The sequence below is a fragment of the Corythoichthys intestinalis genome, chromosome 17, assembly GCF_030265065.1.
Source record: "Corythoichthys intestinalis isolate RoL2023-P3 chromosome 17, ASM3026506v1, whole genome shotgun sequence".
Classification (NCBI taxonomy): domain Eukaryota; kingdom Metazoa; phylum Chordata; class Actinopteri; order Syngnathiformes; family Syngnathidae; genus Corythoichthys; species Corythoichthys intestinalis.
The window spans coordinates 45,406,050-45,478,138 of NC_080411.1; the positions used below are offsets into that span (position 1 = coordinate 45,406,050).

The window sequence follows — 72,089 nt, forward strand, 5'->3', positions numbered from 1 at the left end:
TTGACGCGCTGTATCTCTGTTAAAAATCAATATTGAAAGCATCTTGTGTTGTGTAGAATCTGTTTAACAAATTAGGAAATCTCTAATGTTTTGCCTAATCTACATCAAATTACAGTGCCCTCCATAATTATTGGCACCCCTGAAAAATATGTGTTTTTTAGCTTCTAGTACCGTAATTTTCGCACTATAAGGCGCACCTTATTATAAGCCGCCACCCACCAAATGTGACAGGAAAACGGCATTTGTTCACAGATAAGCCGCACTGGACTATAAGCCGCAGCTGTCCTCACTGTATTATGGGATATTTACACCAAAAGATAATAACCGGTAACACTTCATTAGCTAGCGGTATTATATGACGGTCAGAAGACCAAATGAACCATCATGAAGCTTTGAACCAATTGTTTGCAAAGCTTCGTTGCTTCAAGAAGCTTCATTTGGCCATCACTGCTCCCTTGGGGGAGACAGTCAATCTTTTATGCCACCTGCTGTCAACACTGTTGTTGTCCAACATGCCTCCTAGAATGCATTGCAGCGCAACAGATGTAAATAACAATCAAAATACGTTCTTAAAGTACTAATTATTTTTCAATTACTGTTCCTGTTGTTTAATTAATTGCTAGTTACGGTATTTGGTAACACTTTGTTTGACAGTGGTACCATAAGACTGTCATTTCACAATAGACATAATTATGACATGACACTGTCATGAGCATTAACAAATGCTTATAAGAGTTATCATTTAGTTTTATTCGGCAAATTATCTCACTTTGAATGGATTTAAAAGATCCAAGCTGGACACAAATGGAGTTGGTGACATAATTTGCTGGATGACACTTAATGACATCTGTCATAAGCATTCAGTAATGCCCATGATAGTCTCATGTCATAACTATGACGGTGTTATGACAGTCTTATGACGCCACTGTCAAATAAAGTGTTACCAAATACCATAACAAGCAATTAAAGAAACTGGAACAGTGAATGCATAAATAATTAGCACAGAACATGAATTATGTACATCTTTAGTGCTGCAATGCATGCTAGGAGGCATGTGTTGCCAATTAACCCCAAATAAATCAACAAATAAGCCGCACTGGACTATAAGCCGCAGGATTCAAAATGAACGAAAAAAGTAGCGGCTTATAGTCCGGAAATTACGGTATTTTTTTTTAATTCAAATAATATGGGACCTTAATGGGGAAAAAAAGAGAAAAATCCAACCTCCAGTACAAGTGCATTAATTCATGGGGAAAAAATCCCACATAAAGAAAAAATTATTTGACAACAAATAATGTGTGTAACAATTATTAGCACCCCTGGTGTTAATACTTTGTACAACCCCCTTTTGCAAACAAAACAAGGTCTGGGGACTGAGATGGCCATGGGAGGAGCTAGATTTTGTGTCTGGTGAAACATTTCTGTGTAGATTTGGCCATATGTTTAGGGTAATTGTCTTGCTGAAAGACCCAGTGACGACCCATCTTCAGCTTTCGGGCAGAGGGCAACAGATTTTGATTTAAAATGTCCTGGTATTTCAAAGCATTCATGATGCCATGCACCCTAACAAGGTTCCCAGGGCCTTTGGAAGCGAAACAGCCCCACAGCATCACTGGCCCACCCCCATACTTCACAGTGGGTATGAGGTGCTTTTCAGCATGTGCATCTTTCGTGGCACGCAAGACCCACTTAGAGTGTTTGTTGCCAAAAAGCTCATCTTGGTCTCATCTGACAAAAGCACACGATCCCAGTTGAAGCCTCGGACCGTGTGCATCTTTTGTGGCACGCAAGACCCACTTAGAGTGTTTGTTGCCAAAAAGCTCATCTTGGTCTCATCTGACCAAAGCACACGATCCCAGTTGAAGCCTGGGACCGTGTGTATTTTTGTGTGACCTCATACCCACTGTGAAGTATGGGGGTGGCCAGTGATGCTGTGGGGCTGTTTCGCTTCCAAAGGCCCTGGGAACCTTGTTAGGGTGCATGGCATCATGAATGCTTTGAAATACCAGGACATTTTAAATCAAAATCTGTTGCCCTCTGCCCGAAAGCTGAAGATGGGTTGTCACTGGGTCTTTCAGCAAGACAATGACCCTAAACATATGGCCAAATCTACACAGAAATGGTTCACCAGACACAAAATCAAGCTCCTCCCATGGCCATCTCAGTCCCCAGACCTTGTTTTGTTGGCAAAAGGGGGTTGTACAAAGTATTAACACCAGAGCAACAACGGGATGGGGAGGCGTGAGCGCTGCTGCTCCAAGCCACGGATTTTTTGCTGCATTTATGGGATATAAAAAGTAGCTATTACTGTACTAAGGCATGACAGAAAATTTTTGTGGTTTTGAAACCACAACGTTTTCTACCAGGGTAAACCTTGAAACCGGTAACAGGCACATGCCTAATATATTCATTTAGACTTATTGTTAAACAAGACAAATGATTAATTAGAATGTATCTTTAAATCTTTAAAAAAAATCTCATTTGTAACAGGTGGCGGCTTTTATTTTGGTGTTGCGGTGTGCCACAATCTTTTATGTGTAGGGGAAACACTAGAAAGCATAAATCTTAACAGCTAAATGTCTTCAAAAGAAACAAGCATGCGTCTTCTCTTCAGGAAATATTAAGCTAACACCAGAGGGTAACTGGCAACCTTTTTGCCAAATGCTTTAGGAAGCAAGAAACTGGATATAAAAGATGTAGTTCATGTGACCAAATATAATATCTTACTAGGATGTCATTGCTACAGCGTCTGTTTCGCTATAAGTATAGCTGTTTCCTGAGCTAAAGTTAGTTCACTTCATGTCTTTGTTCCCAGTTTATGAGTGTCCTAACATTAAAGCCATGCTTCCGCTTTTTCAGTTAATATAGCATTGTGATAAACGCCTTGAACTTATTTTGTCATTATTTTTTATCTAACATTTTGGGAAGGGACACCTTAGTAACCCAACTCATTGCTTAGCTTTAAGTGTTGAACCTGTATGCTTTTGTCTCGGTAGCATATATATATATTTTTTTTTTCACCCTCAGTTGCATATTGTAAATGCTTTTCCCTCAATCTGGAGAATGCTGCACTAGTATTGCTCCAAAATAAATCGTTCAAAACACTTCCTTATACGTCTGCATTTGATTGCCGTGCCATTTAAGTGAGGAAGCTTGTTGGCGTAGCAACTGTAACTAAGGGGGACGGAGCTTTTGTGAAAGGTCAATTGGGTGCAACACAAGTGCTTCAAAATGGAGAGGAGCAATTTATTCAGGTGAAAATACTTTGCATGATTTTTTTATGTTCATCTAATTTTACCTTCACCCATATTTACTTTTTGAATATATAATTTGTCTTCCTGTGTCTTGCAGGTTTCAGAAAATATCTTGGTTCTGAGCGACAGGAGTCTCCTAGCATTAAAGAGGAAGTTGAGCACTCGCAAATGAAACAAGAGGAGCCGGAGCACCCTCAACAGCAAATGAGAGAAGAGCAACTTCAAATAAAAAAAGAGGACGTAGAGCTGCTACACCTTACAGAGGAGGACGATATCACCAGGTTGACTGCTGAGCCCTCCGAGAGTGAAGAGGGTCTAAATGAAACCAGTGTAGGGGCAGAGCCTCCAAAAAGCAGCAGCAGCTCGACAGAAGGATTGCAAGCGGACAGTTTAATGGCTCCACTATCAGATAGCGAAGGCGTCACGTCACACTGGCCTTTTAGTGATAATGAAGATCATAAGAAAGCGCACAGTGACGACAAACTCTGCAAATGCTCTCAGTGTGGAAAAAACTTTAGTAATAAGTATACTTGTCAAAGACATATGAGGAGGCACACTTGCGGGAATCCCTTATCGTGCTCAGTTTGTGGCCAAATATTCACACTAAGGCAACAATTAGAAAGACACACAAGTACCCACAATGGAGAAAAACCTTTTGCCTGCTCAGTTTGTGGTCAAAGGTTCACCGAGAAGGGAAGTTTAACACAACACATAAGAACCCACACTGGAGAAAAACCTTTTTCCTGTTCATTTTGTGCGCAAAGATTCAGTCGCAAGAGCACCTTAAAAGTACACACAAGAACCCATACTGGTGACAAACCGTTTTCCTGCTCCTTTTGTGGTGTAGGGTTTAGTCAAAGACAACACTTAAAAAAACACACAAGAACCCACACTGGAGAAAAACCTTTCTCCTGCTCAGTTTGTGGCCAAATATTTACTCGGAAGGGACACTTAACACTACACACAAAAATCCACACTGGAGAAAAACCTTTTTTCTGCTCAGTTTGTGGCCAAAGATTCACTCAGAAGGGAAATCTAACTCAACACACAAGAACCCACACGGGAGAAAAACCATTTTACTGCGTAGTTTGTGGTCAAAGGTTCACCGAGAAGAGAAACTTAACAAACCACACGAGAACCCACACTGGAGAAAAACCTTTTTCTTGTTCAGTTTGTGGTCTGGGGTTCACCAAAAAGCAACACTTGAAAAGACACACCAGTAACCACACTGGGGAAAAACCTTTTTTCTGCTCAATTTGTGGCCAAAGATTCACTCAGAAGGGAAATCTAACACAACACACAAGAACCCACACTGGAGAAAAACCCTTTCCCTGCTCAGTTTGTGGTAAAACATTCTCTCAGAAAAGTAACTTAAAGACACACGCAAGAACCCACGCTGGAGAAAAACCTTTTCCTGCTCAATTTGTGGTCAAAGATTCTCTCTAAGGGAAATCTTACACACAAGAACCCAGACTAGTGGAAAAACTTTTTTTTTCTGTGGTCAAGGGTTCACTCAGAAGGAAGTTTAAGGTCATGTTGAGACACACGTGTGTGTTGGTGCGAGAAGCGGTGGGCAGTGACAGTTCTGCCTGTCATTCAGGCTGGCTTCATTAGTTTGTGCATGCAGAACATTTGCATTCTGTGGACTTTCCTCAAATCTTAATGAGGATTTGCAGGTTTGCATAATCCTTGACCAGGACAATCTGGCAAAAAAAAATTGCATTGTTTTTCCCACTCATATTGTTCGATCCAGATTCTTTTTACAAATTTGTTTGCTGTTTTTTTGTTTTTTTGTTTTTGTTTTTTTAACTGTTATTACTAGTTTTAAATAATCTGCAAGAAAAGTATAAGAACCTAGACCAGTATAAGAACCTAAACCAGGGGTGCCCAAGTCCGGTCCTCGAGAGCCCCTATAGACCCTACCCACCGACGTCATAAAACCACGTGCTCGCTGTATGGTTCCGCCCACTTGTCCGTCATTTTGTCTCTGTATTAGCATTGGTTTCAATTGATCGAGGAATTTAAAATGCATTTCATGGAAGACCCGGTGCTTTCTGATGCCGTAAACTCACTGGATGTGTTGCATAAAAGGCGTTATGTCGAAAAGCTTCGTTCTATACAGTCGCCAGATCCATATTTGATGCCTAAATCGATGATTTTTGACCGGCTGCCTTCGCCGTCTCTGCCTGACCCTGATATTTACAATTATCTTGTCCACACAAAATCAGCCTATTCTCACGAAAGTTTGAAAAACTTTAAGAGCTTGGAGGCTTATAAATGCTACCTTGCTGGTTGGGTGAAACAGGTCCTCGTACACGAAAATTCGGCAGGAATCTTGTGCTCGGAAGGTGAGTTACGAAATTTTCAATTCAAAATCTTTTGTTCTTGCTAACATCCACTGTCAAGTCTAATGTATTTCATGTCATTTGTCAATGGAGCTAGGGCTTTTAATGTTTATATGGTTTAGCGATAGCACTCTCACGACATACATACGTGTATGATGTCGGCGATTAGCCTAGCAATGATCTTAATTGTGGTTGTCAGCCCAAAACCCTCTAAATATATATTAAATGCATCTTACCAGATATAAAATGACTACTACATAATCTGTGGTAATCGTTTGGAGCCCAGTTTTCTCGTCGAATTGCAGCAGCCCATCTCGCTCTCTCCTCTCCGTGTCTCTCGGAATCCGGTAGAACTTCAAGTCTCTTCGTCTATCTTCTCTGTTATTGCAACCGACCGCCACACACGCCTTCACCATTTTGATTATTAATGTTAACGAGCAGAAAAACACGCCGTAAATAGGAGGAATGTACGTAGCCGTAACAGGTCAACACGATGTGTTGACGGACAAGTGGGCGGCACCAGTCAGGAGAGCGGAGTTGTGACGTCACGTGGGTAGGGTCTATACAGCTTGTTTTCCATGTCTCCCTCCTTGAACACACCTGAATCAAATGATTAGCTCATCAGAAAGCTCCGCATGAGCCTGATAATGATCCTGATTATTTGAGTCAGGTGTGTTGGAGGAGGGAGAAATTGAAAACAAGCTGGATAGGGGCTCTCGAGGACTGGACTTGAGCACCCCTGACCTAGACCATGGGTGTCCAACTATTCCACATAAGGCCGCAGTGGGTGCTGGATGTCATTCCAACAAAACAAGACAGATTTTTACCAATCTGGTGTTTTACAAGTGAAATCAGTTGTTTGCAGTCAGGTGCTGCTTGTTTTAGCAGAAACTGCATTGGTTAAACTGTCTGTGCTCGACTGGTAGGAACAAAAACCAGGACCCACGACAGCCCTTGAGGACCAGTTAGGACACCCTGACCAAGTCTGTAGTTAAAACATTTTATTCACTGATGATGTAATTAATGTAAAATCAGAATACTTTGCCTCTTGGAATCTACACATCTCGCAGATCTCACAAATACTCAACAATAATTGTAATGAAATAAAGATGAACTTAATAATGTCAATATTTTTAATAATTGTATCAATATTGCATACATTTGTTAAAAATAACTGGCTCACAATTTAGGGTTTTGGGGGAAGTTGTAATAATAAAAAAAGCAGAAATAAAACGTACCTTCAATGTTAGACACCATTGAGAAATTTAACATTTTCAATTAGGGATGGGAATTGATAAGATTTTTCCGATTCCGATTCCATTATCGATATTGCTTAACGATTCGATTCTTTATCGATTCTCTTATCGATTCTAATTTGGACTAATGGACTGTATGAGGTTCTAGGTTCAATATGTTTTATGGTTCATTCGCCTCGGGGTGTCGGTTAGAACACGAGCGTAGAGTGGAGTTGGTCTTTGGCACTTTTAATACAACTTGGCAACATGCACAACTATATACAGGCAATGGCACTTGATATGAGAATCACTCAAAGAGCAGGTGGGAGCATGCGTGGAAAGATGTTGATGTATTTGTATGTGTGTGTGTGAAGGACTGGAATGTGTGGATATACAGTGATCCCTCGATTTTCGCGATTAATGGGGACCAGAACCCACCGCGATAAGTGAAAAACCGCGAAGTAGCGCACCCCCGCCCACTTTTGTGTGTACAATGTAGTTATTCAGATTTAGCATTAGAAAGAGATGGATATAAGACATGTTTTTTCACTTTTTTTAAAAAGTAGTATTTAGAAAATATATATATTTTTATATACTGTTTTGTAATAAATGTTTTTTTTTTTTTTTGTATACACATGCACATTCATTCCGTCCCGTTATCATAAGAACTTTATGGCATGAAGAGGAAATACTTACATTCATTCATGGATGCACGTAAATTAATAATTCCACTAAACCCGGAGTTATTCTCTCAGGTTGCGGTGACGGCGCAGCGACTACGGCGACATTCGATAGTTCTGCGGTGAGGGAATGCATGAATCTGTAATTCACCGCCAAGCCACTAGAGGGCTGTGGCGTTATATTTGTACGGTTTTGGGGCATGGTTGTTGAAATCCGCTAGTCTAGTTTAAGGGAGAAAAAATAAACAATGCAAGATGGAACTCTTGAAAGGAATATTTCTGCTCATCAACAATGAATAAATATTGAACATACAAATGTTGAGGGGCAGGTGACGCAGAAGACGGTTTCGAGGTGGTCTGGCCGACTTTTGATGCCGCACAGAGAGTTTTAGACTCGGGCGGAGAGAGCTAGCTGTGGCGGCTAGTAGTGATGGGACGAAATGGGCCGAGGTTCGGAAGCTTGTGTCGAGTAATGGGAGGGGTGTTTCCACGAAGCTTGTAGCGAGGCGCGCGTCATTTCGGCAGAACCCGGATATGATGACATGTGAAGCCTCTTCGGCCGGCTGATTCTGATAAACACTTCAGAAGTGATCTGACGTTCGGCGCGCATTGCAAACACAGTAGGCTACAGACTATGGTATAAATTGGTTGCAAAACGCAATGGCGATCGCCTGTTATCTCACGTTTTGTGCATTTCGGGCTCCTGTACTTGTTACATGATCTGTGCGCAAGACTGCAACCAGTGCAATCTTTTTTTGAGCCTTGTCCTTTGCTTGCGATGGAAACTGCGCAAAAAAAGCGATCCTCCCCTGTATGGGAACATTTTCATTTGATTGCTTTCAATAAGGAGGGAGAAGAACTACATTAATATAAATGTGATTGTGTGTACCTATCTGAACCAAACGTCAACAGAATGAACAATCCATTAGTGTACTGGGAGGCACAAAAGAATACCTACCCAAATTTATATAAACTGGCACTCACATTTATCTGCACCCCAGCTTCATCTGTGCCTTGTGAAAGAATATTTTCTAAAGCTGGTGAAATATTGTCCAAAAAAAAAGGAAACCGTATAAAGCCAGCCACTGTGGGAAAGCTATTATTTCTCAACAAAAATGAATAACAAATGATCCTTAGCACTTGTTGTATTTTGTTCACATACTAAATTAGTATCATAAGTACATTCATATCTTTGTCATAATCAAATAACCATTGAATTCTTAACAATGTTGACGTCTTGGGCTTGTAGACCACTTGATAGCGCCATAGAGTAAATGAAGCACAATGAAGCTTTGCTACATGGGCAAACCAATTGGCTGTAAAGCTTCATTGCTTCATGAGGCTTCATTTGGCCATCACTAGCGGCTAGCTTCAAACTGGCGTCGAGCACTGCGTTCAAGGTCTGCAAAGCCCTCCAGCCCGATTTGTTTGCAGATTTCTGGCGTCTATGGAACTTCCCAAACTGCGTTGGGATTTTACAGGCATGAAAATCTCTCACCTTTCGGTGAAATTCGCCGTTTTGAAGTCAAAAAGGGCGACCTACGTGAATTGCGTAGATCCGAGGAGAAATTCTTTTTGGGAGGAGGGGGGGTCGGGAGGTTTTATTTATTTATTATTATTATTATTATCATCATGTGATTAACTTAGTACGTAACCTGATCGGTTTTTTAAAAAAGGTGACACGGACAGTCAGCAAATCCTTCTAGATGCTTCGCTGACGAGAACCAATCATCGGCCCAAGCTGCGTGCCATTATTCCAAACGCGCGCACTCTTTACGTGAAACAAGGAGTGCTCGGTGAGCCTTTGGTTGCATTGCAAAGCTGCGAAAACAAAACGCAGGCCTTATCCACACCGAGGCAGACCAGAGCGCAGCATACACACTTGCCTGTATTTGCCAGCAGATTGAATTTGGTGAGTAATGGTTTCAATCCTTTTCACATTTTGCGATATAAAAAAGTTAATGCCATTCGTTGCAGCTTGCGTTGAACACTGCCAGAGCTAGCCAAATCTCCCATGAAAAAAAATAGCTCCCGTTAAATTGGCGTCAAAATGTGGCCCAAACACAAAACAACATTACTTCAATGGAAAAATTTGTTTCAATCAAGAAAAATAGTTTTCAAATGCTTTTTTTTGTCTCAAATTTATTTTTGCAATCAAAAACAATTTTTTTTATTGAAGTGACTTTTTTGGGATTAAAAGTATAACTGTATTTTGATTGAAGCAACTTTGTTTTTGATAGAAGTAACTTTGTATTTTGATTGAATAATAAAAACACAAATCTACCTCCATCGTTATTGAGAGAGAAAGAAATTAAGAAAGCTTTAAAACTAAAAGCCACCGGGGAGTCTGTTTTTTTTTGTGTGTGTGTGTGTGTGTGTGTGTGTGTGTGTGTGTTTTTTTAATATTTATATTTCATTTCATAGACATGCCTCGTAGGGAAAGGAGATTGAGGGATAAAAAAAGGAGTTGGATGAGGCTGCTAAAGGCAGTGGATACCTCATCAGCTGGGTGAATAGCAGACCTGGTAAGAACAGGTTTGCTAGGATAGTCGGGTATTAAATACAATTATAAACGCAATTACAATGTTATTTTTCTATAAGATTTTATGTCATTGCTTTATTAATCATTAGGTGCTAGAGTTGTTAAGTATGGATAATGATGAAATAATAGTTTTGAGAAAACTGTGCTGTTGGTGGCTCAGTGACCATCTGATGTGGTTTGTTCTCGGATTAACAAGTTGAGGAAGGAAGTTTTGTTGCAGAGGTTGAAGGAAGAAAAGAGGCAGACTGACTGAGTCACAGCCAGAAAGTGTGGATGACAGTTTTGATTTCTATTCACTGTTGCCCCCTCCCAATTAAAGTATGTCACAGTCGCAGCCAATTGTTATCTAAAGCTGGTTAAAATTGAAGTTATGTTGTTTTAAGGTGTATTAAATACTTGTTCATGTGCCCCTTTTGATCTACGAGCACCCGCCCCTCCACCGGTCTCTGCACGGCCCTGCTGAAACACAGTGTGGGTCGACAGAGCTCAATATTTTGTTGGGGTATTATTTATTTCCTCCACTCCCTTCTCACCTTTTTATCCCCTGACCCATTTTCATGCCTGATTTTAACGTTATCATAAAAAGCACCGATGCACTCTCAATCAGTGATGATGTATCGTGTGTGAACTGTCTGTTATTGAAAATTAAAGATCAACTCTTTTGACACCAAATCTGTGCTTTATTCTTGATATACTGGAAGTGTGACACGTAAATAAGTCACAGACTCACAGCAAACATATGTACACAATAAATGATGAAGTGCACCAACCAAAAATATGACATAAAGTAATAAAAAAGTTGGCAGTTTTTGGCCGACTGGGTCACCGCTTCGTGTGGCCACTCGATTCCGAACACACACGTCTCGGTGGTTCTTCCTTTTTTTTTTTTTTTCTCAATCGCCGACCTTGCCATTTGGCAATCACAATAATGTCTTGACGAGACTTGCTCTTCGATAATACTCCCGTCGGCTTGGTCCATTTTGGCGTGTAGAAAATAATGTTTGATTCTATTCTTCAATGGCGGTGATTTCGCGCTAAACTGGAAACAACAGTCTGAGCGGACCAATCACAGTGCGTTTCTGCCACGTCATACACGTCTAAGTGACACGAAGGTTAGAAAATTCGAGAGGCGCGCGTCAGGCTACGGCGCAGGGTCGTAACTCGGGTCTTCCTTGACGGGGCAGGTCTGACGCGGAAGTATAACTCGGCCTTAACAGGTAGCCGTCTGCTCGAAATGCGCACCTTACGCCTATTCTCGGTCCCACTATACGCTGCGCATGACGTAGGACTATAACAGGAAACTGACTGGCTGCTATTGGGACGAACGCATACCCTTGAAATCTTTCTAACAGGAGTATTAAAATTGCTAATAAAATCGTTTAGGATTATTTTAGATGCATATAGACCCCACTCACATGACGTCACAACCACGCCTCCGCGCCATATTGTCCGTCAGCTCGTCGTGTTTACGCATTACCGCTACGTAAATTCCTCCTATTATGGCGTGTTTTTCTGCTCGTTAACATTAATAATCAAAATGGTGAAGGCGTGTGGTTGCAGGAGCAGAGAAGATAGACGGAGAGACTTGAAGTTCTAACGTATTCCGAGAGACCCGGAGAGGAGAGCGAGATGGACTGCTGCAATTCGACGAGAAAACTGGGCACCAAACGATCACCACAGATTATGTAGTAGTCATTTTGTATCTGGTAAGATGCATTTAATATACAGTATATTTAGAGGGTTTTGGGCTGACAACCACAATTAAGATCATTGCGAGGTTAATCGCCGACAACATACAGTTTCAAATTCAAGATGCTTCCATGAATTGCACTATAAATTGCACGAAAAATTGAGACCATTGAGAATACGTAATATTCATGGAAGCCCCGGTGCTTTCAGACGCTGTAAACTCACTGGATGTGTTTCAAAAAGGCGTTATGTGGAAAAGCTTCGGTCGATCCATTCGCCAGATCCATATTTGATTCCTAAATCGATATTTTTCGACCCGCTGTCTTCGCCCTCTCTGCCTGACATCTGCTCCCCTGATATCTACAACTATCTTGTCCACAGAAACTCAGCTTATTCTCACGAAACTTTGAAAAACTAGAAGAGCAGCACTCTAAGCAACATTACCCCGTGTGACCCTTCCAATTTTCTAAAATGGCGACAATCAATAAAAAAAAGTTGACTGCGATGGCCGACGCTTCAAAGATAGGTGGATATTTGACTACTTCTTCAATAAAATACGCAACAACTGTGTCTGCCTCAATTGCAAAGAGACAGTCGCTGTTTTCAAAGAGTTCGATGTGACGCGATATTACCAAACAAGACACGCTGACATGTACATTACAGGGAAGATACGCAGCGAGAAATTATAGCAGCTTGAAGCTAGTTTAATTTCACAGCAGCAGTATTTCGCAAGAGCCCGAGTGTCAAAAGAGAACGCCACAAAGGCGAGATTGTTGAAATTATGAATTAAAAAAATAATAATAAAGCAAATGTGACACACAGAAGGGCTTGCTAAAATTTGTTTTAATATATTGTTCTATGTAAATCAGCCAAGGTAGCACCCCACATTTTTACCACACCAAATCTGGCCCCCTTTGCAAAAAGTTTGGACACCCCTGTTTAACCGATGATCCGTAGACGAGGCCAGCTTCTTTCACTTGGTACCAGCTAAATATTATTCAAAAAATAATGATGGCGGAAGAAATAAACATCTTGAATTTGAAACTGTATGTTGTCGGCGATTAGCCTCGCAATGATCTTAACTGTGGTTGTCAGCCCAAAACCCTCTAAATATATATTAAATGCATCTTACCAGATATAAAATGACTACTACATAATCTGTGGTGATCGTTTGGCGCCCAGTTAAATGAATAAAAATTGAAATAAATAAATAAAAATCGAAATAAAAATTGAAATAAATAAATAAATATAAATCGAAATAAATAAATATAAATTGAAATAAATAAATAAAAATTGAAATAAATATTGAAATAAATAAATAAATATTGAAATAAAAGCATTTTAATGACACTTTTAATTATTTATTTAATTGTGTATTTATTTATTGAATTTTTGCACTCCTGGTCCTCCATAAATAAGAAAGTATACGAAAAATATTATTAATTGAAAGAAACATTTTGCCAAAAAAAAACCTGCCATTTGATGCAGGTTGAAGGTGCAAAGTAGACAACATAATTATGACTAAAGATGCACCGATACCGATACTAGTATCGGCAGGGGGCGCCGATCCGGCCCGAAATGGTGGTATCGGTATCGGCGAGTACCAACAAAGACGGCGCCGATACCATTTACCAGTCCATTATTATAACATTTGACCGCAGCCTTTTTTTTCTCCTGGCGCTCACTACACTCTGTCTCTGTGTTGTGTGATGACACGTGAACACCAAGCAGCTATCGCTATTGGCCTGCTCCAGACCAATGAGAACAGGCCAATAGCCACTCCCGACCAATGACAAGGGCGCTTTTTCATATGAACGAATAATAAACCAGGAGGAATGGCGGCGGTCAGGAAATATTTCAAAATACAAATCCCGTCGATTCAAATCAATGGCTGCATGCAAGATTTGCGGCCTGAAAGTTTCGAGATGTGGACTCAGTTAAATCGGCCAGTTTCAATACCTGGAACCTGATAAAACATCTGAAGACGAAACGTGAACGAACACAACGAGTTTGAGCCTGCAAGAGCAGGACTGCTATCCAGAGGAAGGGCGCTGGACCAGTGCAACAATCTCTGGTAAGTTCACTACGTCAACTTTACTTTGTCTTTTACTTAAAGAAATGCTGCAGTAATTTGGTAACTGTTTCCAAAGTAGGGTTGCCACCTTTCAGAAATAGAAATAAGGGACTCCCCCCCTCCCAAAAAACAGGAGGCGAATAGAGAGACGGGACGCTGTGGTCAATTATTATTACTTATAATTGTTAGCGTCCGCAAATGCGGAAACAAGGTTGGACCTCGAGGCAGACAACAAGCGGGGAATACATACAAGGGTTTAATGATTGCAAACAAAAAATAACACACGATCGCGGGATAGTAGAACTAACAAAAGGAGTCCGTGACAGCAGGTCGACGGAGCGCAATACTACAAACTCAAAGGTTAACTAAGACGATAGGCAGCGAGCCAAAAAGCCAAAACAAAAACACTCAAATACCTGCACAGGGTAGAGGTTACAAACGAGTGCAGCACACAAACAGAAAAAACCCAATGCAGGGGCGTAACAAGCAAATGTAGCGAGACTATAGTGCGAGATGTCAAATGGCGATCAGCAAGGCAAATATCTCGGCAGCCTTCTCTGATATCACCCGTGCTTAAATGCTGCGTTGATGAGCCTGCATTGGATTCAGGTGCGACGTCAGGAACGCCCCCACTAACAGCCCAGCAACAACACAATCTAACCAGCAGCAGAATGTGACAATAATTTCATGAAAGTTGCAGTGTTTGGCCTTTGAGAGGTTTAAAAAAGCTTTCTAAGTTCATTCAGAGTTTGTTATTATGAATTTATTTTTACTTTCTTACTGTTGGGCTAGTATTATACTTTGCACTAGTCTTTTTCCTATTTTGCAAAGGTAAGCAACAGCCTGACAAAGCCTTGATAGCAATGATTTCATATCCAATTATGTAGCTCTTTGGTGGGGGGAATTAAAAAAAAAAATATATAAATATATATATATATATATATATATATATATAAACGGTGTGGTATCGGTATCGGCCGATACTGCACAGCCAGGTATCGGTATCGGGGCCAAAAAATGGTATCGGTGCAACACTAATTATGACCACAACATATCAGATCCTGTGGGCTACAGCAAGAGTTCATTTTACTCGTTGATAACATTTTCATGTGAACATTGTAACAATGTTGGAATAACATATAGGGGAAAACACTCAGGTGACTTGAAGTTCCGGTCTGAGACCCCCAATTTGGCTGAATTTCAAAATTGTCCTACTTATATGAATGTGTGATACCTCATTGGAAAGCTTAAAATCTTTACTTTCTGGGGAAGACAAATTTTGAGCAGAAGGGCATTTGACACCTTAAAAGTAGGTCAAATTAGGTGAGTGAAAAATAGATATTTTTGAGACCTTTGAAATTTTCTTCAAGTTTGTCATTTCAAAAAAGGTTTGGGCTACCCATCCTGGTACATAATAAATAACGAACAATTCAAGATAATCTCCCTTTGTCTACTAATTTCTTTTGATAATCAATATGCAAGACATGTGGGTTGATATACAATAATACAGGAAATTGGTGTAAATGTAGATTTAAGTTAGCCCTGTGTTTTATTTTGTAAATAAACATGGCTAAATGGCTAACTGCACAGTTAATGATAACTTTATTGCATACATTTTTGATTTGGCTTGATTTTAATCTTTGCAAAAATAAACTTTCCTAGGGAGAGTTCAGTGTTGTTAATAACGGCGTTACTAACGGCGTTATTTTTTTCAGTAGTGGGTAATCTAATTAATTACTTTTCTCATCTTGGCAACGCCGTTACCGTTACTGAGGACGGAAAGGCATGCGTTACTATGCGTTACTATATTGGTCGAAAAGTCTGAGGGAGACGGACTCACCGAGACGACAGAGCAGAGCAGGAGCGGGGAGGAGGCAAGAAAGTTGTGACGCCGAGCAAACGCGATGCTAGGTAGCTCCAATAATACATGTTGTAGCCGATAGCCGACAAACTACGGCCGCACGTTATGGTAGACATGGTAGATATCACATGTACTGTATATAGATATAACTAGATGCAAAATGACAGACATGGCACTAAAAGCATTAGTAGACAGCCGCCATCTTAAAGCAGTAGGCTTTTTAGGACGGCTCTGTTGTAGAGAACCTTCCTAGCGAACCTAAGTAACTTTTTATCTAAAATACTTCTAAATCGGCAAAATCTTGACTTGAATCTATCTTTAAATGATGAAACAGTTTTAAAACTTTCATATGTCGAAAGTAGAAAGAAGGGAACTAATGCAATAATGGGAGCAATTTTAACAACTTTTAACAGTTAATTCAGGGTAAAGGGTAAATTAGGGTAAAGAATTGGGCTCGGGCCAATTGTACTAAAAACCTCCATAAAAAACTTCACATAGTGTGGCCAATGTTTTTTTTTTTTTTTTTTTTTTTTTGAGGGGAAAAAAAAAAAGTAATTATCACCAATTACTTTGCCAAGTAACTAATTACTCTTACATTCAGGTAATTGAGTTACTAACGCAATTACTTTTTGGGAGAAGTAATTTGTAACTATAATTAATTACTTTTTTTCAGTAAGATTAACAACACTGGGAGAGTTGAGGGGTTAAATTCCAATACCATAACATTTTAATTTTTGCAGTGGGTTTTTTAAATATTTTTTCAACTATGATTAAAGAACGTGAATGCGAGATACTGAGAATAAAAGGCCCCATATGCATAAAGGGAACATATAAATGTGAGTACGACTATCTTTTTATTCTGTTTAGCCTTGAAGCCTAGGACCTCGGCTTTATGATTTAAGCATCTAATGTATCTAATACATCGATATAATCCCATAATAAGCAATCCAAATGGCAACATGGGTTGAAATGGTAATGGATAGCACACTTGTCAGTTTGCCTGCTGTGTCCATAATTCTCACGCTAGCGTTCGACTGCAATGTATGTCTTTTTGTGGCTTCCCCGTAACTCAAGGTGCGAGCATGAGAGAGCATAATTAAAGACACGATTTTAACAAGATATTACCGCGTACTTACCTTGTTTTGATCCAAAAACTAAGTGTAGCATATATCACTGTGTGTCAAGACACAGCTGTGAATGAACTTTGTGGGAATTTTATGGGTGAAACACGGTAATATAACAAGGGATGTGATGCAGAAGTCACAGACAAAATGGAGTGGTCGAGATTTCAGTTTTTAAACATGTACTCTTTTAAACTTTTCTTTTTCATATTTTCTTTGATTGGATCGATTATCATCTAAAATATCGGGGAAAATGCGATGGTCACAAAAAAAAAAAAAACAATTAAGCGATAGTTATGAGGTAGATATCCTTGACCTATTTACAGCCACCATTTTTTTCATTGTGACGTAATTTGTTTAAAAGTTTAAAATATGCGAGTGAATCATTTTTTAAAGTCGTTTTTTTTTTTAACTAAATATTAGACATCAATGAATGATTCTAAGCAAAAAAATGACATTTTGAATAATATAATTAATTACCTTTGTTTTATGGCTGCGTTGAAATAAAAGTGGTTTCTCAGTGTCTGTAAATGGGGGTCTCCAGGCTAAAACGGAAAAATTAAAAATAGTCAGAGGGCATAATACGCCATGAAACTGCTATGGCAGCATATAGACATATTGTTCTATCAAACACAACAGTTGTTTTGTCTTAAAATACTAAGGGTGTCAACAATAATCGATGCGGCGATGCATCCTGATGCGGGGCATGGACGATTCGATTTGATGCGGGCAACAAGCCGAATCGATTCAGCGCATTTTAAAATATATAAGTATGTTCAAAAATCTTCCCTGCGCCATTCCGGTGATGCAACGGATTTGGTTTCCCCATTTGTATTATTATTCTCATGTTTAAGTTTTGTAACACTTGCTTGGCGGCGAAAAATTAGACACGGAAGTCGTGGTATTTTTCTCCCTCTTTTTACTCTGCTTACCGCCAACAACACCAACAAAACAACAACTCCGCCCCCAAAGAAAAAGAGGCAACTATATAGACCCCAATCACCAATGTCACACAATGATCTTAATTGTGGTTGTCAGCCCAAAATCTTCTAAATATATATTAAATGCATCTTACCAGATATAAAATGACTACTACATAGTCTGTGGTGATCGTTTGGTGCCCAGATTTCTTGTCGAATTACAGCAGTCCATCTCGCTCTCCTCCAGAATACGGTAGAACTTCAAGTCTCTCCGTCTATCTTCTCTGTTACTGCAACCAACCGCCACACACGCCTTCACCATTTTGATTATTAATGTTATCGAGCAGAAAAACACGCCGTAATAGGAGGCATGTACGTAGCGGTAATGTGTAAACACGACAAGCTGACACACAATATGGCGGCTCCAGTCACGGGGGCGGAGTTGTGACGTCATGTGATTGGGGTCTATAGACCCTACCCACGTGACGTCACAACTCCGCTCTCCTGACTGGTGCCGCCCACTTGTCCGGCAACACATCGTGTTGACCTGTTACGGCTACGTACATTCCTCCTATTTACGACGTGTTTTTCTGCTCGTTAACATTAATAATCAAAATGGTGAAGGCGTGTGTGGCGGTCGGTTGCAATAACAGAGAAGATAGACGGAGAGACTTGAAGTTCTACCGGATTCCGAGAGACACGGAGAGGAGAGAGCGAGATGGGCTGATGCAATTCGACGAGAAAACTGGGCTCCAAACGATTACCACAGATTATGTAGTAGTCATTTATATCTGGTAAGATGCATTTAATATATATTTAGAGGGTTTTGGGCTGACAACCACAATTAAGATCATTGCTAGGCTAATCGCTGACAACATACACGTATGTATGTAGTGAGTGCTATCGCTAAACCATATAAACATTAAAAGCCCTAGCTCCATTGACAAATGACATGAAATACATTAGACTTGACAGTGGATGTTAGCAAGAACACAAGATTTTGAATTGAAAATTTCGTAACTCACCTTCCGAGCACAAGATTCCTGCCGAATTTTCGTGTACGAGGACCTGTTTCACCCAACCAGCAACGTAGCATTTATAAGCCTCCAAGCTCTTAAAGTTTTTCAAACTTTCGTGAGAATAGGCTGATTTTGTGTGGACAAGATAGTTGTAAATATCAGGGTCAGGCAGAGACGGTGAAGGCAGCCGGTCAAAAATCATCGATTTAGGCATCAAATATGGATCTGGCGACTGTATAGAACGAAGCTTTTCCACATAACGCCTTTTATGCAACACATCCAGTGAGTTTACGGCATCAGAAAGCACCGGGTCTTCCATGAAATGCATTTTAAATTCCTCGATCAATTGAAACCAATGCTAATACAGAGACAAAATGACGGACAAGTGGGCGGAACCATACAGCGAGCACGTGGTTTTATGACGTCGGTGGGTAGGCTCTATACACAGGCGGCAATCTAGTCCACCAATTGGATGACGCGCTGGCACACCGGGTGCACCAACAAGAACCTCGCGTTGATGTGTCAATCACGGTGCCGACGCCAGACCCCGGTGACGCTACAATATTCTGACAGTATAGCCAACGACGTCATGCATTAAGAGAGACAATAGCTAATTAATATGCTCACTCGCCACCCTGTGGTCTGGGGTGTGAATTGCAACCTGTCAAAATGACGGCCGGACTTCAGTTTTTTCCGTCACCGTTTTAAAAAACCGGTCAACGACGGAAAATATTCGGTTAACGCGACCCCTGCTCAATAAACATTTATATCGTTTATATTTGTGTGTCTGTTCCATCAGGTGGAGAGTTCATGCTCATTTACTTGGCAAAATGCAGCAACAGACATTTATTTTAATTTCTTCGAGTTAGCAGAAAAAAATGCAAGTTTTCTTAATGTTTAAAAAGTCTACATATTTTTATGATCATTATAAATGCACGGACACAACGAAATAACGCTGGAAATGTATGTTAAATATATTTCTGTTTGGGATATTGTGCTCACATGGACGTGCCTCTTTGATGAGGAGAGGAACAGCTGCATATACAAAAATAAACTAAAAAACTTTTAAATAACATTCTTTATTTTAATGACTCGCATCAGAACACACAAAAGAACAATTTGCCTTAAGGAGCACTGAAACAAAATAAATAATTACATTTTAAGGAACACCATGCACGAACTCCACGATGTCCTGCTTAGCACGAAGAGGTGCAGCCCTCGAAACAAATGATAATAACGATGTGTGACTAATATCATCTTTTAGGCCAGTACAGTTTTTAAAATGCCTGCTCAGCGTGAAGGTGCCAATCTTTCTGCTCTCATACGAGAGCAAAGCGCACGCCACATTTGTTGCATTCGGCAAGCCCGACACAGTCTTCTGTATGCATCTTCAACTATCAATTTAAATCCTTTCCACACACCACTCGTGGATTCTTGCCTTTTCAGTCCCCCCGTCTTTAGTTTGCTTTTCACCTCTTGGTGCTTTATATTGAACTTCGAAAAGGAAATACCAGGATGCAGAGTTGCAGACTCGCGGAGAGCACTAGAGTGCAAGGGGAAGATTAAAAAGGAGGGCAGGGCCACGGCGTTCATGTGCGCAACCAATGCACTGGCTCAGCTGCGGCTCATGTTTGGGATTACCAAAGCGCCTTCTCTCTGTTTTTTTCAATTTATTTATTCTATAACAAGTAATTCTTAGTTTAACATCCATACATCGTTTTAGTTTACAAATATATATTTTTAAAAAGTTAGCGAGAGAGAAGTCCGGCCCGACCCGACCCGCACGTAAATGATTGACATTTTGCGATAAAGATGCTGCTGCACTACAATATTTTCTTTGTCATTTTTATAAATATTCATTCATTCATTCATTTTCCATGCCGCTTATTCCTCACGAGGGTCGCGGAGGTGCTGGAGCCTGTCCCAGCTAACTTCGGGCAGTAGGCAGGGGACACCCTGAATTGGTTGCCAGCCAATCGCAGGGCACAAGGAGACACACAACCATTCACGCACACACTCACACCTATGGACAATTTAGAGTGTTCAATCAGCCTACCATGCATGTTTTTGGGATGTGGGAGAAAACCGGAGTTCCCGGAGGAAACCCACACAGGCACGGGGAGAACATGCAAACTCCACACAGGAAGGCCGAAGCCCGGGATTGAACCCTTGATCTCAGAACTGTGAGGCAGACTTGCTAACCACTCAGCCACCGTGCCGCCATTTTTATAAATATTTACTTGAATATTTTTTTTGATGGGTCGTTGTGACTAAAATACAGTGACTGTTATTACTGATTTTGCACAGGAGTTCAGATGTTGCACTGTGTGAAAGGCTGCTATTGTGTGTAAAAAAAAAGAGAAAGCCCTGATCTCATTCAAAGCACTAATTAAATGCTGTGATCTGTTATATATATATATATATATATACAGTGCCTTGCAAAAGTATTCGGCCCCCTTGAACCTTGCAACCTTTCGCCACATTTCAGGCTTCAAACATAAAGATATACTGTAAAATTTTAATTTTTTGTCAAGAATCAACAACAAGTGGGACACAATCGTGAAGTGGAACAAAATTAATTGGATAATTTAAACTTTTTTAACAAATAAAAAACTGAAAAGTGGGGCATGCAATATTATTCGGCCCCCTTGCGTTAATACTTTGTAGCGCCACCTTTTGCTCCAATTACAGCTGCAAGTCGCTTGGGGTATGTTTCTATCAGTTTTGCACATCGAGAGACTGACATTCTTGCCCATTCTTCCTTGCAAAACAGCTCGAGCTCAGTGAGGTTGGATGGAGAGTGTTTGTGAACAGCAGTCTTCAGCTCTTTCCACAGATTCTCAATTGGATTCAGGTCTGGACTTTGACTTGGCCATTCTAACACCTGGATACGTTTATTTTTGAACCATTCCATTGTAGATTTGGCTTAATGTTTTGGATCATTGTCCTGTTGGAAGATAAATCTCCGTCCCAGTCTCAGGTCTTGTGCCGATACCAACAGGTTTTCTTCCAGAATGTTCCTGTATTTGGCTGCATCCATCTTACCGTCAATTTTAACCATCTTCCCTGTCCCTGCTGAAGAAAAGCAGGTCCAAACCATGATGCTGCCACCACCATGTTTGAGAGTGGGGATGGTGTGTTCAGGGTGATGAGCTGTGTTGCTTTTACGCCAAACATATCGTTTTGCATTGTGGCCAAAAAGTTCAATTTTGGTTTCATCTGACCAGAGCTCCTTCTTCCACATGTTTGGTGTGTCTCCCAGGTGGCTTGTGGCAAACTTTAAACGAGACTTTTTATGGATATCTTTGAGAAATGGCGTTCTTCTTGCCACTCTTCCATAAAGGCCAGATTTGTGCAGTGTACGACTGATTATTGTCCTATGGACAGACTCTCCCACCTCAGCTGTAGATCTCTGCAGTTCATCCAGAGTGATCATGGGCCTCTTGGCTGCATCTCTGATCAGTTTTCTCCTTGTTTGAGAAGAAAGTTTGGAAGGGCGGCCGGGTCTTGGTAGATTTGCAGTGGTCTGATGCTCCTTCCATTTCAATATGATGGCTTGCACAGTGCTCTTTGAGATGTTTAAAGCTTGGGAAATCTTTTTGTATCCAAATCCGGCTTTAAACTTCTCCACATCAGTATCTCGGACCTTCCTGGTGTGTTCCTTGGTTTTCATAATGCTCTCTGCACTTTAAACAGAACCCTGAGACTATCACAGAGCAGGTGCATTTATACGGAGACTTGATTACACACAGGTGGATTCTATTTATCATCATCGGTCATTTAGGACAACATTGGATCATTCAGAGATCCTCACTGAACTTCTGGAGTGAGTTTGCTGCACTGAAAGTAAAGGGGCCGAATAATATTGCACGCCCCACTTTTCAGTTTTTTATTTGTTAAAAAAGTTTAAATTATCCAATAAATGTTGTTCCACTTCACGATTGTGTCCCACTTGTTGTTGATTCTTGACAAAAAAATTACATTTCATATCTTTATGTTTGAAGCCTGAAATGTGGCGAAAGGTTGCAAGATTCAAGGGGGCCGAATACTTTTGCAAGGCACTGTATATATGTATATGTATATATATATATATATATATATATGTATATCTGAAAGTATACTATTTTCATTTGACTTCAACCAGGAGTGACAAAAGAGCCAATAAAAAGTTGTTTAATGTCTGACCGCTTGTGTTGCCTCATGATTCACGAAAAATATGCTTTGCTTTAGAATTTTAATGCATCCCAGGCTTTAATGCATCGCGATGCATTGCTGAATCGAATCGAATCGTGACCCTCTGAATCGAATCAAATCGTGGCCCTCCGAATCATAATCGAATCGAATCGTGAGGGCAGTGGCGATGCACACCTCTATAAAATACAGCAGTTTATTTTAAAGAGGGGTGCAAGAACAGAAATTGTTTTTTCAGCCTTGTCTGTGTTTTCCGCCATATACATATTAAAATGTATTGTTTAAAGCAAGAAATTGACAAATAAAGGCAGTCAATATACTTATATATATATACCAATATATACAGTATATATTCCCCTTTGATGAATGATTTTTTTTTTTTTTATTCAAATACATGTGTAACATAATTCATCAATCAATTTGTTATGTAGCTGGGGGTCGGATCGCCAAGGCCCCCACATTTGTCTGCCGCCCAACTACCTACGCACTCGGCCCTTTTGGCCCCTCCCGCAGGTGGTGAGCTAATGGAAAGGGGGACCCACGGTGCCTTTTCGGGCTGTGCCCGGCCCCAAACAACCGAAGGGAGGCCCCGGCGATGACCCAGGACACGCTAGAGAGACTATGTCTCTCGGCTGGCCTGGGAACGCCTTGACCTCCTGCCGGAGGAGCTGGTTGAAGTGGCTGAGGAGAGGGAAGTCTGGGCTTCCCTGCTAAAGCTGCTGCCCCCGTGACCAAACCCCGGATTAGGCAATAGATGATGGATGGTTGGATTTTTTAAAAAAAATTTTATTCCCCGATGCATGTTGATGTATATTTGTTATTATCGATATAAAAATTGGACAGCTTTTCCTAGTGTATGTACTAAAAGCGTTGCAGTGTTTTGGGTGGATTTTTTTTTCCTTTTTAAAGACCTTAATACAAAATGGGAAACTTACAAACAGACCCCAAAAAAGTTACAGAATGAATTTTATAAAAACAAAATAAATAATTCAATGGGGATTGAATTAGACAATCAATTTTACATTTTGTACATTTTGATTTTTTTAAAAATCAGGCACGGGCGCCAGCATCTTGCAGTTATGATCAGGCACATTTGCGAGCGCACACGACTCCGAATCCTCAGCCAATCATATAGCGTAAATAGTGTGACACGAAGGTCCCCCAAACGAACATGAACGCCCAAACCGTTTTGGTAGCTACACATCGCTGTTTTCTTTTCGCCTGTTTTTTTTTTTCTCCATTATTTCCCTCACTTCAATGGGACGAACCCTCGACGTGTCGAACACTGTTTTATTCGTTCAAATATTCAAGTCCTCTCTGCGCCCGTCGAAGCTTTGAGACCTACATTAGCCTTGTTTAGCTTAGCCTAGCGGCTAACGAAAACGATACGCCGAGTGAGGAAAATGAACGCGAATACAACACCGGCGGCAGAAAACTTACCTGAAGAACTTTGTGGCATAAACGCTGTTCATAACAGACTAGAAGGTTGGTTCATATTTTATTAGTTAACAAATAAAAGCTGAAAAGTGGTGTGCAAAAGTTGTCAGACCCTGTAGGGTGGCCCCTACGAATTTATTAAGCAGTGCTGGGGGGTTGCCAACCGCGCCATGTCGTTCCCATCCAATTGTTTGTGTCTTAAATGCAGGGCCGACGCGAGCTATTTTGGTGCCCTAGGCATAAATGCTTTACCCCCCCCCCCCCCCCCCCCCCATCCACCAATACAAGACAAAATATTCAGGGATTATACGGTGAAATATTGTTTTGAGCCATGGTACAAACATTTTCTAAATTAATTATAGTATTATGCAGGCCCATATTCAAAACACAGATACATGAAAACTTTAATATTATACCTTTATAGACATGGACCGATAGGGCACTATATAAACATTCTGGACATAATGTGGAAACAATGAATATGAAAGGGGAAATCTACATAGCTTTAAGATTTTTTTTTTTTTTTTCTAATTAGTTTCACCAGTAGATGTCGCTCTTGGCCTCTGAACCTCTCAAAAATGACTACGGCTTCTTACTAATGGAAAATTTTCGGTATCAACATAGTCGTTGCATAAAACCACTACCGGTATGTCTCGTAACATTCCATTTAATTTTCATTGTGCAATGAATTTGCAAGTCACATCATTTACACCACAGTGTTTTGGAGTGTTTTTTTTTGGGTTGTGCACACTAATAAACCGATTATAACCCGATTTCTCGAGTTACCAGATTATTCAAGTGGTCATGTAAAGAGCATGATCCGCTATCCTTTATCTGATAAACACCGCTATTTTACATCTCTGAGCATGTGTACAAATGGAAAAACGGATGTCGCTAGAGAGGCCTTAGGGACGCCAAACTGATTCGCTTTCAGCCTATGGGCCTACTCTGCAGTTTGCGAGCTTGTGTAACGCAATCGCCACACTCGCATTTGAAGAGGTTCAGTGGGACAACTTCAAGCAAGCATGGGTTTTTGGTAGACATGGAGGAAGGCCTATGCTGAGACCAAGAGTTTTACGTCATGTACTTGGAAAGAAATCGAACTATTGACTTAACATGTAAACCAGGTTTTTCCTGATTATCACATCACTGAAGAGCACGTAAATGCGTCAAATCTCATTATTGTCATTACCTGGTTATTCCCAGATATCAGATTATTGTGGTCATGTAAACGTAGTTGATAATAAATAAACAATTGTTTTTAAAAAAAAAACAACAACAACATTTTTTGATGACATTTCCTTTCAAGAATAAACTTCTGCCAAATTTGTGACTGAAGCATAATGGAGCAAACCACTAGGGAATTGGGGGGGGGCACCAAAGGTAGACTGACGAGAGGGCCGTTGCCTGGCACGGCCAGACTGTTCTCCCTGTATTTTTCAAACACGAGTCATTGACAACAGTCTGTCTCGCGCTAGCCATGTTGAATAAACTCCGCTCTCCTCGCATGTTTCCTTTCGCGCGGAAGTCCCTCGTCCTGCCCTCGTCGTTTTACTAACGTCACGTCTGCCCGTCGCTGATTGGGCCACTCCGCTGTTTGCTGTGGCTTGCTCCGCCCTGGAAATTGTATCTGCTGAATGGTGGCCAGACTCAATAGCTGAAACAGCTGTGAGTCTGGTGTACCAGGCAAAGAGGGCCGCACAGGAGATTCTTTTTGTGTGTAAATAATGAGCCTATGTTACTTATATTTGTATTACTTGCATTTATCAGTTATAAGTTTTATTTTAAATACTATATATTGTTGTTATTATTACAATTACTATTTTTTAGGATTTTTTACAAACTTGATTGTTTTTTTTGTGCCCCTTCAGGCAGAGTTGGTGCCCTACACGCAGTGCGTGTTATGCGTATGCGGAGCGCCGTGTCTGCTTAAGTGTGATCTTAAGAAGCAATTTGAATTACATTGTGTCGTAGTAGAAGAAAACATACGAATAAATACAAAATTGTCATGGAAGGAATAAATGTTTTGGGGACTGAATATGGCAAATGAAGAAATAAAATTTGGCCTATGTGTGATTATAGTCTTTGTCTTGCAGATGTCAGTCAAGCGCATTGTCCTGAAAGCCAGGCGTCTGCTCGCATGTTAGAAGAGGAGGAGGAAGAGTCGCCAGACATCAAGCAGGTGGAGGAAGAATTTATCCACATTAAAGAGGAGCAGGGGGATTATTTAATTTCACTTGAGAACCCCCACATTGAGGAGCAGCAACAACCTCATCACCTCAAAAAGGAGGAGGACCCCCCTCCATATGTTAAAGAGGAGGTGGTGGACATCCCCGAGTGGACCGGTGAGCCTATTAATGGTGAAGATGGAAATCCGAGTGAGGCCAGCATAGGGGCGGAGCCTCCGAGTGGCAGCAATTCAACAGAAGGATCCCAAGAAGACAACCTCATCACTCAACCATTAGATAACGATGATGCCACATCACACTCACTGTTCTGTGAGTATGAAGTTACTCAAATTTAGGGGAGTGCCGGGGCTCTGTCTGACACACTGTATCAAACAAAAAGCTGGAACGTTCATTTTGTTTGATCATTTCATTCAGTGTGTCAGACAGAGCCCCGCTTGTCTTCCATGTCTCCCTCCTTTAACACAGCTGAATCAAATGATCAGCTCATCAGCAAGCTCTGCAGTTGCCTGATAACAATCCTGATCATTTGATTCAGGTGTGTTGGAGGAGGGAGACATGGAAAACAAGCTGGATTGCGGCTCTTGAGGACCAGGGTTGGCCACCCCTGGTTTAGACATACATGTGTTGCACCTTGAACGAACGCCACAAAATGAACATTCCAGCTTTTTGTTTGATACACTGTGTCAGACAGAGCCCCGCTTGTCTTCCATGTCTCCCTCCTTTAACACACCTGAATCAAATGATCAGCTCATCAGCAAGCTCTGCAGTTGCCGGATAACAATCCTGATCATTTGATTCAGGTGTGTTGGAGGAGGGAGACATGGAAAACAAGCTGAATTTCGGCTCTTGAGGACCAGGGTTGGCCACCCCCGGTGTAAACTTATGAAACAAGCGTTTGTAGAGTGACTGCCTGCAAAACAAGCGTGTGTAGCACAATCGTGTGAACGATGAGTGCATGGCGGAAACAACATGTGTGATACATTTATTTTTGGAAAGCTTAAAATCCTTTTTTTGGGGGGGGGGGGTGAGCAGGAAGGCATTTTTTTTTACATCCTAAAAGTACGTCACATCACATGAGATAACAGTAAAATTTATTCCAATCAACAAAGGGGAGATAATTTGGAAGAACGGGAAGTTTTTTTTTTCTACAAATAAAAACAACAACAACAACTTGATGTGCCCCCTCATCGTAATTTTATAGTCCACAGCAGTAAGGACGACCCATCCGTAGTAATCAGGTGATCCTTCTCGGATGATGCAAACGTCTTCATCTCTGCCGTATGCACTGTAAAAAAAACAACCTATAGAATACAATACAATACAATACAGGTAACAATTTACACTCATTTTGATAGTGTAAAGTTTACCCAATTTTACTTAATAGATATTACCTAAATGCCTCAACAATAATATACTCAAATAATTTGGGCAAAGTTAACGTAACCTTTTGAGACAGATTATATCACGTAATACCTATTAAAATTGAGTATTATTTAGTCATGGTTAGGGATGGGAATCGAAATCCGATTCCAATTCGGAACCGGTCCCGAGTGTTTCGAGGCCTCGACATCACAATGAAAAAGCCTTAACGATCCCTTTAACGATTCCTAAAGCCGCGTATTGCGTCGTGACGTGTGTTGTTGTCCAGACGCATCAAACTAGCATGGCGCCAAGAACCACTCGCTCCAAAGTTTGACTACACTTCACCAGGAAAGAGTGTGAAAATGAAAGGTTACGACGGGTAAGCACGAACATTGCAGCTATAAACATAACAATGACAGCATGTAGGTTCAAACGCTTGAAAGTGTGTCTTCACTTCACGAGGAAAAATTACAACAAAGCGACTTGCAGTCATTGCAAGGTGGAAATAACTGCATCAGGAGGGAATACGACTGCGCTGTCCTCACAGAGAGGCTAAGGCTCAGTCCTGGCTATACAGCTAGCTAAACTCCCAAATGACGATGCAGAAGACGTTGGTATAATTTGCTGACTTTATTTAATCATCACTTGAAGAGTGAAACTAAGAATAGAAATGAAACAAATCAATTTCGTCCCCAATAACAAACAGGTTTGCATCAACGTAAATCAGCGATGATTAGCTGCTAATAACAGTATGGTTAGCATTCATTCGCTAGCATTAGCACATCGTTCAAACCACTACACAACTGGATTTAAGTGTCCGATCGCGAGTGGAAACACAACAACAACAACACAAAAGATGATACATACAGGCGTTGCCTCTGTAGATATTAACATTAACAAAGAACGTAGGCTCGTAGAAGTGTTTCCCTCTCTCACTAACTCTCTCACTCACTTGGATGCGGCATTTCTTCTTTGGGTGTAAGCGCGCTCTTCTTCACGTGAGCGCGTTCTTCGCGTGAGGAAGCGCAAGGGCGCCCCCACTTGAGCGTGTAAGCGCCACAAAAACTAAAAGGCATGCAATTCAATGTAATGGTAAACTAATACACGTTAACCCAGCAGTCCCAAACTGCGGCCCGCGGCCCAAATACGGCCCGCCTCCACATTTGGTCCGGCCATTTTGATTTTTTTTTTTTTTTTCTCAATCGTGTTATTTATTTTCTGGCCTTTTCCTTGAAGAATTCAGAGAGGGTTATATGGTTATTATCTATTTAATTAATAGTGTTTTTATTATTAATTATTATTATTATTATTATTATAAAGAATCCAGAAATGGTTTTTTGATTGTGGCTTTCTGAAAAACAATAATTTTTTACATTTATGCACTTCTGCAATCGTCACACTTTTTCTGTTACAAACTGACCCCAGCCCCTCATCAGAGAAGGGAAAAGTTATGTGGCCCTCACAGGAAAAAGTTTGGGGACCCCTTCTTTAACACATATTGCCAAAGGCAGAACAACAACCTATCTGCCAATATATACCAATATTTTTTATTTCCATTAGATAAATGTTTCAGTAAAATGTTACACATTCTTGTGTATTTGCCACTTATTGCCACAGTTAACATTGAGGCTTTGGGCCTCTTTTGATCTCGTTGTGAGTTTGTAAGGTTGTGACTTCTGATTAAACAAACTCGATGCCAATCAAAACGTTTGTTCTTCTTTTTCCCCAAATAGAATCGATAAGAGAATCGATAAAGAATCGAATCGTTAAGCAATATCGATAATGGAATCGGAATCGTAAAAATCCTATCAATTCCCAACCCTACTCATGGTTGTAGTGAATTGTATATTTTACTGATTTTTTTTTAAATAATGATTTATATATACATTTAATTATTACTATTGTATATTAGGTTTATTTTACACTGAAATCATTGTACACAAGAGAAACATTTGATTGGCAACTGTTATTGACAATTTGCTCATTAAACATTTAAGAGATTGTCTGCCCAACATAAATTGGATGCAAACATTTTTTCCTCATAGTATTAGTTCAAGTGCAGTATTAACCGATGAGTGAAGAACACAAGGGCATCAGTCCAAAATAAGTAATATGCAAACAACATGATAAGTTTAAGAACAGTTTTAATTGAACAGGGAACAACACGAGAGCATCAAGCATTTTTCAGTTTGAGATACAAATAAGGCAAAAAAGTTTAAACTCCACATGAGTAATATGTTGTAGCATGTTAAACTACATTGCAAAATACTTTCATGAAATCACTGTGCAAATAAATGTACATGAAATACATTATTACTGGAAAAGACTTCCTAGAGCAGGGGTCACCAACTACAGTCGTCAAGGGCACCAACTGTATCGAGTCGGTTTTCCACATCTCGCTCCTCCAACACACGCGAATCAAATAATCAGGATCATTATCATGCTATTGGATAGCTTGCTAATGAGTTGTTCTTTTGACTAATCCAGTACTTCTCAAATAGTGGGGCGCACCCGCCCATGCCGGGGATGGCGAATGTGACCTCAGGGAAACATCCTTTTTTGCCATACGAGATTAAAGTGTACTTCCACACCTACTCAGGTGGTAGCAGTGGCGCTCTCATTTTCAGAGTGTGCGCAGTATTTTCGAACAGAATAAGAACACAGAGAAAAGAATACAGTATAGAGCTGCAGCTATTGAATATTTTAGTAATCGAGTAATCGACTGAAAATTCTATCGATTAATCGATTAATCGGATAAAACATTTTTTTTTAGGTAAAGAACAATTATAAATATACATGAGAAAACAAGACATTTTAACTAATTTTGAACCATTTTTATACAACGTCTTTATTTTAGATGTACATTAACAGCCAAAAATTGCAACTCAGATGTCACTAGAAAAAAAAAAGATAAATATAAAATTATATAACATTCAACTTCGTGTATTCTTGTAAGTACCAAAACATTTGGCCTCAATAAAAAGAGAAAAATAAAAATACTTTGGTTACAGGTAACAGAATTTACAGGCTTAACAGTCTTCTCCTTTACAATTCCAAAAACATTTGAACCTAGAACAAGTCAGTGCAACCAGTCTCTCATGGCATGTGTGTACAAACCTCTAGAGGAGCTCTTTATTGCAGTGCAGGAATGTAACCATATCAACGTGCTCAGGGCTGAGGCTTGCCCTCTTCTTTGATACAATGTTACCTGCAGCTGAAAACAGACGCTCTGATGGCGTTGATGTAGCTGGAATAGACAGCAGGGACCTTGCCAGCTATGCCACTGTTGGATAGCGTGCTGCATTCTTCTCCCACCAAGTCAGTGGATTCTCCTTCTTGGAAAGGGGATGTTCTCCAAAATACACGAGGACCTGTGTGTGACAACAATAATATTTAACATATGTCAGTGTTTCCCCTAGGATTTTTTGAAGCTGTGGTGGTGGGCTGCATCGGAGTCGGACAGCCTCACCATGTCGTGCCACAGCGAATTTTTTTTCCTTCATTTTTTCCCCCAAGAAGAACCATAACAAAGATATATTTGAAATATTTCATTAGCCAGGCTAATGTTGTACCTCTCAGCTACAGTACATGTATGTAAAATGCGTAGCTGATTACAGCTACGTTACCCGATGTACTAATGCGACTTTTTTTCTCGTGGCAATAGTACGACTTACATCTCGTAGTGACTCAGGGTTGGCAACCCAAACTGTTGAAAGAGCCATATTTGACCCCCAAAAAAACACAAAAAAAACTGATACAGTATGTCTGGAGCCACAAAAAATTAAAAGCCTTTTACAAGCCTTATAATTATCGATACTAGCTATATTAGCCTACTATAGAAATACGTAATTAGCCTTCATGATTAAATGTTTGTTTTCCCTGCAGTGGATCCTATAGAGAATGACGCACCACGTGACTACTCTGTTGTACTATGCCACCACAAGTTTAACTTCATTACAATATTAATGAATTGAAAGAATGTTTGTGTCATGTTTGTCCTCCTAGAAATCCTATTAAAACAAAAAAATATATTTCCCTCCCCCATCTTTTTCCATTAAAAAAAAAAAAAAAGCTCCGAAGCATCGCTAAAGAGCCGCATGCGGCCCGAGAGCCGCGGGTTGCAGACCACCGTCGTAGTCCTCCTTTTTCCTTTTATTTGACCCTCATAAGTACTACATTACCACAACAATAACAGTCCTTCTGTCAACTGACCCATTTAGAGCACTGGGGGAATTCTAATAGCCGTGTAAAGAGTTTTACTTGATTCGGTGAGAAGGTGAATAGTTTTTTCCCCGTTGTTCGTAAACTAAATTTCCACACAAAGGCACGTCGAGGTACCATTAACTTAGCAAGGAGAGGTATGAGAGTCATTTTTCGAGTGTCCCAGAGCTCGCGAAATTTGGGTGGGGGGGCGCATTTATCAAAGTTTCGTCAGCCGTAATTGTCTGAAGTTGGCGCGCCGGTGTTGTGCCGAAAAATAGCCACTCCACGTGAAATGTCCCCCCTGACGGGAGCGCCCACACGTCACTCGTACAAACAGCCTTTTCTTACCAATCGATGGACACAGAAACGACGTTCTTGTACCGTGAATATGTATCATTTTACTCTGCTTGAACTGATAAATCGTTTACTGTGACCAACGCTCTGAAAATAGAGCAAGGCTTTATTTTGGGCCCCGCCTCTCCGCAGTCTCTCAGCGCAAGTTAGTCAAAGTTTGCTTTAGACGGCCGTCCACCGCTCACTTTCGCCGAAAAGTCCGATCCAAATTATTGTAATGCCCCGGATATGGGCAAGAAGGAGAGAAGTCTGTATTTGCTTACCCACTTTATTGTGGTAACAATAATAAAGAAAAACAATAACAAAATAACAGCGGGCTGCTACAACATGCGACCGCTATCTCTCGCTATCTCGCTCGTTCTCCCATTCTTCCTACTCGTTCCCCTTGCGTCTCTTAAGGGGGGGCCTGCATAGTTACGAACATTAGGCTACAATACACAATGAATAGGTGTCCGCTGAACTCCTCCCACTCGGCTGCCGCTAGTTTGAAGCGGCCTTAAAAAAATTTTTTTATTTAAATAAATAAATAAAATACATCTCATTTGCCAGGCGTGGCGGCTTTCATTTTAGTGTGGCGGTGCGCCACAATCTGTTGAATATAGGGGAATCCCTGTATGTTATTTATACAATATTTTGCACTTGTTCCAGGTCGGTTTCATTACAGTCATTATCTGCATTAAAAATTTCTATCGTTTTTGTGAAAATTGTTTAAGAGACAAAATTTAAAAAATAATATTTCTTTCACCTCCTGATGTACAGCTTGGAGTAACTGCTGCTCCTCATCTTGTTCTTAGTCACTGGTGGTGGAGTCTTGAGTCAAGGAATGATGTCATCCTTCCATGTGCTGCTGGTGAGACTGGGGAGTCCTGTGCTGTGCTGTCCGCTCCATGTTTACTTGCAGTGGGCTGTCTCACTTGCTGCTTGGCTGCAAGTGCCATGGTTTGTACCCATGGTTTGGACTTTGACTACTTCCTCAGCAGCCAAGAACTTCAGTTTTCGAAACCTGGGATCAAAGCAGCAGCAAGGAGGGTGATGTTTGGAGATCCAGAAGTAATCTCGAGTACTCCTTGCCATCTTTCTGTGATCTGTTCTGTTGCATGAGTCTGAAATGAACTCGCAGGTGCAGTCTCAAGTTCTGGACTCTGTATGTTCTCTTTAAGCATGTGCACAAGATGTGGAAGTGCAGAGAGTGTGACTTATTGTTGTCCACTCAGAAACACTGTGACTGATTCAAAAGGCTCAAGAATCTGGTTCAGCTCCTCAATCAGATTCCACTGGTCAGGTTTGAGATCCAGATAATGTTTCCCTCTCTGGGTCATTGCTGGGTCAGAGAGTGTGGCAGTCACTGGCCTTCTCTGTTCTTGTAGCCTGGACAACATGGCATATGTGTTGTTCCAGCGTGTGGCGACATCTTGCACAAGCATGTTGCCCTTGCAACCCATTTTATTTTTGCTTATCTTTCAGCTTGGTGCATGCCAGCTCATTCTTTTTAAAGTGTTCAACAAGGCTTCTCGCAGCAGCAATACACTTGGAGATAGCCTGGTGGAATTTCAGTGAGCTTTGCACAACCAAGTTGAGGGTGTGCCCTGCGCATCTCACTGATGCCCATCCATTCCTGTCTTCCAAAATCTTTGCTGCTGCTATAACGTTGGCAGCGTTATCATGTACGACAGCCTTTATTTTCTTTGCTGGAATGTCAAATTTGGCAATCACCTCCTCAATCCACTCTGAAATATTTGAAGCTGTGTGTCTCTCTTCAAGGGGCATCGTCGTCAGAGAATGGGACACCATGTTCCAGTTCTTCCCAATGTAGTGGCATGTCACCCCGATAAAAGCCTTTGTTGAGATGCTTGTCCAAATATCGGTAGTGAGTGCAAGGCTGTCTGTCTCTTTTAGAGCCTGCGTCATCTTGGCTTTGATGAATTCATACTTTTTCTCCATCTGTTTTGTGAAGAAAGTCCCTGATGGAAGCTCGTACTTGGGATTGAAGGTTGAAACCATAGCTTTTAAACCCTCATCCTCCACTATGCTTAGTGCACGCATGTCCACGATTATCATGTTTAAAATACTGTTTGTAAACTGAGCTGCTAGCTCAGGGCTACATAATGGCGCTTTGTAGATTAATTTGACCATGCGAGACTGTGAGGATTTACTGAAAAAGATGAGAAATAATATTTTGTTAATTGATATTACTAAGAACAAGTTACAACAAGTTACAAGATACAATAGGTTCATGGCTGTGCATTTTAAAACCCTGAATTCAAACCAGCTGATCAAATTCACTGCTTTTACTCAAAAAACTTTTTCCCCTTATTTCTTACCTAAAAATGTCATTACGCTTGACACACACATCAATTAAAAGGTAGGTGTTTTTCAATTTAATTGTCATTTGTGTCAAGCAGAATTTAAGTTATAGGTAAATTTTAAGGTAGTCTAAATTGTAAGTACTGATAAGTTTTTGCAGTGTTCAAAATACATTGATACCTGTTGTATACCGGCACATTATGCACCAGTGCTACTTGTTTTATCAATCAATGACTACTGAGCTAAAAATGACAACATATCAGTTATCTTTAATATTATTTTAACATCCTCACCACTCTACAGCGCGGTGCCCCCCCCCCCCCCCCCCGATTAAATGAAAGGCACGTTAGCCATGCATCAACAGTAGTCATAATAATAGAAAGGTGGGCTAGCCCTCCGCAGTACTAACATTATATTAGCAAGGTTCAGTAACGTTAATCTTATACTGTATATTAGCACTACGTTTGTTTTACTTGCCCTACGTTTTTTTTTACCTTGTCTCGGGTATCGGTCCTCCGCTCTCGCAGTAAACAGGATGTCTCCTGTGGAAATGCTGTAGCATTGAAGACGTGCTGTAATGGTAAGCAAGCACCGTCTTACAGTGAATACATACAACAGTTTTCGCCTTGGTGTCCAACTTAAAATGCTCCCACACTTTTGACATTTTCTGCCTTTTCTTTGAGCATTTCTTTTGGATTTCATCGGCTTCTTCATCGCTAGCTCTACATCCGTGCATGGCTGAAATCAAATAAATGCGCCGCCGCTGTTTTCTTCTAGAACGTACGTGATGTCAGTGCGTTGTCCCGCATTAAAAGTAGTCCGGGCAAAACGTGATACTTAGAGCCGGCAAAATTAAACAATTCCTCGAGGCCAATAACAGGCATGAAAATCTCTCACCTTTCGGCGAAATTCGCCGTTTTGAAGTCAAAAAGGGCGACCTACGTGAATTGCGTAGATCCGAGGAGAAATTCTTTTTGGGAGGGGGGGGGGGGGTCGGGAGGTTTTATTTCATTATTATTATTATTATTATCATCATGTGATTAACTTAGTACGTAAACTGAGCACTTAAGAAATCCAGTCAGCAAATCATTCTAGATGCTTCACTGACGAGAACTAATCATCGGGCCAAACTGCGTTCCATTACTCCAATCGCGCGCACTCTTTACGTGTACATGGAGTGCTTGGAGAGCCTTTGGTTGCATTGCAAGTCCAGAGCGGGGCAGACCAAAGCGCAGCATACACACTTGCCTGTATTTGCCAGCAGATTGAATTTGGTGAGTAATGCTTTCAATCGTTTTCATATTTTGCGATATAATAAAGTTACTGCTATTCGTTGCAGCTTGCGTTGAACACTGCCAGAGCTAGCCAAATCTCCCGTGAAAAAATAGCTCCCGTTAAATTGGCGTCAAGCTCGTGTATTTAGCGGTAATATTAAGGAAGAAACGCACTGTTGAGTCAAATTAAGCGGCATGCTCTCAGATGGAGTGGGGCGCCTCGCATCGCTCCCGTCGTCCGCCAGAGACACGTTATTTTCGGCTGGGACTTGAGCTGACGGCCGGTGTCGGCACAACACCGGCTCGACGAGTGGTGGGAATGACTCTGGCTTCTTAAAGCTTTACAGAAATACAGGGATCCCTCGTTTTTCGCGGTTAATGGGGACCAGAACCCGCCGCAATAAGTGAAAACCGCGAAGTAGCGCCCCCCCCCATTTTTTTGTGCGTGTTCAATGTATTTATTCAGATTTTACATTGGAAAAAAGATACATATATATAAGACATGTTTTTTCACTTTTTTCACCAAAGTATCATTTATAAATGTCTGGCTACCAGTAGAAAGCACTGAAAGCACCATCTCCGGAAATCGTGAGAACAAAGGAGGACAGCGGGTGAAAGCCCGTCTGGATGCCACCAAGAGTCTACTAAATGTCGGTTGAAAGTTTGGTGAACCTCCCTTAAGCCACACTCCATTACGTTTTGCTTGTAGCGTTAGCTGCTAGCGTTAGCTTACCGGGCTTTTGTTTGATTGGCTTCCTGATGATCACGTGACTCCCTACGTAAGCACATTCACTGCTTTCTTAAAGGAGAATGAACATAGACGAACAACACAGAATCAAAGCGGGATGAAAAGACTATATTTTCTTGTTTTATTAATTTACCGAATTTACCGACATGGTCAAAATTACGTCGGTCATCGTTAAGAATTTCGGTGACGGTAAATTTTCGGTTTACCGCCCTGCTCTATTCCGATTATTGAAATATGCCAAGTAAAGCGGAAGTACAACACACTCAGCGCGCCGCGCGGTCTTCGGAACGGAGCGAGAGTAGCTAAACATCATGCTTGTCATTACCCGGCCCCTCGGGTAATGCCAATGCTCAACTCACGGCTCTAGCTCAACTCATGCCACGAGATAAAAAAACACAACAACATACCTGACTGCTGCCGAAAAGCTGCTACAAAGTACATCCACATAATGTTATGGTAGATATCATTTGTATAGGACTAGATGCAGTATAGATTCGGTAGCGTTAGCAGCACAAATACAAAAAGCTAAATACGGTCGTTAGTAAACGGCCGCCATCTTAAAGCAGTACTCTTCCCTGCAAGGCTGTTGTAGCGAACCTTCCAAGCGAACCTAATTAACTTTTTATCTAAAATACAGCTAAATCGGTAAAATATTGACTTGAATCTTTTGGGCATCTCTTTAAAATAGTTTTAAAACTTTCACATGTTGAAAGTAGACAAAAGGGAAATTATGGAATAACGGGAGCAATTTTAACAACTTTAACGGTTGATTCACAACATTAAATTAATTCAATGTAGTTTAAAGCTGCTGATACAGAATGGGGACTGGGGGGTTTTATTTAGCCTACTGTTATTTTTGTATATTTGTTTACTGTTATATGTTAACATGATACTGAAATAGTAGTTTGGTTTAGCCTGAGAGTATTTTTGAACAATTTTGGAACTAATCTACAAAACATTAAAAAAAAAAAAGGAGGAGGGGGGTGCATCAATAATCGTTTTATAATCGAATCGGAGCCTCTGAATCGTAATCGAATCGTTAGGTGTCCAAAGATTTCCAGCTCTACCCATAACTCTTTTCTGTTACAGACAAAACAATGTTAATAAAGGTGTACTTTATTCTAAATTGATTTATATTAATTTTACCTTTGATATAAAAGGACAATGTTATGAAGAGGTGTACTTAAATAATAATTTTCGAGACAAATGGTATTATTTACAGTGGCGGCAGAGAGTTGGGGGGGTGCGCGAAACGTTTACGTCTTTGTTGGGGGGGGGGGACGTAACAGAAAATAATTGGAGCACTGGACTAATCTGAGTTGTGGTGGCATCTAGTGGTTGCCGACATTGCTGCAATTTACACTCAGCCCAGCATCAATCAATTATACTGAAGGGTGAAACATTAGACAATACTGTACATCGTAACTGAAAGATTAATTAGAAAATAAATGAGCCATGACTGTCGAAAGCCAAGAATATAAAAATATTTTTACTACAGGGGCTTCTTAATTTAACTCGCAGCATACCAAGCTTGTTAATGTTTTCGCATTGTCAATTTGAAAGGGATCCTCGCTCTTAAAGACATGTAGGCTCTAATAAACCACAATTGTTCTCTTGTACTAAAATATGTTGTTAGAAACACATAAAATGTTAAATCAATGGCATTATTTTATAATATTTAGTACATATTGTGACCGATAGTTGGCGCCATGTTTTGCGGGCTCGGAGTGATGACGTACAGTGGGGCAAATAAGTATTTAGTCAACCACTAATTGTGCAAGTTCTTCCACTTGAAAATATTAGAGAGGCCTGTAATTGTTGACATGGGTAAACCTCAACCATGTGGGACAGAATGCGTGGGGGAAAAAAACAGAAAATCACATTGTTTGATTTTTAAAGAATTTATTTGCAAATCATGGTGGAAAATAAGTATTTGGTCAATACCAAAAGTTCATGTCAATACTTTGTTATGTACCCTTTGTTGGCAATAACGGAGGCCAAAGGTTTTCTGTAACTCTTCACAAGCTTTTCACACACTGTTGCTGGTATTTTGGCCCATTCCTCCATGCAGATCTCCTCTAGAGCAGTAATGTTTTGGGGCTCTCATTGGGCAACACGGACTTTCAACTCCCTCCACAGATTTTCTATGGGGTTGAGATCCGGAGACTGGCTAGGCCACTCTAGGACCTCGGAATGCTTCTTAAAAAGCCACTTCTTTGTTGCCCTGGCTGTGTGTTTGGGATTATTGTCATGCCGAAAGACCCAACCACGTCTCATCTACAATGCCCTTGCTGATGGAAGGAGAGTTTGACTGAAAATCTCTCGATACATTGCCCCATTCATTCTTTCCTTTACACAGATCAGTCGTCCTGGTCCCTTTGCAGAAAAACAGCCCCAAAGCATGATGTTTCCACCCCCATGCTTCACAGTGGCTATGGTGTTCTTTGGATGCAAGTCGGTATTCTTTCTCCTCCAAACATGAGAACCTGTGTTTCTACCAAAAAGTTCTATTTTGGTTTCATCTGACAATAACACAGTCTCCCAGTCCTCTTCTGGATCATCCAAATGCTCTCTAGCGAACCGCAGACGGGCCAGGACGAGTACTGGCTTCAGCAGGGTGACACGTCTGGCAGTGCAGGATTTGAGTCCCTGGCGGCGCATTGTGTTACTGATAGTAACCTTTGTTACTGTGGTCCCTGCTCTCTGTAGGTCATTCACTAGGTCCCCCCGTATGGTTCTGGGATTTTTGCCCACCGTTCTTGTTATCATTTTGATGCCACGGGGTGAGAACCTGCATGGAGCCCCAGATCGAGGGAGATTATCAGTGGTCTTGTATGTCCTCCAATTTTCTAATAATTGCTCTCACAGTTGATTTCTTTACACCAAGTGTTTTACCTATCGCAGATTCAGTCTTCCCAGCCTGGTGCAGGTCTACAATTTTCTCTGGTGTCCTTCGACAGCTCTTTGGTCTTGGCCATAGTGGAGTTTGGAGTGTGACTGACTGAGCTTGTGGACAGGTGTCTTTTATACCGATAATGAGTTAAAACAGGTGCCATTAATACAGGTAACGAGTAGAGCCTCGTTAGACCTCGTTAGAAGAAGTTAGACCTCTTTGACAGCCAGAAATCTTGCTTGTTTGTAGGTGACCAAATACTTATTATCCACTAATTTGGAAATAAATTCTTTAAAAATAAAACAATATGATTTTCTGTACTTTTTTTTTCACATTCTGTCTCTCATGGTTAAGGTTTATCCATGTTGACAATTACAGGGCTCTCTAATCTTTTCAAGTAGGAGAACTTGCACAATTGGTGGTTGACTAAATACTTATTTTCCCCACTGTAAATGGGACGTTTCCAATTGTGTACAACCATTGTGTATTGCTGCCTAAACTCTCTAAGTAAAATGGCACGATGTGCTGCTTTTGGATGCAATTTCCAGTCAGTGGAAACAAGGGGAGTGATGTGAGTCTCCACAGATTTTCTATTGACAAGAAGAGGAGAAAGGTTTGGGAAAATGCCTGTAGACTGACAAAACTTCCCAAAGTCCCAAGGCTTTGTTCTCACCACTTATCTCCTCCCGCGTTCGAGGCTTGTAGTCGACGACAACTTATGAAAGAGCTCACCGGAGCGGCTGAATATAAGTGGAGACTAAAATCAAATGCTGTTCCAACTATTTTACTTCACAAGAAGCCTTAACTTGTTCGGATGGCGAGTAAAATTGCGCGCAATAAAGCGCCATAGACAAACTCTGGCCGCTCTCTTAAGCAGGCAAGCCGCTCCTGTCGCTACAGTGGTAGGCAAACCTTCGGGTGTACCGCTAGTTACAGAGGAAGCTAATAATTCACCTCTACAGTCAGTTCATCAGGCTGTAAGTGTCTGTTCAGTTTTCACGTAATGTGAGTGATGTTGCCACTCAAACTGATCCAGACACGTCCGATGCAGCGTTACAGTGGCCAGCTGATGTGCACCAAGCACTTAATATGGACCACCCTTACGTAGCTAAACGTGAGTTGGATGTACAAGACATGGAGGACACTCGATCCAGATGATGAATTTAATGAGGACAGCCACGACACGACTCCGATCCTGACTATCACACGTGTGCTTTCATAGTTTTATTACCTTTAGTGAGAGTTTATAATGTCAATAGTCATGAAAATAAAAATGCACGAATGACACGGTGTGTTCAAACTTTTGGCCTTACTGTAGGTATAGAACACAACAGCTCTGGATGGAATAAGTTTAATCACGCAATAGCTCACCTTGAAGATCTGCTAACAAAAAACGGAATTTTCGACAGCATACACTCTCTCACGCCGTTGTCATTGAGACACACTTACTACAAGGACACCAGTTTTGCCCAACTCTTGTCTCATCAGGTATTACCTGCTCTGCATTTTGCCTTTGCTGCTCGTCTTGTGAACGACTGACATTGTTGTCATGCTCTTCACTTTTCCGCTCTGGTTCAAATTGGAAGGGCAAAACACATGGCATGTTGGGGTAGCTAACGTGTGACTTTTTTTTTTTTAATGAGTGACACGCTGGAAGTTCGGCAGCGGGCCATGTGACGTCACCGGACTGCGACGTCAACAAGAATAAGAACAACAACAACAAAAATAATTTTAAATAATTGAAGTAAAACGAATACATTAAGAGGTGTTTTAATACCAAATTATTATAACTCATACTAACATTTATCTTTTAAGAATTACATGTCCTTAAGATGGAGGATCCCTTCAAAAGAAACAGTAAGTTCAAACTTACCTGTTACTGTGCGATGGTAAATGGTGTCATACTTGTATAGTGCCTTTCCACCTTTCAAGGCCCCTTAAAGTGCTTTACACTATCGCGCCATCCACCTACTGGTGACACAGCACCAGGAGCAACGCGGGGTTCATTATCTTGCTCAAGGACACTTGAGAGACAAGACAAGAAAGGCAAGTTCATCAGTGCGTAGAATTGAACCCACAACCTCTGGGTTGGGGGACAACTACTCTACCACTGAGCCACGCCACCCCAGGATGCCATCCAAGTTAAGAGTGTCTCACCAAATAAAACGGTCTTCCTTTCAGTTTCAAGGAAGACGCGTTGGCGCACGCGCAGCCTTGAGCACACACTTAATAGTTTTTGGGTAGATATCATCTTGTTTGTTCAAGTTGAAGTTTATACTGATTAAAATTGGCTAAAGGGAGTTAAATTTAACCAATTTAATAAAATTCACTTTAAGCATGTGCCGATTGCCGTTTTCAAGGTATACTGTGGTATGAAAACGTGACGGTTTCAAAACCGCAAAAATTTTCTGTCATACCGTCCCTACGGCATTAGCTATTTTTTATGTCCCAAAAATGCAGGGAGAAATCCCTTGCTTGCAGCTGAAAGACTCAACCCTCCCCCACCGGTCGCGTTATAGGTGATTCAAAGTGATTAAAGGTGATGAGGTGAGCGACTTTGTAAAATGTGCAGAATGAATCAGAAAATTCAATTCAGTGTAAGCAGTTGCATTATTTCAGCAACTCGAGGAAGCTTTGCCGTCGTTTTCTTCGGATGAGTCGGCGAGTGAGAAGAGTGACAACAATGCGCAAAAGACTGAAGAACACCCCCTTGAAGTATGGGCTGTGTGACGTAGCCCCTTGTCTTGTTCCAAGACTTTTTGACTACTTTTTAAAACCCTGTGATGCGCTGATGCTCGGTGGTAAGATATCAAGCCAGAATGGTGTGCGCTTTGTCTCCCCAACATGGCTGGAGCTCCATCAGTAGAAAATTGACACAACTTTCTCTATGTCATTCTGCATTAATGAGATGACTATATATTCGGGGTGTAACGGTACACAAATTACTCGGTTCGGTACGTACCTCGGTTTTGAGGTCACGGTTTGGTTCATTTTCGGTAGAGTAAGAAAACAAAATGCAAAATATAAATTTGCTAGTTGTTTATTACACACCTTTGTGCTTTCAACAATAGGAACATTAGCCTATGCAAAGCTAGAATTCTGCTCAAAAAGTAGCGGGTATTTAAAGATAATCCAGCAACAGTTTGCCTTTCAGACCCCGCGTATTGGTCAGCTTTCTTTCTGAAAAAAGAAGAAAAAAGAAGTCCTGTGCTAAAGAGAAAAGCAATCCCAATGACAAAGATTTTAACATGTATTTTACAAATGAAATGCCTCAATGAATCTTTTTTTTTCTTCTTATGAATGGTTTTCAAAAGCTTTATTGGTGGATTTTCTCAAGTTAAAGCGCCACACAGAAATTAATAAATTTATTCGTGTAAGCAGGATCTGTATATTGTTCTTATTATTTAATTACAGGTGTTTTAGCTCATTTCAATTTATTTTATTTTTCATTTATATTGTATATTTTATGTTATATAACTTTAGTTCCTATGTGAATATTGGTTCCTACTTGTTTTGTTGTGGTAGGTGGGTTTTGTATTGAACACGGGGCCATGTTGGTTATTATTATAGCAGAGAAGACAGCCGTAAATGAACAAAGACAAGTCAACTGTGCCCCGATCTACCCTTCAAGAGATATAATGGACTCAAAAGTGGGTTACGATTGCATATTAGTTTGAAAATCGACCGGATCCACCGTATTTTTACATGAGTGACTTCCGGTCTGCTAGCTAGTAGTATTGACGCAGTAGGGCCGCGTCTCACGTCAAATAATAAACTTTGCCGTTCTTTTCTCGTGCGTCGCATCGAGCTGCTTCTGGGACGCGTCTAAAACACGCGGCTGCACTGCGACTGGTGTGCATTGGCTGATTGACTTTAACAGCCGCGTTTCACTGCATTGTCGCGGCGGCCACGTTGTCGCGCCGTTGACATTTCTTTACTGTCCTACTGTGTTGGTCCTCATTATAGACCCTACCCACGTGACGTCACAACTCCTTCCTCCTGACTGGTGCCGCCCAATTGTCCGTCAACACATCATGTTTCCCTGTTACGGCTACTTACATTCCTCCTATTTACGACGTGTTTTTCTGCTCGTTAAAATTAATAATCAAAATGGTGAAGGCGTGTGTGGCGGTCGGTTGCAATAACAGAGAAGATAGACGGAGAAGACGGAGAGACTTGAAGTTCTACCAGATTCCGAGAGACCCGGAGAGAAGAGAGCGAGATGGGCTGCTGCAATTCGACGAGAAAACTGGGCTCCAAACGATTACCACAGATTATGTAGTAGTCATTTTATATCTGGTAAGATGCATTTAATATATATTTAGAGGGTTTTGGGCTGACAACCACAATTAAGATCATTGTGCTAGGCTAATCGCCGACAACATACACGTATGTATGTAGTGAGAGTGCTATCGCTAAACCATATAAACATTAAAAGCTCTAACTCCATTGACAAACGACATGAAATACATTAGACTTGACAGTGGATGTTAGCAATAACAAAAGATTTTGAATTGAAAATTTCGTAACTCACCTTTCCAAGCACAAGATAGATTCCTGCCGAATTTTCGTGGACGAGGACCTGTTTCACCCAACCAGCAACGAAGCATTTATAAGCCTCCAAGCTCTTAAAGTTTTTCAAACTTTCGTGAATATAGGCTGATTTTGTGTGGACAAGATAGTTGTACATATCAGGCTAGCTAGCAGACGTCAGGAAAATACGGCGGAGACAGCGGGTCGAAAAACATCGATTTAGGCATCAAATATGGATCTGGCGAATGGATAAACTGAAGCTTTTCCACATAACGCCTTTTATGCAACGCATCAAGTGAGTTTACGGCATCCGAAAGCACCGGGTCTTCCATGAAATGCATTATAAATTGCTCGATCAATTGAGACCATTGATAATACAGACACAAAATGACGGACAAGGGGGCGGAACCATACAGCGAGCACGTGATTTTGTGACGTCGGTGGGTAGGGTCTATAGTAGAGAAGACGGAGTAAATATAATCTACACAAAGAAACTGTAACCCAATCGACTCACAGCCTCGAAAAGTAAGGGTTACATTACGTCAGAAACTCGTTCGGTACGCCTCCGTTCCGAACTGAGCACCCAGAACCGAAACGGTTCAATACAAATACACGTACCGTTACACCCTTACTATATATCTGTCTTCCCTTTTTGTTTGCTCACTGAGGGTTCTCAATCCCTGCACATCTTCAATAAACTGCTTTCCGTCATCATAATATCTCACCAAGAGCACCAACTGTGCATTATCTGTGGCATCAGTGGATTCTTCCACTTCAGGGGTAATGCATTTTGTATTCCATCACGGAGCTTTTTTGGACAAATCATCAGAAATGATTTCAGTACGCTTTATTGGCGTCTTCTGTGAGAGTGGGAATTGCTTTATTTTAGCAGCTAAAGACCCCAATCACCAACGTTACACAATCACGTGATCGCTGTATTGTGCTGCCATATTGTCCGTCATTGTGTGTCCATATTGTCATTGATCGTAGTTTCCAAAGGTGGATTCACTTGCAAATTATGGAAGCCCCAGTGCTTTCAGAACGCTGTAAACACATTGGATGAGTTGCATAAAAGCCGTTATTTGGAAAAGCTTTGGTCGATCAGTGGCGCCACCAGGGGGTGGCCACGGCCACCCCTATAAATTTGTTGGCCACCCCACTTGCCAGTATATCGTTAGATTGTTGTAGCATCAGTTACGCATTTCATCCCAAATGAATGCATTTATTTTGTTGTGTTAAGTGTACACCGTATGCCTAATATATACATAACCCAATAAAACAGAATTGTTGTGGAACTCAAAATGTTGACTGGACAGTTATGGACTATGCACATTAAATCATTAGTAACATCAAATATTACACAATACACCAAAGTATATCAGAAAGACTAAGTCTTTCTGATAGTTTTCCCCTGACCTTTTTACTGCAATAATATAATGAAAACCTGAAATTATGGCTTTTAGTTTTGGTGTGCCACCCCAAGATTTTAAGTGGCCCCGTCTGGCCATCCCTATGAAAAATTTCTGGAGGCGCCACTGCGGTCGATCCAGTCACCAGATCCATATTTGATGCCCAAACGGATGTTTCCTCCCGTCCGGTCCCGTCCCGTGCGTTAGAGCTCGTCCTGAGACCACAAAATTTCCAATCATACTCCAGTTTATGTCACGATGAGGAGTCGGGTACATTTGGTCAGCTGAGCGTCACCGTTGTCACGATTGTAAAATGAAACTTGATCGACAACGGGCCGGTGTGTGCCGAAAAATAGCTGCCATGCGTGAAATGTCCCCCCTGACGGGAGCGCTTATTTATAACGCTTTATTGACGTGAAAACATCAAATGTTTTCATGGACGCATTAGAGTAATGGATTTACGACTGTAAGATCAGTTTTAATTAAATTACACAAAATATTAGTACTGTATTTTAGTAACAAATCGTGGACTGGGCCACATAACCATCTTTGAACAGAAATGTATTAATCTAGGGTTAGGTTTTCGACCATATCCCGATGACGATCACACAGGTATGACATTTATTAGTTCAGTCAGAGTAAAATAATATTCACGGTACAAGAAAGTTGTTTCCGTGTGGGCGCTCCCGTCAGGGGGGACATTTCGCGCAGGGCGGCTATTTTTCGGCACAACATCTGTTGTTAGTTACGCTCACCTTCTTGCTGTGCGACCGTGGCGACGAGCTTCGTAGTCTCCGTCGGATGATGTCTGCGATCGTGTTGGCATCATATTGATGTTTTCGCCGCTGTCTAACGGCTGTCGACACTAAAACGCATCATGGACCGAGATAAACAAACCGTGCTGCTTTCGAGATTTGCCCTTTTAACAATGGGCACACAGCAACTACTAAAATGACCGTTTATCTTCTCTGTTATTGCAACCAGCCGCCACACATGCCTTCACCATTTTGATTCATCAATGTTAACGATTGTCAGGAAGGTTTTTGGGTTCGTTTACTAGGTGGTGATTCCTTAGACAAGCAGAAAAACACGCAGTAATAGGAGGAATGTACGTCGCGGTAATACGTATGTAAACACGATGAGCTGACGGACAATATGGCGGCACCAGTCGGGGGGGCGGAGTTGTGACGTCACGTGATTGGGGTCTGTTGTCTCACTTTTCATGCCTTTTAACAAGGTGTCTCTTGCTGCAGGCAACATTTCTTTGATCATTTCTGCATCACAAAATGCTTTCTTGTGCTTACCCATGATCCAGGCTACAGAACAGCAAAACAGTGGCCAGCTCCTGCCGCAAATAAGTTGCCACTGCTTGCCCCTTAAGAATGAGGGCGTGTGCATGCACGATGGCTACCTTCCAATCGGCACATTGTTATCATGGGAATGACAGCCCAGAATGAATCTAGTCGCGTGGGCACTAGATGGTTGGTTTCTTCTGCATACTCATGATCCAGGGAACTGTTTTGCTGTCCCTTCATGCATGAGGTCAGTTTTTTTTTTTTTTTTTTTTCGTGCGAAGTCTTGTATGACTTTTTCAGCTTTTTTTAGTTTAGCTGTTCGGCGCGCCAATTTTGGGGGCGTTTTTTATTGAAATTGCCGTGGCTCTTCTCAAAATAGCATTTCTTATTTTCCATTTTTATCCGAGCAACAGTTCTTTCACATAAAGGACACATTGGCTCAAAGATGGCAAGATACACATATATTTGTCATCTCATACGCGCATGCAGATACTCTCTTGCTCTCTCGTCCAGTCTTACCTCACGGCCTGCTAGCTAGATAGAATGTCTATAAAGTATATCATTTGTTTTCTTGTGTCTTGCAGGTTTCAGAAAATATTTTGGTGCTGAGGGGCAGGAGCCAGAATATCTTGGCATCAAAGAGAATGTTGAGATCCCCCAAATCAAAGAGAAGGAGCCGGAGCCCTGTCAACAGAAGGAGGGAGAGGAGCAACTTCCTGTCAAAAAGGAGGAAGAGCTGCCATACATTAAAGAGGAAGAAGGTATCATCAAGTCGACTGGTGAGGCCAGAGGAGGGACAGAGCCTCTAAGTGGCAGCAGCAGCTCAACAGAAGGATTGCAAGCAGACAGTTTCATCGCTCCACTATCACATAGCGAAGACAACTCTGACAGTGATGATGAGAGTCATAAGAAAGCTAGCAGTGACAAACTCAGCAAATGCTCTCATTGTGGCAAAACATTTGCTAACAGGTATTCTTGTCGTAGGCATATGAGGAGCCACACTGGTGAGAAACCTTTTTCCTGCTCAGTTTGTAGCCTAAGATTTAGACGCAAGGGGCAGTTAAAAACACACACAAGTACCCATAAAGGTGAAAAACCTTTTGTCTGCTCAGTTTGTAGTCATAGATTTAGTAATGAGCGAACCTTAGAAACACACACAAGAACCCACACTGGTGAAAATCTTTTTGTATGCTTAGTTTGCGGTCAAAGAGTCGGTCACAAGAGTACCTTAGAAATACACACAAGAACCCACACTGGAGAAAAACCTTTTCCCTGCTCAGTTTGTGGTCAAAAATTCAGTCTCAAAAGCACCTTGAAAATGCACACAAGGACCCACACTGGCGAAAAACCTTTTTCGTGCTCAGTTTGTGGCCAAAGATTCAGTCGCAAGAGCACCTTAAAAATGCACACAAGAATCCACACTGGCGAAAAACCTTTTCCTTGCTCAGTTTGTGACCTAAGATTCAGTCACAAGAGCAATGTAAAATCACACTCAAGAACCCACACAGGTGAAAAACCTTTCGTCTGCTCAGTGTGTGGTAATAGGTTCAGTCTCAAGAGCAACTTAAAATCACACACAAGAACCCACCACAGGGAACCTTTTTGAGCATAGCCCAACAACATATGGTCACAGCGGGTTGAGAAGACTTACATTTTTTTCTTTCAATCCAAAAACTCAATTGTCAAAATTTCGTCCGTCATCGTGAACCATCATGGTAACGGTAAATATTACGGTTTACCGCCCAGCTCTACTATGACGTTAAATTCATACGGTTAATACAAGAAAAAAAATCTCCTCTCACGAGAGAACAAACAGTCGTACTGTTGGCTTCGAGGAAAATGGTATTATTACTTTGTGGTAATGGAGCTGAATAAGCCGCTATGCCCTTTATGTACATGTACCTTGGCTGGGAGCTACGATGATGCATGAGTCTAAATTCTTTTGTTGATTATAATTTAATGTAAATTGGCTTAAAGATTAAGGATTTTCTTATTTTGGAAACACATTCTAAAACACAGCCTCATGAGATGTTTTCGTTATTGTTGATTTAACAAAGGTGGCGACACGCTCCATGAAGTATGTATCTGCTTATTCAGCTACATTACTCCAACAGTAATATGACCTTTTTTCTAACAGTAACTGTTTAACATTTTTTCTTCTACATAGTAACAGTAACGTAGTCCTTTTGTTTCATTTTTCTTTATTTGGCCCTCATACTCCGTCGTATAAATTGGACACTGATAATTAAAATTGTTTGTGCTTAAACATACAAGCCCCTGCCCATGAAAATCTCTCGACTCTTATTCAAACTTTAAAGAGCTAGTATATGGAGTTGAAACCATGCCAAAACTTGGTTTGCAAATGAAAAGCGTTATTCAAAGAAAGTTTTGATTTGCTTACAGATCCATTTTGGTTTGCGTGAAGATCGAAGTGCATTCTCTTGCAGATTGAACTCCTTTCTCTTGCAGATGAGAGCGCTTTCTCTTTAGTACGGAAACTTGTTTATAAACTGGGGACTACCTGTACACACAATTAAGGCTCTGCAATTAATCAATTCCTCTAAAGTGGTGTGTGTGTGTCTGCTGCTGACTTTACAAACTCAAAACCATTTTGCTAGTCACGTTGGACTATTTCAAACACTACTGTACCACTTATTTCTTTACAGTTGCAGTGTACTAGCTTGCCAATTTTGATGTCACAATGGCCAGCTGTTTTAGATGATATGCCTTGTGTAATGGCAAAATGTTAATGGTAGCTGCAAAGTAGAGAGTGTGACTGGCGTGATTAAAGAAATGGTTGCTGAGAAGAATATCATCTGTTCATGTGGCCTGTTCACAAAGAAGACGACCTCAATAAAGGATCAGAGTACAAATTCATATGGATGAATTTGCCAATTTGGTTATCTGTGTGTGCTGCTGTTGCCGTGAGTCTGGAGTGTGACTGTTCTGTTTGTGTATGGGTTCTCACTCAGTTTGGACTACTCGACAGAATAAACTCCACGGACGCACTCCTTTGTCTCACACACGTCTTTTACTATTGCTTGCCAAGTCATAGGTAACAAGAGCATGAACGCAAGCATTATTCATAAGGTTCATAGCGGCACCTTGAGGCATTCTCGCAGTACAAGACAAAAACAACATATTTCCTCCCTTCTTAATATGGTTCCTCTGAACAAGATTTTAAAGATTATTTTTTTCTTATAAACACAGAAAACAAACATATCCTAACTTGAAGTTGGGAGTAGATTGTCCCAAAACCCCTGAGCCTGTACAAGGGATTATTTTGCCCTTTTTCTTGAGACAAGGGTGTTATGTCGCTCCTTTTTATGTCTTAATGTAAACACTTTTACATTGACACCGAGCTACGCAGACACTGTTGGCTGGTTCACACTTCATTTATTATCTCTCTTTGTTTCCTACTTCCCATACTCAACATGTAGAACATAGACAACTGATACCATCTTGTGGTAAAATCGTGAATAACAGGTACATACATAACTTTTCCTTCCCACCAAGATACATTGTCAATAACATTAACATTTTTTTATTTTTATTTTTTTAACAGTTGTACTCATACAAATTGCAATCAACTTAGTACCAACTTTTTAACTAAACGTTTACTCATCACAATAACAAGCAGGTGGTTTTGTAATCCTCACAGGATAGCGTCTTTCTGTCTCTACTACTTTGGTTGGTTCCTTCGGTGGTGTTTTAGGTGGATCTGTGATCTTGGGAACTTCATCAGCATCATCTTGATGGTGAGATGAGTTAGTGGTAGCTGTGATTGAACTATCACTCACTGAAGAACTTACAGGAATGTTCACTGTAGTCTGTGATGGTACTGATGTGGAACGAGTCAGCATCTGGTCCACATGGCGTTTCCAGGTTCCATGAGGTTCCACATTTACTTTGTACGACAATGGTCCCGTTTTTTCCATCACCACACTTTGTGTCAGCTTCTCTTCCCCCTTCCTATAAACGCACAAGGACTGGCTCTCCAACATCAAACTGCCTGTCCTTTGAGTGTTGTAGACGTCGCTGCTGTTGGTCATCCTGTGATAGGTGCACTGCTTGATCAACATCAGGTTTCAGACAGTCCAAACGAGAACGCAATTTCCGTCCAACGAACAACAGCAGGTGCTTCTTTCGTTGTTGCATGGGGGGTGTTTCTATATGTCAGCAGAAATGCATCAAGCCGCTGTTGTACAGGCTTGGTTCCTCTGGAAGACTTTAAAGCCTGCTTGAACGTCTGCACGAAACGCTCCACCAAACCATTACTGGCATGATGGTATGGTGCTGAACGGATATGTTTGACACCATTTGACTTAAAAAATGTGCTAAATTAAAGGATCACTCCTGATCCTTTAATATCAATATTTGGAGTTTTACCGGAGGGTCTGTGGCTGCCTACTTGGGGGTGTAGGGTTATTGCTTTTACCACCCTTTTGGCGCGACGTTTGGTTCTTTTGAGGTGGAAGGAGGCTGCCCTACCCACAACATCGCATTGGATAAGGGATGTGCTGATGAACCTTAGGCTCGAGAAAATCAGATATATTCTTCGCGGTTCTGAAAAGAAATTTTATAGTACATGGGGACTAAGCCTGAACGATATATCGTTTAAACATCGCCATCGCGATGTGCGTGTGCGCAATAGTCCCATCGCAAGCACGTGCGATAGTTTTTTTTTTTTATCCACATACGCCTCACTTTCTGGTCTGCGCACAGGCTCCTACCCTCCCTCTCCCAGCCTTTTGATCCTCTCAGTCACTGCGGCACAACAATGGCTTTGATCTGGCCAAAGAAGCAGACTTCACACGGGCATCTGTCAATCATCGTTTAACTTGTTAAACAGTTGAAAGGAAGCCGCGCTGGAATGAATGTGTGTACTGTGGGGACGTTGGAGACATTTAAATGCCAGAAGTGATCATGAGTTTGAAATGTCTACATGTCACTTCAACGGTCACAGCTAAAGTAGATAAACAGAAGCATTTAATAAAGCCAAGCATTTATCTGCTACAGTACTTTATTCTTGTTCAAAAATGATTTGGTTGGACAGTTATGTTTAAAACTTATCATAATTATGAAATTTGAAGTGCTTAAAAACCATATATTTATATACATTTTTAAAATCACTTTGGGGGGGGGGGGGACATGTCTTATACACGGTGACCCCAAAAAAAAGTTCACACTGCCATAATACAACTTAAATGCCATGCTTATTCAGCTTAGAATTAGAATTTCATCACAAATTATACATTATTGTAAAGAACATGTACAGTACACTCTATTTTTCAATGTGTCCTCCCTTAAATGTCACAACAGCCTCCAGGCACCTGCGGAACGCTTGACAGGTCTTCTTTATGTAGGATGCTGTCATCTTTTCCCAAGATCTAACAATGGACGTCTCCAAGGCTGCCACAGAAGTTTGTGGCTTCTTACAGGCACTGTCCTCCACAGTTGCCCATATGCTATAATCCAGGGGATTGAGATCTGGACTCTGGGGTGGCCACATATCACCTTGTCAATCAACTTTTTGGTCCGCACAGATCGGCACTTCCAGACCCAGGTTTTCGTGAGGCTGTTCCAGTATCTTTCAGCTTCTTTTTAACTTTGTAGACTGCACATCTGGATATTCTCAGATTTGCTGCAATCTCAGTAGGTGTCAGACCGGCACGCAGCAATTCAGGTACAGCTAAAGTTTTCTTCATTTTCAGCAGAAGCACAGGAATTGTAGAGATGAGAGATTACCAGCTGCATTGAGTGACCTTAATGAATCGCTTAAGCATGACAACCTATTTAGATATGTTTCAATGGCTTTTAAACAAGCAGTCAACTGAGTGTAAACTTTTTTTTGGGTCAACCTGTATGTATCTCTTTCCAATGCTAAATCTGAATAAATACATTGGGCACAAAAAACACACACACAAAAAAAAAAATTTAAAATGGGGGGTGGGCTACTTCGCGTTTTTTCACTTATCGCGGCGGGTTCTGGTCCCCATTAACCGCGAAAAACAAGGGATGACTGTACACTGTGGTGATCTAAAGTCTTTCCAAACAGCTATTTAAGTCATCTTGTGAAAATATCTTGAAAAAAATACATATAAATTTTTTTTAATATCGCAATATAATATCGCAATATATCGCAAACCCAAAAAAAATCGCAGCAATAGTTTTTCCCAATATCGTTCAGGCCTAATGGGGACCTTTTCTTTCATTCTTTGACAACACCGCTACACAAGTGCAGGAATGACATATGCACTGTTATATTGCTCATTTAGCCATGGGGGATGGGCAACGGTACGGTCGCTGTCCATGCTGCTCCTATTTGGTGGAACATTTGAATGTATTGCACTGTATTTTTATTCTGTAACAATTTTGTATTGGAAGTGATGGCACGGAAGAACATTCTATGACTCTCTGGACATTTACGATTAGACTTAGACTTCATGGTTGGTTGTGTTGGATAACTTAGAGTGAAACATTTTTTTTTTTTTTTTTTGGGGGGGGGGTGTTCTGTATTTTTGTAAAACCAATAAAAAGAAATTTAAAAAAAAAAAAAGAAAAAAAAATGTGCTAAATTCTTCCGAACAGAATTGCGTTCCATTGTCACTAACAAGAATATGTGGAATACCATAGCGACTAAAAAGTCCTCTTAGCACTTGTATAGTCTTACTGGATGTGATACTTTCCATGATGTGTACCTCAGGCCATTTTGAATGTGCATCAACAACAACAAGATACATATGTCCTTCAAATGGACCTGCAAAGTCCACATGTATCCTTTCCCAAGGACTTGACGGCCACATCCAGGGGTGTAACGGCGCCAATGCAGGGTCTTTTTGCACACGCTGGCATGTGTGGCACGATTTCACTTGATGTTCAATTTGAGAGTCAATGCCAGGCCACCACACATAGCTGCGAGCTAGACTTTCATCCTCACAACACCTGGATGTGCTGCATGTAGCTCTTCCAGGACATGGGGACGCAATTTTGGTGGTACAATAACTCTCACACCCCACATTAGACATCCTTGTTGAATTGTAAGTTCATGTCGGCGCAAGATATAAGGAGACAGCTCTTCGTCTGCATCCTTAGCGGCAGGAAAATGACCAGTTGCCACCATTTCCATGACTCTGGACAAAGTGGAATCAGTCATGGTGCTATGCTTGACCTTGCTGTTACTGAAAGGTAGAGTATCCAGTTGAGATGCATAGAAACACTTCCACTGCGCCTGCTTTCTCAATAGTGGCATGAGGAAGCGGGAGTCTTGACAGTCCATCAGCATTAGCATGTAATTCACCTTTCCTGTACTGAATGGTGTAATTATGTGCTGACAGGAGGAGTGCCCAACGCTGCATTCTCACCGCCACCATTGATGGTGTGCTTTTCACTGGACTCAAGATGGTTGTTAACGGGCGATGATCAGTGAGCAGCGTGAACTTGTTCCCATAAAGGTACTGATGGAACTTGCATACTCTAAACACAATTGCTAACGCCTCCCTCTCAATTTGAGCATAATTTCTTTCTGCTTTACTCAGAGTTCGTGATGCATAGGTGATGGGCTTTTCATCACCGTTAGGCATCACGTGGGACAGCACAGCTCTGACCCCATATGGTGAAGCATCACAAGCTAAACGGAGGGGTAGCTCAGGATTGTAGTGTGTCAATACCTCCTGAGATACAAGGAGCTTTTTAGCTTTCTGGAAAGCTGCCTCGCAGTTAGATGTCCACTGCCATTTCTTCTCTTTATTTAGCAGCTGGTTCAGTGGTTGTAGAACAGTAGCGAGATGCGGAATGAAACAACCGTAATAATTCAGCATCCCTAAAAAGGAACGTAGTTGACTGATATCACTTGGTGCTTCCACAATGGCTCGTACCTTCTCAGGTGATTTGTGGAGCCCAGCGGCGTCGATGATATGACCCAAATATTCCACCGACTTCTGGAAAAACAAGCACTTCTCTTTCTTGAGATGCAAGCCATATTCCTCTAGCCTGCCCAACACTGCATCCAGGGTTTTGAAGTGAGTCTGTTTGTCAGGACCACTGATTAGGATGTCATCCAAATAACAATGTGTAAATGACAGTCCAAGAAGTACATGGTCCATAGCCTTCTGAAATAAGGCAGGAGCTGATGTTACTCCAAAAGGTAACCTGTTGAACTGAAATAGTCCTTTTTGTGTTGATATTGTCAGCAATTTCTTTGAGTTCTCTTCAACTTCCATTTGGAGATAGGCATTTGATAAATCCAGCTTGCTGAAGTGTTGACCTCCTGCTAGAGATGCAAACAGATCTTAGATGCGTGGAATTGGGTACTTATCCACACATAGTGCCGGGTTGAGGGTGACTTTGAAATCCCCGCACAATCTCACTGTATCATCCCTTTTTATGACAGTGACTGGGCTACGCCCGTAGTGCCTATGTGCCACCGGTGAGATGACCTCTAATTCCGTCAGACGTTTCAACGCCAGCCCCACACGTGGTCGACGTTACGTGGCGGGCAAAACTTGGGCACACTGTCTGGTTTGAGGGTCAACTTGGCCTTAACACCTTTCATGGTGCCCAGCCTAGTTGAGAAAACAGCTGAGTGTCTTTCTAACACAGTCTCTAAACTGTCATCTTGTCGTTGCTCAATAGCATGTACAGTCTTTAAATCTTTCCAGTACAGTTTAATGACGTTCAGCCATTCCCTACAAAGCAAGGGGGGGGCATTGACTTTTACCACGTACAAGGGCAAAACAGCACGTTGTTTGTTTAACTCCACTTGCACTTTAATGACCCCTTCTGGTGCCAGCGGCGCACCTGTGTATGTTCTTAACATAATATCTGTGCGTTGTAATGCACTTTGACTCCACTCTCTTTTATATTGCTCCCATGGAAGCAATGACACGGCAGCCCCTGTGTCAAATTCCATCTCCATTTTCTTTCCATTTACAACAGGTATTACAGATATGCGTGAATATCTCCTTTTAAGACAAAGAATATAATCCCAAATCACTATCTGTATCTGATCTATTTTCACTTTCATCTTCATTTGCGTCAACGCGGTGAATCTTCTTTTTCTCTTTAACATAGCGTTTATTTGCCTGTTTAGGTTTTCCATCATTGTGCTTATTTTATCTGACTTGGCTGTTTTTAACTTTACTTCTGCACATTTGTTTTGTGTGGCCTCTTTTCCTGCACTGGTAACAATCCTGGTCTTTGTACCAACAGTCATCATCAGTATGATTGCTCTTTCCACAGCGACGACAATCGTTGCTTCTTTGCGCTAGTACCGCATTTACCTTGAGTGAGTTGCTTAATTGTTGCACATCCCGCGCTGCAGTCTCTGCTGATACAGCACAATCCACTGCTTTTTGAAATGTGAGGTCTTTCTCTGTCAAAAGACGCTTTTGGACGGTTTCATATTTCAATCCACACACGAATCTGTCTCGTAGTGCATCCTCCAAATAGCCACCGAAATCACAATACTCTGAAAGTCTTTTTAGCACTGCGACATACTGTGCCACGGATTCTCCTTCCCCCTGATTTCTCTTGTGAAACCGAAAAATTTTAGGTATAACTAGTGGTTTTGGGGCGAAGTGGGATTGTAGTGCAGCAACAATATCCCCATAGTTCATCGTACCAGGTTTTGTGGGAGCCACCAAACTGCGCAGTAATCCATACGTTTTGGGACCCATCACGCTGAACAGCACAGACACCTTCTTTGCGTCCTTTATGTCATTGGCCAAAACGTAATGTTCAAAACGCTCAATATACGTCAGCCATTGTTCACCAGCCTCCTCAAAAGGATCCATATGACCGATTATTCCAGCCATAATGTGTCTGCCATGTTAGGGAATGCTGGGCAGGCAGGTGTGTGTGGACCCAAACGCAGGAAACAAAATGCAAGGCAGGAGGCAGAAGGCAATGAACTCAAAAAACGTTTTAATTATAACTAACAAAAACACAAAGTACAAACAAAACCACTGGGGATCTAAGGGCAAGATTAAAACAAAACTTACTTAAATCAGAGGGACTGGTACACGAGGGCTTGGAACGGACTTGAAGTTTGGCAGAGACGGACATAGACATAGACAATGACGCAGCAAGGAGTGAACAGAAAATGGGAGCATATATACACACAAGCAGACAAGGGATAACGAGACAAGGAACAGCTGGGTAACACAGGTGGATGCAGATTGCAGAATACACTGGGAAAACACACACAGGTGAGAGCAATGGGTAATCACAGGACAAGTCACACAAGGAGAAACCAAACACAAAACCTAACAGTACCCCCCCCTCAAGGGACGGATCCCAGACGTCCCGAGGAAACAAAAAGTCAGAAGGTTGCTCGGAGGAGGGAGCAACACCAGCCCGTCACGGCCAGTCAGGCGGGCGTCCAGGACGCCAGACGTGGGCCGATCGCACGGGTCGATCGGGAGGGCGCCCGGGGCGCCAGACATTGGGCGACCGCACAGGCAGATCAGGCGGGCGTCCCCGACGAGGTAGTGCTCGGTTGTCCATACCGCCACGTTTTGGCAGGAAACGGGGAGCAGCATCATCGGGGCGAGGGTCAGGAACAGAGTCGGAGTCGTCGTGCGGCCCAGGAACGGAGTCGGAGTCGTCGTGCGGCCCAGGAACGGAGTCGGAGTCGTCGTGCGGCCCAGGAACGGAGTCGGAGTCGTCGTGCGGACCAGGAACGGAGTCGGAGTCCTCGTGCGGACCAGGAACGGAGTCGGAGTCGTCGTGCGGACCAGGAACAGAGTCGGAGTCGTCGTGCGGACCAGGAACAGAGTCGGAGTCGTCGTGCGGACCAGGAACAGAGTCGGAGTCGTCGTGCGGACCAGGAACAGAGTCGGAGTCGTCGTGCGGACCAGGAACAGAGTCGGAGTCGTCGTGCGGACCAGGAACAGAGTCGGAGTCGGAGTCGTCGTGCGGACCAGGAACAGAGTCGGAGTCGGAGTCGTCGTGCGGACCAGGAACAGAGTCGGAGTCGGAGTCGTCGTGCGGACCAGGAACAGAGTCTGCTGGCGGGACAGCAGCGGTGTCGTCTGCTGGCGGGACAGCAGCGGTGTCGTCTGCTGGCGGGACAGCAGCGGTGTCGTCTGCTGGCGGGACAGCAGCGGTGTCGTCTGCTGGCGGGACAGCAGCGGTGTCGTCTGCTGGCGGGACAGCAGCGGTGTCGTCTGCTGGCGGGACAGCAGCGGTGTCGTCTGCTGGCGGGACAGCAGCGGTGTCGTCTGCTGGCGGGACAGCAGCGGTGTCGTCTGCTGGCGGGACAGCAGCGGTGTCGTCTGCTGGCGGGACAGCAGCGGTGTCGTCTGCTGGCGGGACAGCAGCGGAGTCGCAGGAGACTGCTGGCGGGACAGCAGCGGAGTCGCAGGAGACTGCTGGCGGGACAGCAGCGGAGTCGCAGGAGACTGCTGGCGGGACAGCAGCGGAGTCGCAGGAGACTGCTGGCGGGACAGCAGCGGAGTCGCAGGAGACTGCTGGCGGAGCAGCAGCGGAGTCGCAGGAGACTGCTGGCGGAGCAGCAGCGGAGTCGCAGGAGACTGCTGGCGGAGCAGCAGCGGAGTCGCAGGAGGCTGCTGGCGGAGCAGCAGCGGAGTCGCAGGAGGCTGCTGGCGGAGCAGCAGCGGAGTCGCAGGAGGCTGCTGGCGGAGCAGCAGCGGAGTCGCAGGAGGCTGCTGGCGGAACAGCAGCGGAGTCGCAGGAGGCTGCTGGCGGAACAGCAGCGGCGTCGCAGGAGGCTGCTGGCGGAACAGCAGCGGCGTCGCAGGAGGCTGCTGGCGGAACAGCAGCGGCGTCGCAGGAGGCTGCTGGCGGAACAGCAGCGGCGTCGCAGGAGGCTGCTGGCGGAACAGCAGCGGCGTCGCAGGAGGCTGCTGGCGGAACAGCAGCGGCGTCGCAGGAGGCTGCTGGCGGAACAGCAGCGGCGTCGCAGGAGGCTGCTGGCGGAACAGCAGCGGCGTCGCAGGAGGCTGCTGGCGGAACAGCAGCGGCGTCGCAGGAGGCTGCTGGCGGAACAGCAGCGGAGTCGCAGGAGACTGCTGGCGGAACAGCAGCGGAGTCGCAGGAGACTGCTGGCGGAACAGCAGCGGAGTCGCAGGAGACTGCTGGCGGAACAGCAGCGGAGTCGCAGGAGACTGCTGGCGGGAGAACAAGACTGCGGGGAGTCGGCGCGGGAGCCACTTGACTGCGGGGAGTCGGCGCGGGAGCCACTTGACTGCGGGGAGTCGGCGCGGGAGCCACTTGACTGCGGGGAGTCGGCGCGGGAGCCACTTGACTGCGGGGATTCGGCGCGGGAGCCACTTGACTGCGGGGAGTCGGCGCGGGAGCCACTTGACTGCGGGGAGTCGGCGCGGGAGCCACTTGACTGCGGGGAGTCGGCGCGGGAGCCACTTGACTGCGGGGAGTCGGCGCGGGAGCCACTTGACTGCGGGGAGTCGGCGCGGAAGCTTCGGGAACCCACGACGTCAGCACTGCCGCGCGCCGTCGGCGTTGACGGCCACGCCGAGGCTTTTGCTGAGTGCCTTCAGGTGGCAGGGGCGGCAGAATAGCCCCATTAGGCCGCAGTGAGCCTGGGCGTCCCCGCAGACCACCCCGGGGGGGTCCCCGATAGATGGCCCAACGGGATCCCAGGTAGGAGTCTTTGGCCAAGATTTCAGAACGGGACACCAAGTGCGACGGGTGGAAAGAAAAATTACCAGGGGAAACAGAGGGCGTGAAATCAAAATCCAGGTCGGAGTCAGAATCAGAGTCCAAAAATATATGCCGAGGGAACACAAAATCGGGGGAACGGGCAGAAAGCCGTCGGCGAGCATGCCGGTGCCGGTTGTTTCCCGCTGGGTCCACTAGTGGCTGCGTCATTCTGTCAGGGAATGCTGGGCAGGCAGGTGTGTGTGGACCCAAACGCAGGAAACAAAATGCAAGGCAGGAGGCAGAAGGCAATGAACTCAAAAAACGTTTTAATTATAACTAACAAAAACACAAAGTACAAACAAAACCACTGGGGATCTAAGGGCAAGATTAAAACAAAACTTACTTAAATCAGAGGGACTGGTGCACGAGGGCTTGGAACGGACTTGAAGTTTGGCAGAGACGGACATAGACATAGACAATGACGCAGCAAGGAGTGAACAGAAAATGGGAGCATATATACACACAAGCAGACAAGGGATAACGAGACAAGGAACAGCTGGGTAACACAGGTGGATGCAGATTGCAGAATACACTGGGAAAACACACACAGGTGAGAGCAATGGGTAATCACAGGACAAGTCACACAAGGAGAAACCAAACACAAAACCTAACATGCCACCAGTCAATAATACTGTAAATCCACAGTCAAATGATCACTGGGGGAAAATCACTTTTTTTTTTTCTTCTTACTAGCTCATTAGCATAGCCACTCGCCAGACGTGGGTGAACTTTTGCGTCCAAAACTTGCATCCGACCAGCATCCTTCTTGCTGCCGCTGAGAAACACTTAGGACTCCACACCTCGTCGCCAATTTATGTTATGTCGCTCCTTTTTATGTCTAAATGTAAACACTTTTACATTGACACCGAGCTACGCAGACACTGTTGGCTGGTTAACACTTCTTCATTTATTATCTCTGTGTTTCCTACTTCCCATACTCAACATGTAGAACATAGACAACTGATACCATCTTGTGGTAAAATCGTGAATAACAGGTACATACATAACAAGGCCCTTTAACTACATTTGGAAAACAGTCTTTTTTTTTTTTTTTTTAACAGTCCGAATATAAACAATTTTAAAGAATACAACCCACCTCAAGGAGTATACAGGTATCTAACTGATGGTTTAACAACTCGCGTCAGATATCTCTTACCAGTCTATCGTGAAGGTGAGTTGGTTACCTCCGGCAGCACCTGAGTAGATGACACAATTACGGGATCACGAGATGTGCCCATTTCTGGTTCAACAGCTCGCTGTCCTGTTTTTTCGAAATTGGCAAATCTGTGACGCAGTCGATGAATTTTCCAATTTTCCGTGCTGTGCCAATATCTGGTCTGCATGTCGTCTCCATGGTTCTGTTCTACCAACATCAACTACGTATGATACTGGACCAGTCTCAGCAGACACGACACCCAGCATCCACTTCTCTCCTCTCTTGCTGTAGTCCTGTACCAGCACGTTGTCTCCTTCATGGAATGTCCTTGCTTTCGCGACGCTATCGCGGTGGGTACACTGTGCCAATTCTCCACCTCTGCTGCAACACACGGCCTCAGAAGATCAAGTCGTGTACGCAGTTGACGATGCAGAAAAAGCATTGCTGGTGATTCCTTTGTAGAAGCGTGTGGAGTGTTGCGGTACATTAGCAAAAAGGCATCCAGCCTGTGTTGGATTGGAAGTGTCCCTCTCGAGCGTTTCAGCGAGTGCTTGAAGGTTTGCACGAAGCGTTCTGCAAGTCCATTTGTTGCTGGGTGGAATGGTGCAGATCGGATGTGTTTCACTCCATTACTTTTCATAAATGTCTCAAACCCACTTGACGTGAATTGGGGACCATTGTCGCTCACTAGGACCTCTGGAAGTCCATATTGACTGAATAGACCTCGCAACACCTGAATTGTCTTCTCGGTAGTAGTGGAGCTCATATTATGCACTTCTGGGCATTTTGAGTGAGCATCCAAAAACCACCATGAACATGTGACCTAGAAAAGGACCGGCAAAATCAACATGGCTCCTTTGCCAAGGAGATCCTGGCCATATCCACGGATGGAGAGGTTATGGACTTGGTGAGTTCTGGGTAAGTCGACAAGACTGACACATTTTTGGAATTTGTTCAATTTGTGCATCAATTCCTGGCCACCAAATGTAGCTACGGTCAACTACTTTCATTCTTACGACACCTGGGTGACCCGTGTGTAGTTCTGAAAGTACATTTGGTCGAAGTTATGGAGGAATGCTGACACGAATACCCCACATGAGGCGTCCTTGTTGGAAAGTCAACTTATCCTTACGTTGGATGAACGGTTTAAAAGATGTGTCAATGTCCTTCACTTTGGAAAATTCCCGGTTGATACCATCTGCAGCACTTGGGCCATTATGGCATCCTTCTTAGATTCCGCTCGAGTGTCTTTACAGCTCACCGGTAAGGTCTCCATGTGCTTTATGTAGAAGCTTTCCACTGCATTGACTTTTTGCACTCTGGACGTGGGCAATTGCAGGCGTGACAATCCATCTGCATTGCAGCGCCGAGCTCCCGCACGATATTGGATAGTTTAATCATGAGCAGCTAGCAATAATGCCACCCTTTGCATTCTGGCAGCAGCCATGGATGATATTGCCTTGCTGGGGTTAAGGATAGTCGTCAGCGGTAGATGGTCCGTCAATAGCGTGAACTTTCGCCCATACAAATAATGGTGAAATCTTCGCACACCAAATATTATAGCCAGAGCTTCCTGCTTGATCTGGGCATAATTTTGTTCAGCCTTGTTTAGTGTCCTTGAGGCAAAAGCAATCGGTCGCTCCTTTCCATCTGACAAAAGATGTGAAAGAACACTGCCTACCCCTTACGGTGATGCGTCACAAGCAAGCCAAATCGGTAAGTCTGGATTGTAATGTGTTAGAACACTTTGTGATAGCATTTTTTCTTTGGCTTTTTAAAATGCTGTTGCACATTCAGGCGTCCATTCCCATTGTTTTCCTTTTCAGAGAAGAGCGTTAAGAGGAGCGAGAAATGGAGGATAGGTTCGAAAAGAACCTGCCATAATAGTTAATCATTCCAAGGAATGATCGAAGTTGGCTTACATTAGTTGGTGCAGGTGCATCCACTATCGCCTTGACTTTTCCTGGTGCCTTGTGTAGACCCTGGGCATCAATTATGTGACCCAAATATTCTAGTGAGTCCTTAAAGAATTCACATTTGTCTTTTTGGAGCTTCAGACCAAAATCTTTCACACGCCCCAACACTTCACTTAAATTTCCAAATGATGTGCCCTGTTCCGACCTGTGATCAATACTGTATATCATCAAGGTAACAGTGAACATCAGGAAGACTTTGTAGAACTTGGTCCATGGCCCTTCAGAAAATTGCTGGTGCTGATGTGATACCAAAAGCAAGCCTGTTATAACGAAACAGTCCTTTTGAAGTGGTTATGGTGAGATATTTTTGTGATTTTCCCCTCCACTGGCATTTGCAAATAAGCATGTGACAACTCCAGTTTGCTAAACTGCTGTCCCCCTGATAGTGATGCAAACAAGTCCTCAATTCGTGGAATCGGGTATTTTTCCACGCAGAGAACAGGATTAATCGTCACCTTGAAATCGTCACAGATCCTTACTCCGTCGTTTTTCTTGACAACGGGTACGATTGGTGTAGCCCAACCACTGCATTTCATAGGCGATATAATGTTCTGCTCACAAAGACGATCAATTTAAGCTTCAACTTTCTCTCTTAGAGCGTATGGCACAATCCGAGGTTGACAAAACCGTGGTTGTTGATCTGGTTTGATAACGATGGAGGCTTCAATGCCCTTCAGCAGACCCAGCTCTTTGTTGAAAACTTCCTTATGTCTGTTAAGGACATCCTCTAAAGCAGGGTTCACTAAATCCGGACCTCGGTGCCACTTTTCCTGTTGTGTTTTCCATGTCTCCCTACTCCAACACACCTGAATCAAAATAATCAGGATCATTATCAGGCTTCTGGAGAGGTTGCTGATGACATAATCATTTGATTCAGGTGTGTTAGGGGAAAGAGACGTGGAAAACACGACAGGAAAAGTGGCACCGAGGTCCGGATTTAGTGAACCCTGCTCTAAAGTCTCCTGTTGCATCATTTTTATCTCATGCCAATCCACTTTTAGCCTTCTTAGCCATTCTCTTCCAAAAAGTGGTGGTAATGCCCCTTTTACCACATACAGACGTAGGTGTACCTTCTGCTTATGCATTTTAACAGACACTTGGACCACACCCTCAGGTGGTATCGTCTCCCCTGTGTACGTCTTCAGGATGACGCTGGTCTTTTTCAAAGGCAAGTGACACAATTTCGCCTCATAAAGCTCTTTGGAAACTAGGGAAACTGCCGCCCCGATGTCCAGCTCCATATCGACATATTGACCCTCAATTTTTGGTCTAATATTGATGCGGGAACAATCTCCATTACATGTCACCATATTCAGTGTTAACTCAGAATCCGTGGAGCTTTCACCACTGCTTGGTGTTTCATTTCTTTCCATTTCTTTCAATTTTCGATTTATTGTATCGAGAGATTTTGAGTGAAAATCTCCTTCCATCAGCAAGGGCATTGAAGATGAGATGTGGCTGGGTCTTTCAGCATGAAACTGATCCCAAACACACAACCAGGGCAACAAAGGAGTGGCTTCGTAAGAAGCATTTCAAGGTCCTGGAGTTGCCTAGTCAGTCTCCAGATCTCAACCCCATAGAAAATCTGTGGAAGGAGTTGAAAGTCCGTGTTGCCCAACGACAGCCCCAAAACATCACTGCTCTAGAGGAGATGTGCATGGACGAATGGGCCAAAATACCACAACAGCGTGTGAAATGCTTGTTAAGAGTTACAGAAAACGTTTGGCCTCCGTTATTGCCAACAAAGAGTACATAACAAACTATTGAGATGAACTTTTGGTATTGACCAAATACTTATTTTCCACCATGATTTGCAAATATTCTTTAAAAATCAAACAATGTGATTCTTCTGGGTTTTTTTCCACATTCTGTCTCTCATGGTTGAGGTTTACCCATGTTGACAATTACAGGCCTCTCTAATTAGTGGTTGACTAAATACTTATTTGCCCAACTGTATATGAGGAGAAAGTTGAATCTACTTACGCCGAACTGATCCATTTCCTGGATGATAAGAGCCTCTTCCTGTTAATGAGGGACGCTGAAGACACATAGCTAACATCTCTCCAGAAAGGGGTCAATGAAACTGTCACAGACTATGTACTTAGGGCTGAAAGGGTCAGTAGAGCGCTAAGAAAGGAAGGCTGAAGAGACCCTCAGTGACTGACTTTTGATCACAACGATTCTGAAAGGACTGCCGGAGTCATTCAAACCGTTTAGTGTCTGTAACTCAGAGTGATGACGTCATGACAGTCACTGACTTCAAAACTAAGTTTTGAGAGTACTGAAAAGTTAGGCTTTAATTCAAATGATGATGGTGTGGTGAAAGTGACTGGCTCAAGTCCTGAAGGGGGGAAAGAGAGAACATCACTTGCTTCACTTAGAACCAGAATAGAATAGAAATTTATTGTTATTGTCCACAAGAATGTTGTCAACAACTAAATTTGATGTGGTACTCCAGTATAAAAATGTTTATTATTTTTTTTTTTTTTTAAATAGCATATATAATAGGAAAATAGATACTCTCGGGCAATAAGTGAGTAATTATAGCTTGCTTGAACTGAATACTGTATGTGCAACACAGGAATAGTGCGATACGGTTTTGAAGTTAGCAGCGTCATTTGTGCAAAACCAGAATAAGATGTGAATAAAAATGTCCATAAATAGAAAAGTTGATAGAGTCATGTGAAAGCTCACAGCTTAGTGCAGGTTACAAACACCATTTGAAGAGCATTTATGGAGAGTTCAGATTTTGTGCATATTTAGGGTAGTAATGGCCCTGAGAAAGAAGCTGCCTCTCAGCCTGTTAGTCCTTGTTTTATGGCACCTGTAGCATCTGCCGGAGGGTAGCAGGTCAAAGAGGTGGTGGCCGGGATTAGAAGGGTCCTTAACAATGTTATCAGCTCTTTTTTGGTAGCAAGAGGAGGCGATGTCCTCGAGGCTGGGCAGAGGGCAACCGATGATCTTCTTGGCTGTGTTGATGACTCTCTGTAAGAATCTCCTGTCTGCTGCTGTGCACCCAGCATACTGTGATGCAGTTTGTCAATATGCTCTCCACCACAGCTCTGTATAAAGACACCAGCAGCTTCTGTTCCAGGTGGTTCTTTTTGCTGGGTCTGTGCCTTTCTTTCTGAAGTCAAGTATGACTTCCTTGTTTTTTTGCGTATAGAAAGGTTGTTCTCCGAACACCACACTGCCAGTCTCTGAACCTCCTCTCTGTACGCCGCCCCCCCCAGAGATGAGGCCGACCAAGATGGTGTCGTTGGCGAACTTGAAGAGCATATTGCTCGTTTTTGCCCAAAGGAACAGTTCCAGAGATGGAAAGAGTTGTGCAGTTTTTTGTACAAATGCGACTCACATTGATACAATACGGAGACGAAGGCAAGATGGTGTCAAGCGAGCAACCGAGGACAAAGAACACGCTTTTTGCTTAAAGATTACTTATGGCCAGCTCAACAGATCCAGACAACGGGACCGACCTGATGGTGGATACAGGGGCAACCTCTCACATAATCACAGACATTGAGATTTAAGAACTTTGATGACACCTTCGAGTTGGAGAAACACATCTTGGAGCTGGCGGACGGGACTAGGACAAGCGGCGTTGCGTCCAACAGAGGAGACGCAGAGGTGTACCTGATGAACAGTGAAGGCCAGAGGGTAAAGGCATTGCTGAAGGGAGCACTGTATGTATACCATCCTATCCACAAAACATATTCTCCGTCAAGACTGCAATGGCCTTCTGAGCGTCAATGACTTTCCAACAGGAGTGTGACCAGCTCGTTCACAAGGACAGGACCAAATTCGACATTAAAGAGTATAACAGCCTGCCTTATTTGTACACCTATAGCACTGATAAGAATGATCAATGTCATGCTCGTCTGATGTACAAACCTGGCACAAAATTTTAGGACATTGCAATTATGATGTGTGCAACATGTTGCGAGGGGAATGAAAATCAAAGGACCGCTAAATTGGTCAAATCTAAACTGTGAGGTTTGCATAAAAGTTTGCTCAGAGTCGGAACAGGGATTTAGATGAGAGAGCAATTAAAGCAGCACTTGAGTTAGTGGAGAGCTGTACCCCCCATGCCTGAACTCCCAAACAGAGTACAGAGCCTGGTGTAACTTGTCTGAAGGCAGAGGTAATGTTGAACTCTCAAACAGAGTACAGAGCCTGGTGTAACTTGTCTGAAGGCAGAGGTAATGTTTAGTCAAGAACCAGATAGAAGAGGTGATTGAGATGATCTGGGTATGCTCTACTTGAAGAGAAAGGAAAGCTCAAAAATACCTGAAGGACTGTGTGTCCGATTTTGATGATGATGACCAGGTGTTAACTAACATTGATTATTGCTGCAGGATGGTGTGAAGTGTACCCCAAACCTTTGAGGATGCTATGAGTTCCCCAATGTCCCATAGATGGGCTAGTGCTATGGAAGAAGATGTTAACTTTCTTCTGGAAAATGACACATTTACATTAAGAACCCAACCACAGGGCAAGACAGCAGTAAAGGGAATATGGGGCTACACAATAAAAAGTAATCATAGACTTCACTATCATTTGACGGGATACAGGGCTCGGGCCGATCCATAGGGGGCCTATTTTCAAAAACTTAAAATTGAAATATTTTCAAAGCCGCTAGTGACCTAAAACCAAAACGACCATTTCCCTTGGGCATATATAAGTCTCCATAAGCAGCGGCATGAAAAAATTTAAAGTCGTTCCCTAATATAAACCGGATTGGTTATTTTTATATAACAAAATTTAAAATGGCTCTAAAATTCTTAGATTTTATGCTAGATGCACAAAACTCAGCAAATGCAGAGATAATGACCTACAGTATATTTTCAGGATCCATAGCAATATTTGACATACAAGGTCTTGCCCGAAATAGCGACTTAATATTTTTTTTTGTGCTATTTTGACTTAATTTTCACATCAGAAAGTTAATACTTGGAAAAAAAGCACGCAGAAAAATCTTAATTTTACTCAACAAAAGCAAATTTTGAATTCTTTTTCATACAATAACAATTTATTATTTATTGTTGACTCTGCTCCTCTTCCTGCTGGTTGGCCACTCCAAGGGCTTGTTCTTCCTCATTTCTGAAGTCACATCCTTGGAGAAGTTTGCACCAAAGCAGTTGAAGAGGGACCTACTGATTTACGGCAAAATTGTGTTGGCCAGCCTGTGCCCCTCCTGGCAACTGTACCCCTGCAAGGTCGGGTCTGAGGCCGCCAGGAACATCAAGATCACCTCGGCATCATTTTTCTCTTCTGCCTTGGCATGGTCCAGCAGGTGCCCGTAGCCGTCCCTGTGGCGCATGGCAAGGGAGAGGAACCTAACCCTGCGCTCCTTCTTGTCCTCCCTGCACATCAGGGAGTCCCACAGTGACATCCCGAAGGATGCAATGTGGGCCATGGGGAGAGGTGGCCACTTGAGGACCACCCAGCCGGTTTCCAGCTTTCCCCTGGCGACCAGCTCGACCAGGACGTTGAACATCATAGAGGGCGGGTCACCCCTCTCGAGCTCCACGGCGATCTGCATGTTCTCTTGCTGGGCAAGCCCCTGCTAACAGCACTCAGCCACAGAGGAGTTTGCCTGGACCGTTCTGGCCAGGTAGCTGGCGTAGTTGCCGACTGCAACTGAAACGAAATGAAAATCAAATATAAAAATTATATTGCCGGCGAAAATTTATATTTTTAGAACCAAAGTTTGTTTTATCTTCAGCTAGTTGTGGACAAAGCTTGCCTGTAGTTTGTAGGCATCTCTGTCTTGATCTTCTCCTTGAGGTCCTCGAAGGAGGTGAACTTGTCGCTGTCCATGAACTTGTGCTCCATCCTCCTCCATCTTGCAGCCCACAACCCAACACATTTTCCCCATGGTGCTGCACTGAAAGTTCATTCATTCATTCATTCATTTTCCATGCCGCTTATTCTAGTGACGGGATCTGTCGTTCACTTGAGTAAACGAATCCATTCCGGTTCGTTCAGTAAAACGATTCGTTCAAACGAATCGTTCAACGAATCGTTCGCCCCCCTCATCTCCCTCCCCACCCAAATGAATCGTTCGGTTAGTGAACGGGAAGTGACGTTGCCGAACGAATCACCAAAGACCGCTTCGCAGTATAACTGAACGGGAAGTGACATTGCTTGGTCCCTCCCTCACTTGCACATTGACCACTCGTCGTAGTTTCAGAAATGAGTGACAGGCGATATCATTCTGCTCTCAGAGACAGCCTCGTCTCCCTCCCGCTGCTGCAAAAGCGAGGGAGAACTTCCGCGTCGTCTGTCCTAGTTCTATGGGCTCAAAGTCATGGCTCGTGCTTGCATTTCGAATTAGGACACGGTTAAACATTTTCCTTTTGAGGGGGAAGTCGGGGTTTGGGGTCGGGGGCGCACGGACTTTCTTTAGCATGATCTTGCTCACATATACAATGCTGCTGCTAACAGCCAACGCGGCATGCCTGCTGTCACGAAAATAAAAATAAATCGAAAGTTTAATTTCTAATTATGGAACGGCCAACACATCATATTAACCTCTCGCTCTGTTGTATTTTTGTTTTTTATTATTAAGATGATCGTTTTGAATTTTTGCACTGGTATTAATAAATAAAATAATCCGGTCAGCTCCCCTGTCGTCCCCGCATCTCAGATCGTCAAATGCTGACGAGAAATAATTGTTTGCTTTATGATTTCGCCTTTCTACTCTCATTAGTCTGTTAAGAAAAATGTAGACATATTGCGACATCTCCCGTGTCCGCGCGCTTTGTTTTTGGGGCGCTTGAGTAGCACATGATGGACGGATTGACATAATTTGTCAAACCAACCGACACCCTCTGACACGGAAAAAAAAAAAAAAAAACACTCGGAAAAAATTGACATGTATATACAGTTTCATTGCAAATCAGTTATTATGGTGATCATACTAAATATTATTTTTTTTCTGTGCACATATGAGGTACATATCGCTGCCATGAAGCCTCCATATAGTGACAGTTCTCTGCCCGCTTCACTGCCGTCACGCGACCGCAGCTCAGGTTTTGCTTGCCTCGTAGCTACGCGTGTTTTAAATTACTGTAAATTTGATAGTATATCGTCATAGGCACAGTCCCGAGTCTGTTGAGAAAAGTAGAACACTAAACCATGCTCGCTAGATTTGTGTGGTGTTTTTGTCTTTTTGAGCAGCATTTGATAGGCTCCACGTTAACAAATATGTGACAAAGTCGTTTCCTTTCATTTTATGACTCGTTCACCGCATAGTCATTACTGGAAAGTCAAGTTAGCAGCAAGCTAGGTCAGGAACCGGAGGACCGAATCACTGAACGGGAAGTGACAAAACTCAGTCTTTCCCCCCTGCCTGCACGCTGGCTGCTTATTGGCCACACGTGGAAATGAGTGACATACGCCATGATTCTGTTTCCGCTCCCTCCCCTGCCCGCGATGAGGCTGGCGTCTGATTGGTCGTGTGCGATGTCAGAAGACGCTGCCGCTTGCTCAACGCCCTCCCACGCAGCGAACAAGCGCCACCAACTTCATAGAACGAATCAGTGCAGATGGTGATTAGTTCGGTCTCGTTCACCCAAACAATTCGTTCAAAAAGAACGAATCGTTCGCGACCGATACAACACTAGCTTATTCCTCACGAGGGTCGCGGAGGTGCTGGAGCCTATCCCAGCTAACTTCGGGCAGTAGGCAGGGGACACCCTGAATTGGTTGCCAGCCAATCGCAGGGCTCAAGGAGACACACAACCATTCACGCACACACTCACACCTATGGACAATTTAGAGTGTTCAATCAGCCTACCATGCATGTTTTTGGGATGTGGGAGGAAACCGGAGTTCCCGGAGGAAACCCACGCAGGCACGGGGAGAACATGCAAACTCCACACAGGAAGGCCGAAGCCCGGGATTGAACCCTTGATCTCAGAACTGTGAGGCAGACGTGCTAACCACTCAGCCACCGTGCCGCCGCACTGAAAGTTTTTAGATTGAAATGTTACATAAAACACTTTTTTTTTTTTTTTAACATGGACACAGAACTGTCTAAATTATAAATTAGAGATAGAGAATCCAACGTGGCGTAGGCTTGCCACCCGTCCCTTGAAATACGGAATCGTTCCGTAATTGGGAATTAAAGTTGCGTTCTGTATTGAACCAATACGGAACGCAGTTTATTCCGTATTTCACTATTGTCCCATGGGTCGACCCCGCGCGACCCGCGGCTCCTGCGTGGCGGGTGGCGGTGCGCCCAGCCCATGCACGTCTGTCACACACAAACACATACCTGCGCTCATGAGTGACCACTGAGCCAACAATAATGAACAAAAAGGGCAGGAGATATTAAAGACAGCAAGATAGTTATCTGCCATTCCCGCTGCTGTCTGCCCTGCACTGCGCTCCACTTCGGGGTTCGTTGCCTAGTTACCTTGCTCTCTCTGCTCAGTGCACCGCCCCGCGCGTTTTCAAAACTAACATGTCTCTTCAAAATTAGAAGTTCAGGACACCCCACGTCATCCTCAAAAGGGGAAACGTCTCCAAAAAATAGACTGGAGTGGCTCGATAGAGTCACTGATGATGATTATAACGCGAACTGCAAGGCAGGCAGGAAAGTTATTGCAGTGTCTCACGGAAGTGTAAAACAGCATGCTGCATGAGACCTCCACAACCGGGAATATAAGATCCCAGAAGAGCCTTCGTCACAAATCTTTGTACCTGAAATCTCCCCTGAGCTTGATTTGGTATGTTATTATGCTCTTGTATATGTATAACATATAGGCTATATTTATATTTACCTTCATACATTTTGTATTGATAGGAGCATAGCAAGGCTATTTCAGTTGCTACTATGGTTGATTATTTTTAGGAATGTTGATTTTTTTTTTTTGGAAACATGTATTTATTATCAATCAATATGGAATGAATTTATGTACTCATAAAGAACATGTTATTTTGTTACGCTAACTAATGCTACTCATTTGGAATTATTCCTCATAGATTAACAGCAAATAAACACTGAATAAATAGTCCTACTGCAAATATATGCTATCTATTGATTGATTAATAGTGAATTTGACATCATCCCACTCCTACCCTCTAAATTACTGCCGCTGAGGTGACACAGGTACAGTGGGGAGAACAAGTATTTGATACACTGCCTATGGGAAAACCCGTTGGCAGTGTATCAAATGTATTTGTTCTCCCCACTGTATACCACACAGTAAAACGTAGCCAGTCAGAGCTACAATAGTGCTGACTGTGGACACAGGCTCAATCAGAAGATTTTTATATGATTCCAAAATGGTGAAGAAAATGACTTTGGGGAGAACAAGCAAGAGGCACTGTTG

The 72,089-nt window shown here is 42.7% G+C and overlaps 1 protein-coding gene and 1 pseudogene across 1 annotated transcript; one reads left to right on the forward strand and one right to left on the reverse strand.

Annotated features, from left to right (window-relative positions):
- The first annotated feature begins 24,081 nt into the window (after window positions 1–24,081).
- On the forward strand, window positions 24,082–52,048 carry LOC130905833 (zinc finger protein 771-like). Its single transcript, XM_057819556.1, has 3 exons — window positions 24,082–24,416; window positions 26,465–26,866; window positions 47,517–52,048. Exons 1-3 carry the CDS (start codon window positions 24,335–24,337, stop codon window positions 48,536–48,538), a joined length of 1,506 nt encoding a protein of 501 aa, XP_057675539.1. The 5' UTR covers window positions 24,082–24,334; the 3' UTR covers window positions 48,539–52,048.
- On the reverse strand, window positions 50,550–55,486 carry LOC130905209 (uncharacterized protein K02A2.6-like; annotated as a pseudogene).
- Between the last annotated feature and the right edge of the window lie 16,603 nt (window positions 55,487–72,089).

Bases quoted from the DNA above. Each gene is read 5' to 3' on its own strand.
- LOC130905833 (XM_057819556.1), top strand. From the start codon at position 24,335: ATGAACGCGAATACAACACCGGCGGCAGAAAACTTACCTGAAGAACTT. The intron at 24,417-26,464 runs GTTGGTTCATAT...TTTGTCTTGCAG, and splicing joins TGTTCATAACAGACTAGAAG to ATGTCAGTCAAGCGCATTGT. The intron at 26,867-47,516 runs GTGAGTATGAAG...TGTGTCTTGCAG, and splicing joins CACATCACACTCACTGTTCT to GTTTCAGAAAATATTTTGGT.